Source organism: Ovis canadensis, chromosome 26, assembly GCF_042477335.2.
Source record: "Ovis canadensis isolate MfBH-ARS-UI-01 breed Bighorn chromosome 26, ARS-UI_OviCan_v2, whole genome shotgun sequence".
NCBI lineage: Eukaryota > Metazoa > Chordata > Mammalia > Artiodactyla > Bovidae > Ovis > Ovis canadensis.
Genome location: NC_091270.1, coordinates 5931014 through 6001875, shown reverse-complemented (window position 1 = coordinate 6001875; position 70862 = coordinate 5931014).

The window sequence follows — 70862 nt, the reverse complement described above, 5'->3', positions numbered from 1 at the left end:
CCGAGAGGCCCCCGTGGAACTCGCATGGGGACTGGCCTTTCCTGAGGCTACCAGAGCGGGTCCCTGAGGTCCCCGTCGTAAGTCGAGAGCACCTGCCGCAACTCGAGAAAATCCAGGAGGTTTTGCCCTCCAGGCGAGATGAGGCCCATTTCCGCTGAGGCTTCTCGAGGCTAATCACGTCTAACCACTGGAACTTCCAAAGGGTCCTTCACACCCTTGCTGCAACTCAAGAAGTTCCCCGACATACCCGTCTCCACTCGAGAGGAAGCACGTGGGGTCCCGCACACATCCAGGGGAGCCCCGTTTCCGCCTCCTAGCTCAAGATGAGGGATCCTTTCCCTGTTTCGTAGGGAAAGAATTCCCGGCGTTCCCGTCGCATCTCAAGAGGAGGCGCTCTCCACAGGAAAGGCGAGAGGAACTCCAGGGTCGTGACACCATTCCAAGAGTCCCCCAGATGTGTCAGTCCATTCCAGAGGAACCTGTTTTCCCTGCACTGCCTTGACGTTCAAGCCGAGGATCCACTCCCAACACGTGTGCACGTGGGACAGCCCTGTGGGAAAGCCTCGTGGGAAAGCCTCGTGGGAAAGATTCGAGGGAAAATCATAGATCCTTTGATCCACGCGGCGGACTGCGTGACACTGCTGCTACCGCTCTGGAGGAAAGCGCAAGTGCATGCCCGCATTCGAGACGAGGACTGACTCCCCTGGGGAGACTCCAGAAGTACCCCAAGATCCATGTCAGCACTGGAGAGGAATCCTCAGGTTCCGGCCCCGACTCCACACAAGGTCTTAGGCCCCGGCATCGACGGGAGAGGAATCCCGAGAGGCCCCCGAGGAACTCGCATGGGGACAGGCCTTTCCTGAGGCCACCAGAGCGGGTCTCCGAGGTCCCCGTCGTAAGTAGAGAGAACCTGCCGCAACTCGAGAAAATCCAGGAGGTTTTGCCCTCCAGGCGAGATGAGGCCCATTTCCGCTGAGGCTTCTCGAGGCTAATCACGTCTAACCACTGGAACTTCCAAAGGGTCCTTCACACCCTTGCTGCAACTCAAGAAGTTCCCCGACATACCCGTCTCCACTCGAGAGGAAGCACGTGGGGTCCCGCACACATCCAGGGGAGCCCCGTTTCCGCCTCCTAGCTCAAGATGAGGGATCCTTTCCCTGTTTCGTAGGGAAAGAATTCCCGGCGTTCCCGTCGCATCTCAAGAGGAGGCGCTCTCCACAGGAAAGGCGAGAGGAACTCCAGGGTCGTGCCACCATTCCAAGAGTCCCCCAGATGTGTCAGTCCATTCCAGAGGAACCTGTTTTCCCTGCACTGCCTTGACGTTCAAGCCGAGGATCCACTCCCACCACGTGTGCACGTGGGACAGCCCTGTGGGAAAGCCTCGTGGGAAAGCCTCGTGGGAAAGACTCGAGGGAAAATCATAGATCCTATGATGCACGCGGCGGACTGCGTGACACTGAGGCTACCGCTCTGGAGGAAAGCGCAAGTGCATGCCCGCATTCGAGACGAGGACTGACTCCCCTGGGGAGACTCCAGAAGTACCCCAAGATCCATGTCAGCACTGGAGAGGAATCCTCAGGTTCCGGCCCCGACTCCACACAAGGTCTTAGGCCCCGGCATCGACGGGAGAGGAATCCCGAGAGGCCCCCGTGGAACTCGCATGGGGACTGGCCTTTCCTGAGGCTACCAGAGCGGGTCCCTGAGGTCCCCGTCGTAAGTCGAGAGCACCTGCCGCAACTCGAGAAAATCCAGGAGGTTTTGCCCTCCAGGCGAGATGAGGCCCATTTCCGCTGAGGCTTCTCGAGGCTAATCACGTCTAACCACTGGAACTTCCAAAGGGTCCTTCACACCCTTGCTGCAACTCAAGAAGTTCCCCGACATACCCGTCTCCACTCGAGAGGAAGCACGTGGGGTCCCGCACACATCCAGGGGAGCCCCGTTTCCGCCTCCTAGCTCGAGATGAGGGATCCTTTCCCTGTTTCGTAGGGAAAGAATTCCCGGCGTTCCCGTCGCATCTCAAGAGGAGGCGCTCTCCACAGGAAAGGCGAGAGGAACTCCAGGGTCGTGCCACCATTCCAAGAGTCCCCCAGATGTGTCAGTCCATTCCAGAGGAACCTGTTTTCCCTGCACTGCCTTGACGTTCAAGCCGAGGATCCACTCCCAACACGTGTGCACGTGGGACAGCCCTGTGGGAAAGCCTCGTGGGAAAGCCTCGTGGGAAAGACTCGAGGGAAAACCATAGATCCTTTGATCCACGCGGCGGACTGCGTGACACTGCTGCTACCGCTCTGGAGGAAAGCGCAAGTGCATGCCCGCATTCGAGACGAGGACTGACTCCCCTGGGGAGACTCCAGAAGTACCCCAAGATCCATGTCAGCACTGGAGAGGAATCCTCAGGTTCCGGCCCCGACTCCACACAAGGTCTTAGGCCCCGGCATCGACGGGAGAGGAATCCCGAGAGGCCCCCGAGGAACTCGCATGGGGACAGGCCTTTCCTGAGGCCACCAGAGCGGGTCTCTGAGGTCCCCGTCGTAAGTCGAGAGCACCTGCCGCAACTCGAGAAAATCCAGGAGGTTTTGCCCTCCAGGCGAGATGAGGCCCATTTCCGCTGAGGCTTCTCGAGGCTAATCACGTCTAACCACTGGAACTTCCAAAGGGTCCTTCACACCCTTGCTGCAACTCAAGAAGTTCCCCGACATACCCGTCTCCACTCGAGAGGAAGCACGTGGGGTCCCGCACACATCCAGGGGAGCCCCGTTTCCGCCTCCTAGCTCAAGATGAGGGATCCTTTCCCTGTTTCGTAGGGAAAGAATTCCCGGCGTTCCCGTCGCATCTCAAGAGGAGGCGCTCTCCACAGGAAAGGCGAGAGGAACTCCAGGGTCGTGCCACCATTCCAAGAGTCCCCCAGATGTGTCAGTCCATTCCAGAGGAACCTGTTTTCCCTGCACTGCCTTGACGTTCAAGCCGAGGATCCACTCCCACCACGTGTGCACGTGGGACAGCCCTGTGGGAAAGCCTCGTGGGAAAGCCTCGTGGGAAAGACTCGAGGGAAAATCATAGATCCTATGATGCACGCGGCGGACTGCGTGACACTGCTGCTACCGCTCTGGAGGAAAGCGCAAGTGCATGCCCGCATTCGAGACGAGGACTGACTCCCCTGGGGAGACTCCAGAAGTACCCCAAGATCCATGTCAGCACTGGAGAGGAATCCTCAGGTTCCGGCCCCGACTCCACACAAGGTCTTAGGCCCCGGCATCGACGGGAGAGGAATCCCCAGAGGCCCCCGAGGAACTCGCATGGGTCTGCCCTTTCCTGAGGCCACGAGAGCGGGTCCCTGAGGTCCCCGTCGTAAGTCGAGAGCACCTGCCGCAACTCGAGAAAATCCAGGAGGTTTTGCCCTCCATTCGAGATGAGGCCCATTTCCGCTGAGGCTTCTCGAGGCTAATCACGTCTAACCACTGGAACTTCCAAAGGGTCCTTCACACCCTTGCTGCAACTCAAGAAGTTCCCCGACATACCCGTCTCCACTCGAGAGGAAGCACGTGGGTCCGGCACACATCCAGGGGAGCCCCGTTTCCGCCTCCTAGCTCGAGATGAGGGATCCTTTCCCTGTTTCGTAGGGAAAGAATTCTCGGCGTTCCCGTCGCATCTCAAGAGGAGGCGCTCTTCACAGGAAAGGCGAGAGGAACTCCAGGGTCGTGACACCATTCCAAGAGTCCCCCAGATGTGTCAGTCCATTCCAGAGGAACCTGTTTTCCCTGCACTGCCTTGACGTTCAAGCCGAGGATCGACTCCCACCACGTGTGCACGTGGGACAGCCCTGTGGGAAAGCCTCGTGGGAAAGCCTCGTGGGAAAGACTCGAGGGAAAACCATAGATCCTTTGATCCACGCGGCGGACTGCGTGACACTCCTGCTACCGCTCTGGAGGAAAGCGCAAGTGCATGCCCGCATTCGAGACGAGGACTGACTCCACTGGGGAGACTCCAGAAGTACCCCAAGATCCATGTCAGCACTGGAGAGGAAACCTCAGGTTCCGGCCCCGACTCCACACAAGGTCTTAGGCCCCGGCATCGACGGGAGAGGAATCCCGAGAGGCCCCCGAGGAACTCGCATGGGGACTGGCCTTTCCTGAGGCCACCAGAGCGGGTCCCTGAGGTCCCCGTCGTAAGTCGAGAGCACCTGCCGCAACTCGAGAAAATCCAGGAGGTTTTGCCCTCCAGGCGAGATGAGGCCCATTTCCGCTGAGGCTTCTCGAGGCCAATCACATCTAACCACTGGAACTTTCAGAGGGTCCTTCACACCCTTGCTGCAACTCAAGAATTTCCCCGACATACCCGTCTCCAATCGAGAGGAAGCACGTGGTGTCCCGCACACATCCAGGGGAGCCCCGTTTCCGCCTCCTAGCTCGAGATGAGGGATCCTTTCCCTGTTTCGTAGGGAAAGAATTCCCGGCGTTCCCGTCGCATCTCAAGAGGAGGCGCTCTCCACAGGAAAGGCGAGAGGAACTCCAGGGTCGTGCCACCATTCCAAGAGTCCCCCAGATGTGTCAGTCCATTCCAGAGGAACCTGTTTTCCCTGCACTGCCTTGACGTTCAAGCCGAGGATCGACTCCCACCACGTGTGCACGTGGGACAGCCCTGTGGGAAAGCCTCGTGGGAAAGCCTCGTGGGAAAGACTCGAGGGAAAACCATAGATCCTTTGATCCACGCGGCGGACTGCGTGACACGGCTGCTACCGCTCTGGAGGAAAGCGCAAGTGCATGCCCGCATTCGAGACGAGGACTGACTTCCTTGGGGAGACTCCAGAAGTACCCCAAGATCCATGTCAGCACTGGAGAGGAATCCTCAGGTTCCGGCCCCGACTCCACACAAGGTCTTAGGCAACGGCATCGACGGGAGAGGAATCCCTAGAGGCCCCCGAGGAACTCGCATGGGGACTGGCCTTTCCTGAGACCACCAGAGCGGGTCCCTGAGGTCCCCGTCGTAAGTCGAGAGCACCTGCCGCAACTCGAGAAAATCCAGGAGGTTTTGCCCTCCAGGCGAGATGAGGCCCATTTCCGCTGAGGCTTCTCGAGGCTAATCACGTCTAACCACTGGAACTTCCAAAGGTTCCTTCACACCCTTGCTGCAACTCAAGAAGTTCCCCGACATACCCGTCTCCACTCGAGAGGAAGCACGTGGGTCCCGCACACATCCAGGCGAGCCCCGTTTCCGCCTCCTAGCTCGAGATGAGGGATCCTTTCCCTGTTTCGTAGGGAAAGAATTCCCGGCGTTCCCGTCGCATCTCAAGAGGAGGCGCTCTCCACAGGAAAGGCGAGAGGAACTCCAGGGTCGTGACACCATTCCAGGAGTCCCCCAGATGTGTCAGTCCATTCCAGAGGAACCTGTTTTCCCTGCACTGCCTTGACGTTCAAGCCGAGGATCGACTCCCACCACGTGTGCACGTGGGACAGCCCTGTGGGAAAGCCTCGTGGGAAAGCCTCGTGGGAAAGACTCGAGGGAAAACCATAGATCCTTTGATCCACGCGGCGGACTGCGTGACACTGCTGCTACCGCTCTGGAGGAAAGCCCAAGTGCATGCCCGCATTCGAGACGAGGACTGACTCCCCTGAGGAGACTCCAGAAGTACCCCAAGATCCATGTCAGCACTGGGGAGGAATCCTCAGGTTCCGGCCCCGACTCCACACAAGGTCTTAGGCCCCGGCATCGACGGGAGAGGAATCCCGAGAGGCCCCCGAGGAACTCGCATGGGGACTGGCCTTTCCTGAGGCCACCAGTGCGGGTCCCTGAGGTCCCCGTCGTAAGTCGAGAGCACCTGCCGCAACTCGAGAAAATCCAGGAGGTTTTGCCCTCCAGGCGAGATGAGGCCCATTTCCGCTGAGGCTTCTCGAGGCCAATCACATCTAACCACTGGAACTTCCAAAGGGTCCTTCACACCATTGCTGCAACTCAAGAAGTTCCCCGACATACCCGTCTCCACTCGAGAGGAAGCACGTGGGTCCCGCACACATCCAGGGGAGCCCCGTTTCCGCCTCCTAGCTCGAGATGAGGGATCCTTTCCCTGTTTCGTAGGGAAAGAATTCCCGGCGTTCCCGTCGCATCTCAAGAGGAGACGCTCTCCACAGGAAAGGCGAGAGGAACTCCAGGGTCGTGACACCATTCCAAGAGTCCCCCAGATGTGTCAGTCCATTCCAGAGGAACCTGTTTTCCCTGCCCTGCCTTGACGTTCAAGCCGAGGATCGACTCCCACCACGTGTGCACGTGGGACAGCCCTGTGGGAAAGCCTCGTGGGAAAGCCTCGTGGGAAAGACTCGAGGGAAAACCATAGATCCTTTGATCCACGCGGCGGACTGTGTGACACTCCTGCTACCGCTCTGGAGGAAAGCGCAAGTGCATGCCCGCATTCGAGACGAGGACTGACTCCACTGGGGAGACTCCAGAAGTACCCCAAGATCCATGTCAGCACTGGAGAGGAAACCTCAGGTTCCGGCCCCGACTCCACACAAGGTCTTAGGCCCCGGCATCGACGGGAGAGGAATCCCGAGAGGCCCCCGAGGAACTCGCATGGGGACTGGCCTTTCCTGAGGCCACCAGAGCGGGTCCCTGAGGTCCCCGTCGTAAGTCGAGAGCACCTGCCGCAACTCGAGAAAATCCAGGAGGTTTTGCCCTCCAGGCGAGATGAGGCCCATTTCCGCTGAGGCTTCTCGAGGCCAATCACATCTAACCACTGGAACTTTCAGAGGGTCCTTCACACCCTTGCTGCAACTCAAGAAGTTCCCCGACATACCCGTCTCCACTCGAGAGGAAGCACGTGGGGTCCCGCACACATCCAGGGGAGTCCCGTTTCCGCCTCCTAGCTCGAGATGAGGGATCCTTTCCCTGTTTCGTAGGGAAAGAATTCCCGGCGTTCCCGTCGCATCTCAAGAGGAGGCGCTCTCCACAGGAAAGGCGAGAGGAACTCCAGGGTTATGCCACCATTCGAAGAGTCCCCCAGATGTGTCAGTCCATTCCAGAGGAACCTGTTTTCCCTGCACTGCCTTGACGTTCAAGCCGAGGATCGACTCCCAGCACGTGTGCACGTGGGACAGCCCTGTGGGAAAGCCTCGTGGGAAAGCCTCGTGGGAAAGACTCGAGGGAAAACCATAGATCCTTTGATCCACGCGGCCGACTGCGTGACACTGCTGCTACCGCTCTGGAGGAAAGCGCAAGTGCATGCCCGCATTCGAGACGAGGACTGACTCCCCTGGAGAGACTCCAGAAGTACCCCAAGATCCATGTCAGCACTGGAGAGGAATCCTCAGGTTCCGGCCCCGACTCCACACAAGGTCTTAGGCCCCGGCATCGACGGGAGAGGAATCCCGAGAGGCCCCCGAGGAACTCGCATGGGGACTGGCCTTTCCTGAGGCCACCAGAGCGGTTCCCTTTGGTCCCCGTCGTAAGTCGAGAGCACCTGCCGCAACTCGAGAAAATCCAGGAGGTTTTGCCCTCCAGGCGAGATGAGGCCCATTTCCGCTGAGGTTTCTCGAGGCCAATCACATCTAACCACTGGAACTTCCAAAGGGTCTTCACACCATTGCTGCAACTCAAGAAGTTCCCCGACATACCCGTCTCCACTCGAGAGGAAGCACGTGGGGTCCCGCACACATCCAGGGGAGCCCCGTTTCCGCCTCCTATCTCGAGATGAGGGATCCTTTCCCTGTTTCGTAGGGAAAGAATTCCCGGCGTTCCCGTCGCATCTCAAGAGGAGGCGCTCTCCACAGGAAAGGCGAGAGGAACTCCAGGGTCGAGACACCATTCCAAGAGTCCCCCAGATGTGTCAGTCCATTCCAGAGGAACCTGTTATCCCTGCACTGCCTTGACGTTCAAGCTGAGGATCGACTCCCACCACGTGTGCACGTGGGACAGCCCTGTGGGAAAGCCTCGTGGGAAAGCCTCGTGGGAAAGACTCGAGGGAAAACCATAGATCCTTTGATCCACGCGGCGGACTGCGTGACACTGCTGCTACCGCTCTGGAGGAAAGTGCAAGTGCATGCCCGCTTTCGAGACGAGGACTGACTCCCCTGGGGAGACTCCAGAAGTACCCCAAGATCCATGTCAGCACTGGAGAGGAATCCTCAGGTTCCGGCCCCGACTCCACACAAGGTCTTAGGCCCCGGCATCGACGGGAGAGGAATGCCGAGAGGCCCCCGAGGAACTCGCATGGGGACTGGCCTTTCCTGAGGCCACCAGAGCGGGTCCCTGAGGTCCCCGTCGTAAGTCGAGAGCACCTGCCGCAACTCGAGAAAATCCAGGAGGTTTTGCCCTCCAGGAGAGATGAGGCCCATTTCCGCTGAGGCTTCTCGAGGCCAATCACATCTAACCACTGGAACTTCCAAAGGGTCCTTCACACCCTTGCTGCAACTCAAGAAGTTCCCCGACATACCCGTCTCCACTCGAGAGGAAGCACGTGGGGTCCCGCACACATCCAGGGGAACCCCGTTTCCGCCTCCTAGCTCGAGATGAGGGATCCTTTCCCTGTTTCGTAGGGAAAGAATTCCCGGCGTTCCCGTCGCATCTCAAGAGGAGGCGCTCTTCACAGGAAAGGCGAGAGGAACTCCAGGGTCGTGCCACCATTCCAACAGTCCCCCAGATGTGTCAGTCCATTCCAGAGGAACCTGTTTTCCCTGCACTGCCTTGACGTTCGAGCCGAGGATCGACTCCCACCACGTGTGCACGTGGGACAGCCCTGTGGGAAAGCCTCGTGGGAAAGCCTCGTGGGAAAGACTCGAGGGAAAACCATAGATCCTTTGATCCACGCGGCGGACTGCGTGACACTGCTGCTACCGCTCTGGAGGAAAGCGCAAGTGCATGCCCGCATTCGAGACGAGGACTGACTCCCCTGGGGAGACTCCAGAAGTACCCCAAGATCCATGTCAGCACTGGAGAGGAATCCTCAGGTTCCAGCCCCGATTCCACACAAGGTCTTAGGCCCAGGCATCGACGGGAGAGGAATCCCCAGAGGCCCCCGAGGAACTCGCATGGGGACTGGCCTTTCCTGAGGCCACCAGAGCGGGTCCCTGAGGTACCCGTCGTAAGTCGAGAGCACCTGCCGCAACTCGAGAAAATCCAGGAGGTTTTGCCCTCCAGGCGAGATGAGGCCCATTTCCGCTGAGGCTTCTCGAGGCCAATCACATCTAACCACTGGAACTTCCAAAGGGTCCTTCACACCCTTGCTGCAACTCAAGAAGTTCCCCGACATACCCATCTCCACTCGAGAGGAAGCACGTGGTGTCCCGCACACATCCAGGGAAGCCCCGTTTCCGCCTCCTAGCTCGAGATGAGGGATCCTTTCACTGTTTCGTAGGGAAAGAATTCCCGGCGTTCCCGTCGCATCTCAAGAGGAGGCGCTCTCCACAGGAAAGGCGAGAGGAACTCCAGGGTCGTGCCACCATTCCAAGAGTCCCCCAGATGTGTCAGTCCATTCCAGAGGAACCTGTTTTCCCTGCACTGCCTTGACGTTCGAGCCGAGGATCGACTCCCACCACGTGTGCACGTGGGACAGCCCTGTGGGAAAGCCTCGTGTGAAAGCCTCGTGGGAAAGACTCGAGGGAAAACCATAGATCCTTTGATCCACGCGGCGGACTGCGTGACACTGCTGCTACCGCTCTGGAGGAAAGCGCAAGTGCATGCCCGCATTCGAGACGAGGACTGACTCCCCTGGGGAGACTCCAGAAGTACCCCAAGATCCATGTCAGCACTGGAGAGGAAAACTCAGGTTCCGGCCCCGACTCCACACAAGGTCTTAGGCCCCGGCATCGACGGGAGAGGGATCCCGAGAGGCCCCCGAGGAACTCGCATGGGGACTGGCTTTTCCTGAGGCCACCAGAGCGGTTCCCTAAGATCCCCGTCGTCAGTCGAGAGCACCTGCCGCAACTCGAGAAAATCCAGGCGGTTTTGCCCTCCAGGCGAGATGAGGCCCATTTCCGCTGAGGCTTCTCGAGGCTAATCACGTCTAACCACTGGAACTTCCAAAGGGACCTTCACACCCTTGCTGCAACTCAAGAACTTCCCCGACATACCCGTCTCCACTCGAGAGGAAGAACGTGGGTCCCGAACACATCCATGGGAGCCCCGTTTCCGCCTCCTAGCTCGAGATGAGGGATCCTTTCCCTGTTTCGTAGGGAAAGAATTCCCGGCGTTCCCGTCGCATCTCAAGAGGAGGCGCTCTCCACAGGAAAGGCGAGAGGAACTCCAGGGTCGTGCCACCACTCCAAGAGTCCCCCAGATGTGTCAGTCCATTCCAGAGGAACCTGTTTTCCCTGCACTGCTTTGACGTTCAAGCCGAGGATCGACTCCCACCACGTGTGCACGTGGGACAGCCCTGTGGGAAAGCCTCGTGGGAAAGCCTCGTGGGAAAGACTCGAGGGAAAACCATAGATCCTTTGATCCACGCGGCGGACTGCGTGACACGGCTGCTACCGCTCTGGAGGAAAGCGCAAGTGCATGCCCGCATTCGAGACGAGGACTGACTCCCCTGGGGAGACTCCAGAAGTACCCCAAGATCCATGGCAGCACTGGAGAGGAATCCTCAGGTTCCGACCCCGACTCCACACAAGGTCTTAGGCCCCGGCATCGACGGGAGAGAAATCCCCAGAGGCCCCCGAGGAACTCGCATGGGGACTGGCCTTTCCTGAGGCCACCAGAGCGGGTCCCTGAGGTCCCCATCATAAGTCGAGAGCACCTGCCGCAACTCGAGAAAATCCAGGACGTTTTGCCCTCCAGGCGAGATGAGGCCCATTTCCGCTGAGGCTTCTCGAGGCTAATCACGTCTAACCACTGGAACTTCCAAAGGGTCCTTCACACCCTTGCTGCAACTCAAGAAGTTCCCCGACATACCCGTCTCCACTCGAGAGGAAGCACGTGGGTCCCGCACACTTCCAGGGGAGACACGTTTCCGCCTCCTAACTCGAGATGAGGGATCCTTTCCCTGTTTCGTAGGGAAAGAATTCCCGGCGTTCCCGTCGCATCTCAAGAGGAGGCGCTCTCCACAGGAAAGGCGAGAGGAACTCCAGGGTCGTGACACCATTCCAAGAGTCCCCCAGATGTGTCAGTTCATTCCAGAGGAACCTGTTTTCCCTGCACTTGACGTTCAAGCCGAGGATCGACTCCCACCACGTGTGCACGTGGGACAGCCCTGTGGGAAAGCCTCGTGGGAAAGCCTCGTGGGAAAGACTCGAGGGAAAACCATAGATCCTTTGATCCACGCGGCGGACTGCGTGACACTGCTGCTACCGCTCTGGAGGAAAGCGCAAGTGCATGCCCGCATTCGAGACGAGGACTGACTCCCCTGGGGAGACTCCAGAAGTACCCCAAGATCCATGTCAGCACTGGAGAGGAAAACTCAGGTTCCGGCCCCGACTCCACACAAGGTCTTAGGCCCCGGCATCGACGGGAGAGGGATCCCGAGAGGCCCCCGAGGAACTCGCATGGGGACTGGCTTTTCCTGAGGCCACCAGAGCGGTTCCCTAAGATCCCCGTCGTCAGTCGAGAGCACCTGCCGCAACTCGAGAAAATCCAGGCGGTTTTGCCCTCCAGGCGAGATGAGGCCCATTTCCGCTGAGGCTTCTCGAGGCTAATCACGTCTAACCACTGGAACTTCCAAAGGGACCTTCACACCCTTGCTGCAACTCAAGAACTTCCCCGACATACCCGTCTCCACTCGAGAGGAAGAACGTGGGTCCCGAACACATCCATGGGAGCCCCGTTTCCGCCTCCTAGCTCGAGATGAGGGATCCTTTCCCTGTTTCGTAGGGAAAGAATTCCCGGCGTTCCCGTCGCATCTCAAGAGGAGGCGCTCTCCACAGGAAAGGCGAGAGGAACTCCAGGGTCGTGCCACCACTCCAAGAGTCCCCCAGATGTGTCAGTCCATTCCAGAGGAACCTGTTTTCCCTGCACTGCTTTGACGTTCAAGCCGAGGATCGACTCCCACCACGTGTGCACGTGGGACAGCCCTGTGGGAAAGCCTCGTGGGAAAGCCTCGTGGGAAAGACTCGAGGGAAAACCATAGATCCTTTGATCCACGCGGCGGACTGCGTGACACGGCTGCTACCGCTCTGGAGGAAAGCGCAAGTGCATGCCCGCATTCGAGACGAGGACTGACTCCCCTGGGGAGACTCCAGAAGTACCCCAAGATCCATGGCAGCACTGGAGAGGAATCCTCAGGTTCCGACCCCGACTCCACACAAGGTCTTAGGCCCCGGCATCGACGGGAGAGAAATCCCCAGAGGCCCCCGAAGAACTCGCATGGGGACTGGCCTTTCCTGAGGCCACCAGAGCGGGTCCCTGAGGTCCCCATCATAAGTCGAGAGCACCTGCCGCAACTCGAGAAAATCCAGGACGTTTTGCCCTCCAGGCGAGATGAGGCCCATTTCCGCTGAGGCTTCTCGAGGCTAATCACGTCTAACCACTGGAACTTCCAAAGGGTCCTTCACACCCTTGCTGCAACTCAAGAAGTTCCCCGACATACCCGTCTCCACTCGAGAGGAAGCACGTGGGTCCCGCACACTTCCAGGGGAGACACGTTTCCGCCTCCTAACTCGAGATGAGGGATCCTTTCCCTGTTTCGTAGGGAAAGAATTCCCGGCGTTCCCGTCGCATCTCAAGAGGAGGCGCTCTCCACAGGAAAGGCGAGAGGAACTCCAGGGTCGTGACACCATTCCAAGAGTCCCCCAGATGTGTCAGTTCATTCCAGAGGAACCTGTTTTCCCTGCACTTGACGTTCAAGCCGAGGATCGACTCCCACCACGTGTGCACGTGGGACAGCCCTGTGGGAAAGCCTCGTGGGAAAGCCTCGTGGGAAAGACTCGAGGGAAAACCATAGATCCTTTGATCCACGCGGCGGACTGCGTGACACTGCTGCTACCGCTCTGGAGGAAAGCGCAAGTGCATGCCCGCATTCGAGACGAGGACTGACTCCCCTGGGGAGATCCAGAAGTACCCGAAGATCCAAGTCAGCACTGGAGAGGAATCCTCAGGTTCCGGCCCCGACTCCACACAAGGTCTTAGGCCCCGGCATCGACGGGAGAGGAAACCCGAGACGCCCCCGAGGAACTCGCATGGGGACTGGCCTTTCCTGAGGCCACCAGAGCGGGTCCCTGAGGTCCCCGTCGTAAGTCGAGAGCACCTGCCGCAACTCGAGAAAATCCAGGAGGCTTTGCCCTCCAGGCGAGATGAGGCCCATTTCCGCTGAGGCTTCTCGAGGCCAATCATGTCTAACCACTGGAACTTCCAAAGGGTCCTTCACACCCTTGCTGCAACTCAAGAAGTTCCCCGACATACCCGTCTCCACTCGAGAGGAAGCACGTGGGGTCCCGCACACATCCCGGGGAGCCCCGTTCCCGCTTCCTAGCTCGAGATGAGGGATCCTTTCCCTGTTTGGTAGGGAAAGAATTCCCGGCGTTCCCGTCGCATCTCAAGAGGAGGCGCTCTCCACAGGAAAGGCGAGAGGAACTCCAGGGTCGAGACACCATTCCAAGAGTCCCCCAGATGTGTCAGTCCATTCCAGAGGAACCTGTTTTCCCTGCACTGCCTTGACGTTCAAGCCGAGGATCGACTCCCACCACGTGTGCACGTGGGACAGCCCTGTGGGAAAGCCTCGTGGGAAAGCCTCGTGGGAAAGACTCGAGGGAAAACCATAGATCCTTTGATCCACGCGGCGGACTGCGTGACACTGCTGCTACCGCACTGGAGGAAAGCGCAAGTGCATGCCCGCATTCGAGACGAGGACTGACTCCCCTGGGGAGACTCCAGAAGTACCCCAAGATCCATGTCAGCACTGGAGAGGAATCCTCAGGTTCCAGCCCCGACTCCACACAAGGTCTTAGGCCCAGGCATCGACGGGAGAGGAATCCCGAGAGGCCCCCGAGGAACTCGCATGGGGACTGGCCTTTCCTGAGGCCACCAGAGCGGGTCCCTGAGGTACCCGTCGTAAGTCGAGAGCACCTGCCGCAACTCGAGAAAATCCAGGAGGTTTTTCCCTCCAGGCGAGATGAGGCCCATTTCCGCTGAGGCTTCTCGAGGCCAATCACATCTAACCCCTGGAACTTCCAAAGGGTCCTTCACACCCTTGCTGCAACTCAAGAAGTTCCCCGACATACCCATCTCCACTCGAGAGGAAGCACGTGGTGTCCCGCACACATCCAGGGAAGCCCCGTTTCTGCCTCCTAGCTCGAGATGAGGGATCCTTTCACTGTTTCGTAGGGAAAGAATTCCCGGCGTTCCCGTCGCATCTCAAGAGGAGGCGCTCTCCACAGGAAAGGCGAGAGGAACTCCAGGGTCGTGCCACCATTCCAAGAGTCCCCCAGATGTGTCAGTCCATTCCAGAGGAACCTGTTTTCCCTGCACTGCCTTGACGTTCGAGCCGAGGATCGACTCCCACCACGTGTGCACGTGGGACAGCCCTGTGGGAAAGCCTCGTGGGAAAGCCTCGTGGGAAAGACTCGAGGGAAAACCATAGATCCTTTGATCCACGCGGCGGACTGCGTGACACTGCTGCTACCGCTCTGGAGGAAAGCGCAAGTGCATGCCCGCATTCGAGAAGAGGACTGACTCCCCTGGGGAGATCCAGAAGTACCCGAAGATCCAAGTCAGCACTGGAGAGGAATCCTCAGGTTCCGGCCCCGACTCCACACAAGGTCTTAGGCCCCGGCATCGACGGGAGAGGAAACCCGAGACGCCCCCGAGGAACTCGCATGGGGACTGGCCTTTCCTGAGGCCACCAGAGCGGGTCCCTGAGGTACCCGTCGTAAGTCGAGAGCACCTGCCGCAACTCGAGAAAATCCAGGAGGTTTTGCCCTCCAGGCGAGATGAGGCCCATTTCCGCTGAGACTTCTCGAGGCCAATCACGTCTAAACACTGGAACTTCCAAAGGGTCCTTCACACCCTTGCTGCAACTCAAGAAGTTCCCCGACATACCCGTCTCCACTCGAGAGGAAGCACGTGGGGTCACGCACACATCCAGGGGAGCCCCGTTTCCGCCTCCTAGCTCGAGATGAGGGATCCTTTCCCTGTTTCGGAGGGAAAGAATTCCCGGCGATCCTGTCGCATCTCAAGAAGAAGCGCTCTCCACAGGAAAGGCGAGAGGAACTCCAGGGTCGAGACACCATTCCAAGAGACCGCCAGATGTGTCAGTCCATTACAGAGGAACCTGTTTTCCCTGCACTGCTTTGACGTTCAAGACGAGGATCGACTCCCACCACGTGTGCACGTGGGACAGCCCTGTGGGAAAGCCTCGTGGGAAAGCCTCGTGGGAAAGACTCGAGGGAAAACCATAGATCCTTTGATCCACGCGGCGGACTGCGTGACACTGCTGCTACCGCTCTGGAGGAAAGCGCAAGTGCATGCCCGCATTCGAGACGAGGACTGACTCCCCTGGGGAGACTCCAGAAGTACCCCAAGATCCATGTCAGCACTGGAGAGGAATCCTCAGGTTCCGGCCCCGACTCCACACAAGGTCTTAGGCCCCGGCATCGACGGGAGAGGGATCCCGAGAGGCCCCCGAGGAACTCGCATGGGGACTGGCTTTTCCTGAGGCCACCAGAGCGGTTCCCTGAGGTCCCCGTCGTCAGTCGAGAGCACCTGCCGCAACTCGAGAAAATCCAGGCGGTTTTGCCCTCCAGGCGAGATGAGGCCCATTTCCGCTGAGGCTTCTCGAGGCTAATCACGTCTAACCACTGGAACTTCCAAAGGGACCTTCACACCCTTGCTGCAACTCAAGAACTTCCTCGACATACCCGTCTCCACTCGAGAGGAAGAACGTGGGTCCCGCACACATCCATGGGAGCCCCGTTTCCGCCTCCTAGCTCGAGATGAGGGATCCTTTCCCTGTTTCGTAGGGAAAGAATTCCCGGCGTTCCCGTCGCATCTCAAGAGGAGGCGCTCTCCACAGGAAAGGCGAGAGAAACTCCAGGGTCGTGCCACCACTCCAAGAGTCCCCCCAGATGTGTCAGTCCATTCCAGAAGAACCTGTTTTCCCTGCACTGCTTTGACGTTCAAGCCGAGGATCGACTCCCACCGCGTGTGCACGTGGGACAGCCCTGTGGGAAAGCCTCGTGGGAAAGCCTCGTGGGAAAGTCTCGAGGGAAAACCATAGATCCTTTGATCCACGCGGCGGACTGCGTGACACTGCTGCTACCGCTCTGGAGGAAAGCGCAAGTGCATGCCCGCATTCGAGACGAGGACTGACTCCCCTGGGGAGACTCCAGAAGTACCCCAAGATCCATGTCAGCACTGGAGAGGAATCCTCAGGTTCCGGCCCCGACTCCACACAAGGTCTTAGGCCCCGGCATCGACGGGAGAGGAATCCCGAGAGGCCCCCGAGGAACTCGCATGGGGACTGGCCTTTCCTGAGGCCACCAGAGCGGGTCCCTGAGGTCCCCGTAGTAAGTCGAGAGCACCTGCCGCAACTCGAGAAAATCCACGAGGTTTTGCCCTCCAGGCGAGATGAGGCCCATTTCCGCTGATGCTTCTCGAGGCCAATCACGTCTAACCACTGGAACTTCCAAAGGGTCCTTCACACCCTTGCTGCAACTCAAGAAGTTCCCCGACATACCGGTCTCCACTCGAGAGGAAGCACGTGGGGTCCCGCACACATCCAGGGGAGCCCCGTTTCCGCCTCCTAGCTCGAGATGAGCGATCCTTTCCCTGTTTCGTATGGAAAGAATTCCCGGCGTTCCCGTCGCATCTCAAGAGGAGGCGCTCTCCACAGGAAAGGCGAGAGGAACTCCAGGGTCGTGCCACCATTCCAAGAGTCCCCCAGATGTCTCAGTCCATTCCAGAGGAACCTGTTTTCCCTGCACTGCCTTGACGTTCAAGCCGAGGATCGACTCCCACCACGTGTGCACGTGGGACAGCCCTGTGGGAAAGCCTCGTGGGAAAGCCTCGTGGGAAAGACTCGAGGGAAAACCATAGATCCTTTGATCCACGCGGCAGACTGCGTGACACTGCTGCTACCGCTCTGGAGGAAAGCGCAAGTGCATGCCCGCATTCGAGACGAGGACTGACTCCCCTGGGGAGACTCCAGAAGTACCCCAAGATCCATGTCAGCACTGGGGAGGAATCCTCAGGTTCCGGCCCCGACTCCACACAAGGTCTTAGGCCCCGGCATGGACGGGAGAGGAATCCCGAGAGGCCCCCGAGGAACTCGCATGGGGACTGGCCTTTCCTGAGGCCACCAGAGCGGGTCCCTGAGGTCCCCGACGTAAGTCGAGAGCACTTGCCGCAACTCGAGAAAATCCAGGAGGTTTTGCCCTCCAGGAGAGATGAGGCCCATTTCCGCTGAGGCTTCTCGAGGCTAATCACGTCTAACCTCTGGAACTTCCAAAGGGTCCTTCACTCCCTTGCTGCAACTCAAGAAGTTCCCCGACATACCCGTCTCCACTCGAGAGGAAGCACGTGGGGTCCCGCACACATCCAGGGGAGTCCCTTTTCCGCCTCCTAGCTCGAGATGAGGGATCCTTTCCCTGTTTCGTAGGGAAAGAATTCCCGGCGTTCCCGTCGTATCTCAAGAGGTGGCGCTCTCCACAGGAAAGGCGAGAGGAACTCCAGGGTCGTGGCACCATTCCAAGAGACCCCCAGATGTGTCAGTCCATTCCAGAGGAACCTGTTTTCCCTGCACTGCCTTGACGTTCAAGCCGAGGATCGACTCCCACCACGTGTGCACGTGGGACAGCCATGTGGGAAAGCCTCGTGGGAAAGCCTCGTGGGAAAGACTCGAGGGAAAACCATAGATCCTTTGATCCACGCGGCGGACTGCGTGACACTGCTGCTACCGCTCTGGAGGAAAGAGCAAGTGCATGCCCGCATTCGAGACGAGGACTGACTCCCCTGGGGAGACTCCAGAAGTACCCCACGATCCATGTCAGCACTGGAGAGGAATCCTCAGGTTCCGGCCCCGACTCCACACAAGGTCTTAGGCCCCGGCATCGACGGGAGAGGAATGCCGAGAGGCCCCCGAGGAACTCGCATGGGGACTGGCCTTTCCTGAGGCCACCAGAGCGGGTCCCTGAGGTCCCCGTCGTAAGTCGAGAGCACCTGCCGCAACTCGAGAAAATCCAGGAGGTTTTGCCCTCCAGGCGAGATGAGGCCCATTTCCGCTGAGGCTTCTCGAGGCTAATCACGTCTAACCACTGGAACTTCCAAAGGGTCCTTCACACCCTTGCTGCAACTCAAGAAGTTCCCCGACATACCCGTCTCCACTCGAGAGGAAGCACGTGGTGTCCCGCACACATCCAGGGGAGCCCCGTTTCCGCCTCCTAGCTCGAGATGAGGGATCCTTTCCCTGTTTCGTAGGGAAAGAATTCCCGGCGTTCCCGTCGCATCTCAAGAGGAGGCGCTCTCCACAGGAAAGGCGAGAGGAACTCCAGGGTCGTGCCACCATTCCAAGAGTCCCCCAGATGTGTCAGTCCATTCCAGAGGAACCTGTTTTCCCTGCACTGCCTTGACGTTCAAGCCGAGGATCGACTACCACCACGTGTGCACGTGGGACAGCCCTGTGGGAAAGCCTCGTGGGAAAGAGTCGAGGGAGAACCATAGATCCTTTGATCCACGCGGCGGACTGCGTGACACTGCTGCTACCGCTCTGGATGAAAGCGCAAGTGCATGCCCGCATTCGAGACGAGGACTGACTCCCCTGGGGAGACTCCAGAAGTACCCCAATATCCATGTCAGTACTGGAGAGGAATCCTCAGGTTCCGGCCCCGACTCCACACAAGGTCTTAAGCCCCGGCATCGACGGGAGAGGAATGCCGAGAGGCCCCCGAGGAACTCGCATGGGGACTGGCCTTTCCTGAGGCCACCAGAGCGGGTCCCTGAGGTCCCCGTCGTAAGTCGAGAGCACCTGCCGCAACTCGAGAAAATCCAGGCGGTTTTGCCCTCCAGGCGAGATGAGGCCCATTTCCGCTGAGGCTTCTCGAGGCTAATCACGTCTAACCACTGGAACTTCCAAAGGGTCCTTCACACCCTTGCTGCAACTCAAGAAGTTCCCCGACATACCCGTCTCCACTCGAGAGGAAGCACGTGGGGTCCCGCACACATCCAGGGGAGCCCCGTTTCCGCCTCCTAGCTCGAGATGAGCGATCCTTTCCCTGTTTCGTATGGAAAGAATTCCCGGCGTTCCCGTCGCATCTCAAGAGGAGGCGCTCTCCACAGGAAAGGCGAGAGGAACTCCAGGGTCGTGCCACCATTCCAAGAGTCCCCCAGATGTGTCAGTCCATTCCAGAGGAACCTGTTTTCCCTGCACTGCCTTGACGTTCAAGCCGAGGATCGACTCCCACCACGTGTGCACGTGGGACAGCCCTGTGGGAAAGCCTCGTGGGAAAGCCTCGTGGGAAAGACTCGAGGGAAAACCATAGATCCTTTGATCCACGCGGCAGACTGCGTGACACTGCTGCTACCGCTCTGGAGGAAAGCGCAAGTGCATGCCCGCATTCGAGACGAGGACTGACTCCCCTGGGGAGACTCCAGAAGTACCCCAAGATCCATGTCAGCACTGGGGAGGAATCCTCAGGTTCCGGCCCCGACTCCACACAAGGTCTTAGGCCCCGGCATGGACGGGAGAGGAATCCCGAGAGGCCCCCGAGGAACTCGCATGGGGACTGGCCTTTCCTGAGGCCACCAGAGCGGGTCCCTGAGGTCCCCGACGTAAGTCGAGAGCACTTGCCGCAACTCGAGAAAATCCAGGAGGTTTTGCCCTCCAGGAGAGATGAGGCCCATTTCCGCTGAGGCTTCTCGAGGCTAATCACGTCTAACCTCTGGAACTTCCAAAGGGTCCTTCACTCCCTTGCTGCAACTCAAGAAGTTCCCCGACATACCCGTCTCCACTCGAGAGGAAGCACGTGGGGTCCCGCACACATCCAGGGGAGTCCCTTTTCCGCCTCCTAGCTCGAGATGAGGGATCCTTTCCCTGTTTCGTAGGGAAAGAATTCCCGGCGTTCCCGTCGTATCTCAAGAGGTGGCGCTCTCCACAGGAAAGGCGAGAGGAACTCCAGGGTCGTGGCACCATTCCAAGAGACCCCCAGATGTGTCAGTCCATTCCAGAGGAACCTGTTTTCCCTGCACTGCCTTGACGTTCAAGCCGAGGATCGACTCCCACCACGTGTGCACGTGGGACAGCCATGTGGGAAAGCCTCGTGGGAAAGCCTCGTGGGAAAGACTCGAGGGAAAACCATAGATCCTTTGATCCACGCGGCGGACTGCGTGACACTGCTGCTACCGCTCTGGAGGAAAGAGCAAGTGCATGCCCGCATTCGAGACGAGGACTGACTCCCCTGGGGAGACTCCAGAAGTACCCCACGATCCATGTCAGCACTGGAGAGGAATCCTCAGGTTCCGGCCCCGACTCCACACAAGGTCTTAGGCCCCGGCATCGACGGGAGAGGAATGCCGAGAGGCCCCCGAGGAACTCGCATGGGGACTGGCCTTTCCTGAGGCCACCAGAGCGGGTCCCTGAGGTCCCCGTCGTAAGTCGAGAGCACCTGCCGCAACTCGAGAAAATCCAGGAGGTTTTGCCCTCCAGGCGAGATGAGGCCCATTTCCGCTGAGGCTTCTCGAGGCTAATCACGTCTAACCACTGGAACTTCCAAAGGGTCCTTCACACCCTTGCTGCAACTCAAGAAGTTCCCCGACATACCCGTCTCCACTCGAGAGGAAGCACGTGGTGTCCCGCACACATCCAGGGGAGCCCCGTTTCCGCCTCCTAGCTCGAGATGAGGGATCCTTTCCCTGTTTCGTAGGGAAAGAATTCCCGGCGTTCCCGTCGCATCTCAAGAGGAGGCGCTCTCCACAGGAAAGGCGAGAGGAACTCCAGGGTCGTGCCACCATTCCAAGAGTCCCCCAGATGTGTCAGTCCATTCCAGAGGAACCTGTTTTCCCTGCACTGCCTTGACGTTCAAGCCGAGGATCGACTACCACCACGTGTGCACGTGGGACAGCCCTGTGGGAAAGCCTCGTGGGAAAGAGTCGAGGGAGAACCATAGATCCTTTGATCCACGCGGCGGACTGCGTGACACTGCTGCTACCGCTCTGGATGAAAGCGCAAGTGCATGCCCGCATTCGAGACGAGGACTGACTCCCCTGGGGAGACTCCAGAAGTACCCCAATATCCATGTCAGTACTGGAGAGGAATCCTCAGGTTCCGGCCCCGACTCCACACAAGGTCTTAAGCCCCGGCATCGACGGGAGAGGAATGCCGAGAGGCCCCCGAGGAACTCGCATGGGGACTGGCCTTTCCTGAGGCCACCAGAGCGGGTCCCTGAGGTCCCCGTCGTAAGTCGAGAGCACCTGCCGCAACTCGAGAAAATCCAGGCGGTTTTGCCCTCCAGGCGAGATGAGGCCCATTTCCGCTGAGGCTTCTCGAGGCTAATCACGTCTAACCACTGGAACTTCCAAAGGGTCCTTCACACCCTTGCTGCAACTCAAGAAGTTCCCCGACATACCCGTCTCCACTCGAGAGGAAGCACGTGGGGTCCCGCACACATCCAGGGGAGCCCCGTTTCCGCCTCCTAGCTCGAGATGAGGGATCCTTTCCCTGTTTCGTAGGGAAAGAATTCCCGGCGTTCCCGTCGCATCTCAAGAGGAGGCGCTCTCCACAGGAAAGGCGAGAAGAACTCCAGGGTCGTGCCACCATTCCAAGAGACCCCCAGATGTGTCAGTCCATTCCAGAGGAACATGTTTTCCCTGCACTGCCTTGACGTTCAAGCCGAGGATCGACCCCCACCACGTGTGCACGTGGGACAGCCCTGTGGGAAAGCCTCATGGGAAAGCCTCGTGGGAAAGACTCGAGGGAAAACCATAGATCCTTTGATCCACGCGGCGGACTGCGTGACACTGCTGCTACCGCTCTGGAGGAAAGAGCAAGTGCATGCCCGCATTCGAGACGAGGACTGACTCCCCTGGGGAGACTCCAGAAGTACCCCACGATCCATGTCAGCACTGGAGAGGAATCCTCAGGTTCCGGCCCCGACTCCACACAAGGTCTTAGGCCCCGGCATCGACGGGAGAGGAATGCCGAGAGGCCCCCGAGGAACTCGCATGGGGACTGGCCTTTCCTGAGGCCACCAGAGCGGGTCCCTGAGGTCCCCGTCGTAAGTCGAGAGCACCTGCCGCAACTCTAGAAAATCCAGGAGGTTTTGCCCTCCAGGCGAGATGAGGCCCATTTCCGCTGAGGCTTCTCGAGGCTAATCACGTCTAACCACTGGAACTTCCAAAGGGTCCTTCACACCCTTGCTGCAACTCAAGAAGTTCCCCGACATACCCGTCTCCACTCGAGAGGAAGCACGTGGGGTCCCGCACACATCCAGGGGAGCCCCGTTTCCGCCTCCTAGCTCGAGATGAGGGATCCTTTCCCTGTTTCGTAGGGAAAGAATTCCCGGCGTTCCCGTCGCATCTCAAGAGGAGGCGCTCTCCACAGGAAAGGCGAGAGGAACTCCAGGGTCGTGCCACCATTCCAAGAGTCCCCCAGATGTGTCAGTCCATTCCAGAGGAACCTGTTTTCCCTGCACTGCCTTGACGTTCAAGCCGAGGATCCACTCCCACCACGTGTGCACGTGGGACAGCCCTGTGGGAAAGCCTCGTGGGAAAGCCTCGTGGGAAAGACTCGAGGGAAAACCATAGATCCTTTGATCCACGCGGCGGACTGCGTGACACTGCTGCTACCGCTCTGGAGGAAAGCGCAAGTGCATGCCCGCATTCGAGACGAGGACTGACTCCCCTGGGGAGACTCCAGAAGTACCCCAAGATCCATGTCAGCACTGGAGAGGAATCCTCAGGTTCCGGCCCCGACTCCACACAAGGTCTTAGGCCCCGGCATCGACGGGAGAGGAATCCCGAGAGGCCCCCGAGGAACTCGCATGGGGACTGGCCTTTCCTGAGGCCACCAAAGCGGGTCCCTGAGGTCCCCGTCGTAAGTCGAGAGCACCTGCCGCAACTCGAGAAAATCCAGGAGGTTTTGCCCTCCAGGCGAGATGAGGTCCATTTCCGCTGAGGCTTCTCGAGGCTAATCACGTCTAACCACTGGAACTTCCAAAGGGTCCTTCACACCCTTGCTGCAACTCAAGAAGTTCCCCGACATACCCGTCTCCACTCGAGAGGAAGCAAGTGGGGTCCCGCACACATCCAGGGGAGCCCCGTTTCCGCCTCCTAGCTCGAGATGAGGGATCCTTTCCCTGTTTCGTAGGGAAAGAATTCCCGGCGTTCCCGTCGCATCTCAAGAGGAGGCGCTCTCCACAGGAAAGGCGAGAGGAACTCCAGGGTCGTGCCACCATTCCAAGAGTCCCCCAGATGTGTCAGTCCATTCCAGAGGAACTTGTTTTCCCTGCACTGCCTTGACGTTCAAGCCGAGGATCGACTCCCACCACGTGTGCACGTGGGACAGCCCTGTGGGAAAGCCTCGTGGGAAAGCCTCGTGGGAAAGACTCGAGGGAAAACCATAGATCCTTTGATCCACGCGGCGGACTGCGTGGCACTGCTGCTACCGCTCTGGAGGAAAGCGCAAGTGCATGCCCGCATTCGAGACGAGGACTGACTCCCCTGGGGAGACTCCAGAAGTACCCCAAGATCCATGTCAGCACTGGAGAGGAATCCTCAGGTTCCGGCCCCGACTCCACACAAGGTCTTAGGCCCCGGCATCGACGGGAGAGGAATCCCGAGAGGCCCCCGAGGAACTCGCATGGGGACTGGCCTTTCCTGAGGCCACCAGAGCGGTCCCTGAGGTCCCCATCGTAAGTCGAGAGCACCTGCCGCAACTCGAGAAAATCCAGGAGGTTTTGCCCTCCAGGCGAGATTAGGCCCATTTCCGCTGAGGCTTCTCGAGGCTAATCACGTTTAACCACTGGAACTTCCAAAGGGTCCTTCACACCCTTGCTGCAACTCAAGAAGTTCCCCGACATACCCGTCTCCACTCGAGACGAAGCACGTGGGGTCCCGCACACATCCAGGGGAGCCCCGTTTCCGACTCCTAGCTCGAGATGAGGGATCCTTTCCCTGTTTCGTAGGGAAAGAATTCCCGGCGTTCCCGTCGCATCTCAAGAGGAGGCGCTCTCCACAGGAAAGGCGAGAGGAACTCCAGGGTCGTGCCACCATTCCAAGAGTCCCCCAGATGTGTCAGTCCATTCCAGAGGAACCTGTTTTCCCTGCACTGCCTTGACGTTCAAGCCGAGGATCCACTCCCACCACCTGTGCACGTGGGACAGCCCTGTGGGAAAGCCTCGTGGGAATGCCTCGTGGGAAAGACTCGAGGAAAAACCATAGATCCTTTGATCCACGCGGCGGACTGCGTGACACTGCTGCTACCGCTCTGGAGGAAAGCGCAAGTGCATGCCCGCATTCGAGACGAGGACTGACTCCCCTGGGGAGACTCCAGAAGTACCCCAAGATCCATGTCAGCACTGGAGAGGAATCCTCAGGTTCCGGCCCCGACTCCACACAAGGTCTTAGGCCCCGGCATCGACGGGAGAGGAATCCCGAGAGGCCCCGAGGAACTCGCATGGGGACTGGCCTTTCCTGAGGCCACCAGAGCGGGTCCCTGAGGTCCCCGTCGTAAGTCGAGAGCACCTGCCGCAACTCGAGAAAATCCAGGAGGTTTTGCCCTCCAGGCGAGATGAGGCCCATTTCCGCTGAGGCTTCTCGAGGCTAATCACGTCTAACCACTGGAACTTCCAAAGGGTCCTTCACACCCTTGCTGCAACTCAAGAAGTTCCCCGACATACCCGTCTCCACTCGAGAGAAAGCACGTGGGGTCCCGCACACATCCAGGGGAGCCCCGTTTCCGCCTCCTAGCTCGAGATGAGGGATCCTTTCCCTGTTTCGTAGGGAAAGAATTCCCGGCGTTCCCGTCGCATCTCAAGAGGAGGCGCTCTCCACAGGAAAGGCGAGAGGAACTCCAGGGTCGTGCCACCATTCCAAGAGTCCCCCAGATGTGTCAGTCCATTCCAGAGGAACCTGTTTTCCCTGCACTGCCTTGACGTTCAAGCCGAGGATCGACTCCCACCACGTGTGCCCGTGGGACAGCCCTGTGGGAAAGCCTCGTGGGAAAGACTCGTGGGAAAGACTCGAGGGAAAACCATAGATCCTTTGATCCACGCGGCGGACTGCGTGACACTGCTGCTACCGCTCTGAAGGAAAGCGCAAGTGCATGCCCGCATTCGAGACGAGGACTGACTCCCCTGGGGAGACTCCAGAAGTACCCCAAGATCCATGTCAGCACTGGAGAGGAATCCTCAGGTTCCGGCCCCGACTCCACACAAGGTCTTAGGCCCCGGAATCGACGGGAGAGGAATGCCGAGAGGCCCCCGAGGAACTCGCATGGGGACTGGCCTTTCCTGAGGCCACCAGAGCGGGTCCCTGAGGTCCCCGTCGTAAGTCGAGAGCACCTGCCGCAACTCGAGAAAATCCAGGAGGTTTTGCTCTCCAGGCGAGATGAGGCCCATTTCCGCTGAGGCTTCTCGAGGCTAATCACATCTAACCCCTGGAACTTCCAAAGGGTCCTTCACACCCTTGCTGCAACTCAAGAAGTTCCCCGACATACCCGTCTCCACTCGAGAGGAAGCACGTGGGGTCCCGCACACATCCAGGGGAGCCCCGTTTCCGCCTCCTAGCTCGAGATGAGGGATCCTTTCCCTGTTTTGTAGGGAAAGAATTCCCGGCGTTCCCGTCGCATCTCAAGAGGAGGCGCTCTCCACAGGAAAGGCGAGAGGAACTCCAGGGTCGTGCCACCATTCCAAGAGTCCCCCAGATGTGTAAGTCCATTCCAGAGGAACCTGTTTTCCTTGCACTGCCTTGACGTTCAAGCCGAGGATCCACTCCCACCACGTGTGCACGTGGGACAGCCCTGTGGGAAAGCCTCGTGGGAAAGCCTCGTGGGAAAGACTCGAGGGAAAACCATAGATCCTTTGATCCAGGCGACGGACTGCGTGACACTGCTGCTACCGCTCTGGAGGAAAGCGCAAGTGCATGCCCGCATTCGAGACGAGGACTGACTCCCCTGGGGAGACTCCAGAAGTACCCCAAGGTCCATGTCAGCACTGGAGAGGAATCCTCAGGTTCCGGCCCCGACTCTACACAAGGTCTTAGGCCCCGGCATCGACGGGAGAGGAATCCCGAGAGGCCCCCGAGGAACTCGCATGGGGACTGGCCTTTCCTGAGGCCACCAGAGCGGGTCCCTGAGGTCCCCGTCGTAAGTCGAGAGCACCTGCCGCAACTCGAGAAAATCCAGGAGGTTTTGCCCTCCAGGCGAGATGAGGCCCATTTCCGCTGAGGCTTCTCGAGGCTAATCACGTCTAACCACTGGAACTTCCAAAGGGTCCTTCACACCCTTGCTGCAACTCAAGAATTTCCCCGACATACCCGTCTCCACTCGAGAGGAAGCACGTGGGGTCCCGCACACATCCAGAGGAGCCCCGTTTCCGACTCCTAGCTCGAGATGAGGGATCCTTTCCCTGTTTCGTAGGGAAAGAATTCCCGGCGTTCCCGTCGTATCTCAAGAGGAGGCGCTCTCCACAGGAAAGGCGAGAGGAACTCCAGGGTCGTGCCACCATTCCAAGAGTCCCCCAGATGTGTCAGTCCATTCCAGAGGAACCTGTTTTCCCTGCACTGCCTTGACGTTCAAGCCGAGGATCCACTCCCACCACGTGTGCACGTGGGACAGCCCTGTGGGAAAGCCTCGTGGGAAAGCCTCGTGGGAAAGACTCGAGGGAAAACCATAGATCCTTTGATCCACGCGGCGGACTGCGTGACACTGCTGCTACCGCTCTGGAGGAAAGCGCAAGTGCATGCCCGCATTCGAGACGAGGACTGACTCCCCTGGGGAGACTCCAGAAGTACCCCAAGATCCATGTCAGCACTGGAGAGGAATCCTCAGGTTCCGGCCCCGAATCCACACAAGGTCTTAGGCCCCGGCATCGACGGGAGAGGAATCCCGAGAGGCCCCCGAGGAACTCGCATGGGGACTGGCCTTTCCTGAGGCCACCAGAGCGGGTCCCTGAGGTCCCCGTCGTAAGTCGAGAGCACCTGCCGCAACTCGAGAAAATCCAGGAGGTTTTGCCCTCCAAGCGAGATGAGGCCCATTTCCGCTGAGGCTTCTCGAGGCGAATCACGTCTAACCACTGGAACTTCCAAAGGGTCCTTCACACCCTTACTGCAACTCAAGAAGTTCCCCGACATACCCGTCTCCACTCGAGAGGAAGCACGTGTGGTCCCGCACACATCCAGGGGAGCCCTGTTTCCGCCTCCTAGCTCCAGATGAGGGATCCTTTCCCTGTTTCGTAGGGAAAGAATTCCCGGCGTTCCCGTCGCATCTCAAGAGGAGGCGCTCTCCACAGGAAAGGCGAGAGGAACTCCAGGGTCGTGCCACCATTCCAAGAGTCCCCCAGATGTGTCAGTCCATTCCAGAGGAACCTGTTTTCCCTGCACTGCCTTGACGTTCAAGCCGAGGATCGACTCCCACCACGTGTGCACGTGGGACAGCCCTGTGGGAAAGCCTCGTGGGAAAGCCTCGTGGGTAAGACTCGAGGGAAAACCATAGATCCTTTGATCCACGCGGCGGACTGCGTGACACTGCTGCTACCGCTCTGGAGGAAAGCGCAAGTGCATGCCCGCATTCGAGACGAGGACTGACTCCCCTGGGGAGACTCCAGAAGTACCCCAAGATCCATGTCAGCACTGGAGAGGAATCCTCAGGTTCCGGCCCCGACTCCACACAAGGTCTTAGGCCCCGGCATCGACGGGAGAGGAATCCCGAGAGGCCCCCGAGGAACTCGCATGGGGACTGGCCTTTCCTGAGGCCACCAGAGCGGGTCCCTGAGGTCCCCGTCGTAAGTCGAGAGCACCTGCCGCAACTCGAGAAAATCCAGGAGGTTTTGCCCTCCAGGCGAGATGAGGCCCATTTCCGCTGAGGCTTCTCGAGGCTAATCACGTCTAACCACTGGAACTTCCAAAGGGTCCTTCACACCCTTGCTGCAACTCAAAAAGTTCCCCGACATACCCGTCTCCACTCGAGAGGAAGCACGTGGGGTCCCGCACACATCCAGGGGAGCCCCGTATCCGCCTCCTAGCTCGAGATGAGGGATCCTTTCCCTGTTTTGTAGGGAAAGAATTCCCGGCGTTCCCGTCGCATCTCAAGAGGAGGCGCTCTCCACAGGAAAGGCGAGAGGAACTCCAGGGTCGTGCCACCATTCCAAGAGTCCCCCAGATGTGTCAGTCCATTCTAGAGGAACCTGTTTTCCCTGCACTGCCTTGACGTTCAAGCCGAGGATCGACTCCCACCACGTGTGCACGTGGGACAGCCCTGTGGGAAAGCCTCGTGGGAAAGAGTCGAGGGAAAACCATAGATCCTTTGATCCACGCGGCGGACTGCGTGACACTGCTGCTACCGCTCTGGAGGAAAGCGCAAGTGAATGCCCGCATTCGAGACGAGGACTGACTCCCCTGGGGAGACTCCAGAAGTACCCCAATATCCATGTCAGTACTGGAGAGGAATCCTCAGGTTCCGGCCCCGACTCCACACAAGGTCTTAAGCCCCGGCATCGACGGGAGAGGAATGCCGAGAGGCCCCCGAGGAACTCGCATGGGGACTGGCCTTTCCTGAGGCCACCAGAGCGGGTCCCTGAGGTCCCCGTCGTAAGTCGAGAGCACCTGCCGCAACTCGAGAAAATCCAGGCGGTTTTGCCCTCCAGGCGAGATGAGGCCCATTTCTGCTGAGGCTTCTCGAGGCTAATCACGTCTAACCACTGGAACTTCCAAAGGGTCCTTCACACCCTTGCTGCAACTCAAGAAGTTCCCCGACATACCCGTCTCCACTCGAGAGGAAGCACGTGGGGTCCCGCACACATCCAGGGGAGCCCCGTTTCCGCCTCCTAGCTCGAGATGAGGGATCCTTTCCCTGTTTCGTAGGGAAAGAATTCCCGGCGTTCCCGTCGCATCTCAAGAGGAGGCGCTCTCCACAGGAAAGGCGAGAGGAACTCCAGGGTCGTGCCACCATTCCAAGAGACCCCCAGATGTGTCAGTCCATTCCAGAGGAACATGTTTTCCCTGCACTGCCTTGACGTTCAAGCCGAGGATCGACCCCCCCACGTGTGCACGTGGGACAGCCCTGTGGGACACCCCTGTGGGAAAGCCTCGTGGGAAAGAGTCGAGGGAAAACCATAGATCCTTTGATCCACGCGGCGGACTGCGTGACACTGCTGCTACCGCTCTGGAGGAAAGCGCAAGTGCATGCCCGCATTCGAGACGAGGACTGACTCCCCTGGGGAGACTCCAGAAGTACCCCAATATCCATGTCAGTACTGGAGAGGAATCCTCAGGTTCCGGCCCCGACTCCACACAAGGTCTTAAGCCCCGGCATCGACGGGAGAGGAATGCCGAGAGGCCCCCGAGGAACTCGCATGGGGACTGGCCTTTCCTGAGGCCACCAGAGCGGGTCCCTGAGGTCCCCGTCGTAAGTCGAGAGCACCTGCCGCAACTCGAGAAAATCCAGGCGGTTTTGCCCTCCAGGCGAGATGAGGCCCATTTCGGCTGAGGCTTCTCGAGGCTAATCACGTCTAACCACTGGAACTTCCAAAGGGTCCTTCACACCCTTGCTGCAACTCAAGAAGTTCCCCGACATACCCGTCTCCACTCGAGAGGAAGCACGTGGGGTCCCGCACACATCCAGGGGAGCCCCGTTTCCGCCTCCTAGCTCGAGATGAGGGATCCTTTCCCTGTTTCGTAGGGAAAGAATTCCCGGCGTTCCCGTCGCATCTCAAGAGGAGGCGCTCTCCACAGGAAAGGCGAGAGGAACTCCAGGGTCGTGCCACCATTCCAAGAGACCCCCAGATATGTCAGTCCATTCCAGAGGAACATGTTTTCCCTGCACTGCCTTGACGTTCAAGCCGAGGATCGACCCCCACCACGTGTGCACGTGGGACAGCCCTGTGGGAAAGCCTCATGGGAAAGCCTCGTGGGAAAGACTCGAGGGAAAACCATAGATCCTTTGATCCACGCGGCGGACTGCGTGACACTGCTGCTACCGCTCTGGAGGAAAGAGCAAGTGCATGCCCGCATTCGAGACGAGGACTGACTCCCCTGGGGAGACTCCAGAAGTACCCCACGATCCATGTCAGCACTGGAGAGGAATCCTCAGGTTCCGGCCCCGACTCCACACAAGGTCTTAGGCCCCGGCATCGACGGGAGAGGAATGCCGAGAGGCCCCCGAGGAACTCGCATGGGGACTGGCCTTTCCTGAGGCCACCAGAGCGGGTCCCTGAGGTCCCCGTCGTAAGTCGAGAGCACCTGCCGCAACTCTAGAAAATCCAGGAGGTTTTGCCCTCCAGGCGAGATGAGGCCCATTTCCGCTGAGGCTTCTCGAGGCTAATCACGTCTAACCACTGGAACTTCCAAAGGGTCCTTCACACCCTTGCTGCAACTCAAGAAGTTCCCCGACATACCCGTCTCCACTCGAGAGGAATCACGTGGGGTCCCGCACACATCCAGGGGAGCCCCGTTTCCGCCTCCTAGCTCGAGATGAGGGATCCTTTCCCTGTTTCGTAGGGAAAGAATTCCCGGCGTTCCCGTCGCATCTCAAGAGGAGGCGCTCTCCACAGGAAAGGCGAGAGGAACTCCAGGGTCGTGCCACCATTCCAAGAGTCCCCCAGATGTGTCAGTCCATTCCAGAGGAACCTGTTTTCCCTGCACTGCCTTGACGTTCAAGCCGAGGATCCACTCCCACCACGTGTGCACGTGGGACAGCCCTGTGGGAAAGCCTCGTGGGAAAGCCTCGTGGGAAAGACTCGAGGGAAAACCATAGATCCGTTGATCCACGCGGCGGACTGCGTGACACTGCTGCTACCGCTCTGGAGGAAAGCGCAAGTGCATGCCCGCATTCGAGACGAGGACTGACTCCCCTGGGGAGACTCCAGAAGTACCCCAAGATCCATGTCAGCACTGGAGAGGAATCCTCAGGTTCCGGCCCCGACTCCACACAAGGTCTTAGGCCCCGGCATCGACGGGAGAGGAATGCCGAGAGGCCCCCGAGGAACTCGCATGGGGACTGGCCTTTCCTGAGGCCACCAGAGCGGGTCCCTGAGGTCCCCGTCGTAAGTCGAGAGCACCTGCCGCAACTCTAGAAAATTCAGGAGGTTTTGCCCTCCAGGCGAGATGAGGCCCATTTCCGCTGAGGCTTCTCGAGGCTAATCACGTCTAACCACTGGAACTTCCAAAGGGTCCTTCACACCCTTGCTGCAACTCAAGAAGTTCCCCGACATACCCGTCTCCACTCGAGAGGAATCACGTGGGGTCCCGCACACATCCAGGGGAGCCCCGTTTCCGCCTCCTAGCTCGAGATGAGGGATCCTTTCCCTGTTTCGTAGGGAAAGAATTCCCGGCGTTCCCGTCGCATCTCAAGAGGAGGCGCTCTCCACAGGAAAGGCGAGAGGAACTCCAGGGTCGTGCCACCATTCCAAGAGTCCCCCAGATGTGTCAGTCCATTCCAGAGGAACCTGTTTTCCCTGCACTGCCTTGACGTTCAAGCCGAGGATCGACTCCCAACACGTGTGCACGTGGGACAGCCCTGTGGAAAAGCCTCGTGGGAAAGCCTCGTGGGTAAGACTCGAGGGAAAACCATAGATCCTTTGATCCACGCGGCGGACTGCGTGACACTGCTGCTACCGCTCTGGAGGAAAGCGCAAGTGCATGCCCGCATTCGAGACGAGGACTGACTCCCCTGGGGAGACTCCAGAAGTACCCCAAGATCCATGTCAGCACTGGAGAGGAATCCTCAGGTTCCGGCCCCGACTCCACACAAGGTCTTAGGCCCCGGCATCGACGGGAGAGGAATCCCGAGAGGCCCCCGAGGAACTCGCATGGGGACTGGCCTTTCCTGAGGCCACCAGAGCGGGTCCCTGAGGTCCCCGTCGTAAGTCGAGAGCACCTGCCGCAACTCGAGAAAATCCAGGAGGTTTTGCCCTCCAGGCGAGATGAGGCCCATTTCCGCTGAGGCTTCTCGAGGCTAATCACGTCTAACCACTGGAACTTCCAAAGGGTCCTTCACACCCTTGCTGCAACTCAAGAAGTTCCCCGACATACCCGTCTCCACTCGAGAGGAAGCACGTGGGGTCCCGCACACATCCAGGGGAGCCCCGTTTCCGCCTCCTAGCTCGAGATGAGGGATCCTTTCCCTGTTTCGTAGGGAAAGAATTCCTGGCGTTCCCGTCGCATCTCAAGAGGAGGCGCTCTCCACAGGAAAGGCGAGAGGAACTCCAGGGTCGTGCCACCATTCCAAGAGTCCCCCAGATGTGTCAGTCCATTCCAGAGGAACTTGTTTTCACTGCACTGCCTTGACGTTCAAGCCGAGGATCCACTCCCACCACGTGTGCACGTGGGACAGCCCTGTGGGAAAGCCTCGTGGGAAAGCCTCGTGGGAAAGACTCGAGGGAAAACCATAGATCCTTTGATCCAGGCGACGGACTGCGTGACACTGCTGCTACCGCTCTGGAGGAAAGCGCAAGTGCATGCCCGCATTCGAGACGAGGACTGACTCCCCTGGGGAGACTCCAGAAGTACCCCAAGATCCATGTCAGCACTGGAGAGGAATCCTCAGGTTCCGGCCCCGACTCCACACAAGGTCTTAGGCCCCGGCATCGACGGGAGAGGAATGCCGAGAGGCCCCCGAGGAACTCGCATGGGGACTGGCCTTTCCTGAGGCCACCAGAGCGGGTCCCTGAGGTCCCCGTCGTAAGTCGAGAGCACCTGCCGCAACTCGAGAAAATCCAGGAGGTTTTGCCCTCCGGGCGAGATGAGGCCCATTTCCGCTGAGGCTTCTCGAGGCGAGTCACGTCTAACCACTGGAACTTCCAAAGGGTCCTTCACACCGTTGCTGCAACTCAATAAGTTCCCCGACATACCCGTCTACACTCGAGAGGAAGCACGTGGGGTCCCGCACACATCCAGGGGTGCCCCGTTTCCGCCTCCTAGCTCGAGATGAGGGATCCTTTCCCTGTTTTGTAGGGAAAGAATTCCCGGCGTTCCCGTCGCATCTCAAGAGGAGGCGCTCTCCACAGGAAAGGCGAGAGGAACTCCAGGGTCGTGCCACCATTCCAAGAGTCCCCCAGATGTGTCAGTCCATTCCAGAGGAACCTGTTTTCCCTGCACTGCCTTGACGTTCAAGCCGAGGATCCACTCCCACCACCTGTGCACGTGGGACAGCCCTGTGGGAAAGCCTCGTGGGAAAGCCTCGTGGGAAAGACTCGAGGGAAAACCATAGATCCTTTGATCCACGCGGCGGACTGCGTGACACTGCTGCTACCGCTCTGGAGGAAAGCGCAAGTGCATGCCCGCATTCGAGACGAGGACTGACTCCCCTGGGGAGACTCCAGAAGTACCCCAAGATCCATGTCAGCACTGGAGAGGAATCCTCAGGTTCCGGTCCCGACTCCACACAAGGTCTTAGGCCCCGGCATCGACGGGAGAGAAATCCCGAGAGGCCCCCGAGGAACTCGCATGGGGACTGGCCTTTCCGGAGGCCACCAGAGCGGGTCCCCGAGGTCCCTGTCGTAAGTGGAGAGCACCTGCCGCAACTCGAGAAAATCCAGGAGGTTTTGCCCTCCAGGCGAGATGAGGCCCATTTCCGCTGAGGCTTCTCGAGGCTAATCACGTCTAACCACTGGAATTTCCAAAGGGTCCTTCACACCCTTGCTGCAACTCAAGAAGTTCCCCGACATACCCGTCTCCACTCGAGAGGAAGCACGTGGGGTCCCGCACACATCCAGGGGAGCCCCGTTTCCGCCTCCTAGCTCGACATAAGGAATCCTTTCCCTGTTTCGTAGGGAAAGAATTCCCGGCGTTCCCGTCGCATCTCAAGAGGAGGCGCTCTCCACAGGAAAGGCGAGAGGAACTCCAGGGTCGTGCCACCATTCCAAGAGTCCCCCAGATGTGTCAGTCCATTCCAGAGGAACCTGTTTTCCCTGCACTGCCTTGACGTTCAAGCCGAGGATCGACTCCCACCACGTGTGCTCGAGGGACAGCCCTGTGGGAAGCCTCGTGGGAAAGCCTCGTGGGAAAGACTCGAGGGAAAACCATAGATCCTTTGATCCACGCGGCGGACTGCGTGACACTGCTGCTACCGCTCTGGAGGAAAGCGCAAGTGCATGCCCGCATTCGAGACGAGGACTGACTCCCCTGGGGAGACTCCAGAAGTACCCCAATATCCATGTCAGTACTGGAGAGGAATCCTCAGGTTCCGGCCCCGACTCCACACAAGGTCTTAAGCCCCGGCATCGACGGGAGAGGAATGCCGAGAGGCCCCCGAGGAACTCGCATGGGGACTGGCCTTTCCTGAGGCCACCAGAGCGGGTCCCTGAGGTCCCCGTCGTAAGTCGAGAGCACCTGCCGCAACTCGAGAAAATCCAGGAGGTTTTGCCCTCCAGGCGAGATGAGGCCCATTTCCGCTGAGGCTTCTCGAGGCTAATCACGTCTAACCACTGGAACTTCCAAAGGGTCCTTCACACCCTTGCTGCAACTCAAGAAGTTCCCCGACATACCCGTCTCCACTCGAGAGGAAGCACGTGGGGTCCCGCACACATCCAGGGGAGCCCCGTTTCCGCCTCCTAGCTCGAGATGAGGGATCCTTTCCCTGTTTCGTAGGGAAAGAATTCCCGTCGTTCCCGTCGCATCTCAAGAGGAGGCGCTCTCCACAGGAAAGGCGAGAGGAACTCCAGGGTCGTGCCACCATTCCAAGAGTCCCCCAGATGTGTCAGTCCATTCCAGAGGAACTTGTTTTCCCTGCACTGCCTTGACGTTCAAGCCGAGGATCCACTCCCACCACGTGTGCACGTGGGACAGCCCTGTGGGAAAGCCTCGTGGGAAAGCCTCGTGGGAAAGACTCGAGGGAAAATCATAGATCCTTTGATCCAGGCGACGGACTGTGTGACACTGCTGCTACCGCTCTGGAGGAAAGCGCAAGTGCATGCCCGCATTCGAGACGAGGACTGACTCCCCTGGGGAGACTCCAGAAGTACCCCAAGATCCATGTCAGCACTGGAGAGGAATCCTCAGGTTCCGGCCCCGACTCCACACAAGGTCTTAGGCCCCGGCATCGACGGGAGAGGAATCCCGAGAGGCCCCCGAGGAACTCGCATGGGGACTGGCCTTTCCTGAGGCCACCAGATCGGGTCCCTGAGGTCCCCGTCGTAAGTCGAGAGCACCTGCCGCAACTCGAGAAAATCCAGGAGGTTTTGCCCCCCAGGCGAGATGAGGCCCATTTCCGCTGAGGCTTCTCGAGGCTAATCACGTCTAACCACTGGAACTTCCAAAGGGTCCTTCACACCCTTGCTGCAACTCAAGAAGTTCCCCGACATACCCGTCTCCACTCGAGAGGAAGCACGTGGGGTCCCGCACACATCCAGGGGAGCCCCGTTTCCGCCTCCTAGCTCGAGATGAGGGATCCTTTCCCTGTTTCGTAGGGAAAGAATTCCCGGCGTTCCCGTCGCATCTCAAGAGGAGGCGCTCTCCACAGGAAAGGCGAGAGGAACTCCAGGGTCGTGCCACCATTCCAAGAGTCCCCCAGATGTGTCAGTCCATTCCAGAGGAACCTGTTTTCCCTGCACTGCCTTGACGTTCAAGCCGAGGATCCACTCCCACCACGTGTGCACGTGGGACAGCCCTGTGGGAAAGCCTCGTGGGAAAGCCTCGTGGGAAAGACTCGAGGGAAAACCATAGATCCTTTGATCCACGCGGCGGACTGGGTGACACTGCTGCTACCGCTCTGGAGGAAAGCGCAAGTGCATGCCCGCATTCGAGACGAGGACTGACTCCCCTGGGGAGACTCCAGAAGTACCCCAAGATCCATGTCAGCACTGGAGAGGAATCCTCAGGTTCCGGCCCCGACTCCACACAAGGTCTTAGGCCCCGGCATCGACGGGAGAGGAATCCCGAGAGGCCCCCGAGGAACTCGCATGGGGACTGGCCTTTCCTGAGGCCACCAGAGCGGGTCCCTGAGGTCCCCGTCGTAAGTCGAGAGCACCTGCCGCAACTCGAGAAAATCCAGGAGGTTTTGCCCCCCAGGCGAGATGAGGCCCATTTCCGCTGAGGCTTCTCGAGGCTAATCACGTCTAACCACTGGAACTTCCAAAGGGTCCTTCACACCCTTGCTGCAACTCAAGAAGTTCCCCGACATACCCGTCTCCACTCGAGAGGAAGCACGTGGGGTCCCGCACACATCCAGGGGAGCCCCGTTTCCGCCTCCTAGCTCGAGATGAGGGATCCTTTCCCTGTTTCGTAGGGAAAGAATTCCCGGCGTTCCCGTCGCATCTCAAGAGGAGGCGCTCTCCACAGGAAAGGCGAGAGGAACTCCAGGGTCGTGCCACCATTCCTAGAGTCCCCCAGATGTGTCAGTCCATTCCAGAGGAACCTGTTTTCCCTGCACTGCCTTGAAGTTCAAGCCGAGGATCGACTCCCACAACGTGTGCACGTGGGACAGCCCTGTGGGAAAGCCTCGTGGGAAAGCCTCGTGGGAAAGACTCGAGGGAAAACCATAGATCCTTTGATCCACGCGGCGGACTGCGTGACAGTGCTGCTACCGCCCTGGAGGGAAGCGCAAGTGCATGCCCGCATTCGAGACGAGGACTGACTCACCTGGGGAGACTCCAGAAGTACCCCAAGATCCATGTCAGCACTGGAGAGGAATCCTCAGGTTCCGGCCCCGACTCCACACAAGGTCTTAGGCCCTGGCATCGACGGGAGAGGAATGCCGAGAGGCCCCCGAGGAACTCGCATGGGGACTGGCCTTTCCTGAGGCCACCAGATCGGGTCCCTGAGGTCCCCGTCGTAAGTCGAGAGCACCTGCCGCAACTCGAGAAAATCCAGGAGGTTTTGCCCTCCGGGCGACATGAGGCCCATTTCCGCTGAGGCTTCTCGAGGCGAGTCACGTCTAACCACTGGAACTTCCAAAGGGTCCTTCACACCGTTGCTGCAACTCAATAAGTTCCCCGACATACCGTTCTACACTCGAGAGGAAGCACGTGGGGTCCCGCACACATCCAGGGGAGCCCCGTTTCCGCCTCCTAGCTCGAGATGAGGGATCCTTTCCCTGTTTTGTAGGGAAAGAATTCCCGGCGTTCCCGTCGCATCTCAAGAGGAGGCGCTCTCCACAGGAAAGGCGAGAGGAACTCCAGGGTCGTGCCACCATTCCAAGAGTCCCCCAGATGTGTCAGTCCATTCCAGAGGAACCTGTTTTCCCTGCACTGCCTTGACGTTCAAGCCGAGGATCCACTCCCACCACCTGTGCACGTGGGACAGCCCTGTGGGAAAGCCTCGTGGGAAAGCCTCGTGGGAAAGACTCGAGGGAAAACCATAGATCCTTTGATCCAGGTGGCGGACTGCGTGACACTGCTGCTACCGCACTGGAGGAAAGCGCAAGTGCATGCCCGCATTCGAGACGAGGACTGACTCCCCTGGGGAGACTCCAGAAGTACCCCAAGATCCATGTCAGCACTGGAGAGGAATCCTCAGGTTCCGGCCCCGACTCCACACAAGGTCTTAGGCCCCGGCATCGACGGGAGAGGAATCCCGAGAGGCCCCCGAGGAACTCGCATGGGGACTGGCCTTTCCTGAGGCCACCAGAGCGGGTCCCTGAGGTCCCCGTCGTAAGTCGAGAGCACCTGCCGCAACTCGAGAAAATCCAGGAGGTTTTGCCCTCCAGGCGAAATGAGGCCCATTTCCGCTGAGGCTTCTCGAGGCTAATCACGTTTAACCACTGGAACTTCCAAAGGGTCCTTCACACCCTTGCTGCAACTCAAGAAGTTCCCCGACATACCCGTCTCCACTCGAGACGAAGCACGTGGGGTCCCGCACACATCCAGGGGAGCCCCGTTTCCGACTCCTAGCTCGAGATGAGGGATCCTTTCCCTGTTTCGTAGGGAAAGAATTCCCGGCGTTCCCGTCGCATCTCAAGAGGAGGCGCTCTCCACAGGAAAGGCGAGAGGAACTCCAGGGTCGTGCCACCATTCCAAGAGTCCCCCAGATGTGTCAGTCCATTCCAGAGGAACCTGTTTTCCCTGCACTGCCTTGACGTTCAAGCCGAGGATCCACTCCCACCACGTGTGCACGTGGGACAGCCCTGTGGGAAAGCCTCGTGGGAAAGAGTCGAGGGAAAACCATAGATCCTTTGATCCACGCGGCGGACTGCTTGACACTGCTGCTACCGCTCTGGAGGAAAGCGCAAGTGCATGCCCGCATTCGAGACGAGGACTGACTCCCCTGGGGAGACTCCAGAAGTACCCCAATATCCATGTCAGTACTGGAGAGTAATCCTCAGGTTCCGGCCCCGACTCCACACAAGGTCTTAGGCCCCGGCATCGACGGGAGAGGAATCCCGAGAGGCCCCCGAGGAACTCGCATGGGGACTGGCCTTTCCTGAGGCCACCAGAGCGGGTCCCTGAGGTCCCCGTCGTAAGTCGAGAGCACCTGCCGCAACTTGAGAAAATCCAGGACGTTTTGCCCTCCAGGAGAGATGAGGCCCATTTCCGCTGAGGCTTCTCGAGGCTAATCACGTCTAACCACTGGAACTTCCAAAGGGTCTTTCACACCCTTGCTGCAACTCAAGAAGTTCCCCGACATACCCGTCTCCACTCGAGAGGAAGCACGTGGGGTCCCGCACACATCCAGGGGAGCCCCGTTTCCGCCTCCTAGCTCGAGATGAGGGATCCTTTCCCTGTTTCGTAGGGAAAGAATTCCCGGCGTTCCCGTCGCAACTCAAGAGGAGGCGCTCTCCACAGGAAAGGCGAGAGGAACTCCAGGGTCGTGCCACCATTCCAAGAGTCCCCCAGATGTGTCAGTCCATTCCAGAGGAACCTGTTTTCCCTGCACTGCCTTGACGTTCAAGCCGAGGATCGACTCCAACCACGTGTGCACGTGGGACAGCCCTGTGGGAAAGCCTCGTGGGAAAGCCTCGTGGGAAAGACTCGAGGGAAAAACATAGATCCTTTGATCCACGCGGCGGACTGCGTGACACTGCTGCTACCGCTCTGGAGGAAAGCGCAAGTGCATGCCCGCATTCGAGACGAGGACTGACTCCCCTGGGGAGACTCCAGAAGTACCCCAAGATCCATGTCAGCACTGGAGAGGAATCCTCAGGTTCCGGCCCCGACTCCACACAAGGTCTTAGGCCCCGGCATCGACGGGAGAGGAATCCCGAGAGGCCCCCGAGGAACTCGCATGGGGACTGGCCTTTCCTGAGGCCACCAGAGCGGGTCCCTGACGTCCCCGTCGTAAGTCGAGAGCACCTGCCGCAACTCGAGAAAATCCAGGAGGTTTTGCCCTCCAGGCGAGATCAGGCCCATTTCCGCTGAGGCTTCTGGAGGCTAATCACATCTAACCCCTGGAACTTCCAAAGGGTCCTTCACACCCTTGCTGCAACTCAAGAAGTTCCCCGACATACCCGTCTCCACTCGAGAGGAAGCACGTGGGGTCCCGCACACATCCAGGGGAGCCTCGTTTCCGCCTCCTAGCTCGAGATGAGGGATCCTTTCCCTGTTTTGTAGGGAAAGAATTCCCGGCGTTCCCGTCGCATCTCAAGAGGAGGCGCTCTCCACAGGAAAGGCGAGAGGAACTCCAGGGTCGTGCCACCATTCCAAGAGTCCCCCAGATGTGTCAGTCCATTCCAGAGGAACCTGTTTTCCTTGCACTGCCTTGACGTTCAAGCCGAGGATCCACTCCCACCACGTGTGCACGTGGGACAGCCCTGTGGGAAAGCCTCGTGGGAAAGCCTCGTGGGAAAGACTCGAGGGAAAACCATAGATCCTTTGATCCAGGCGGCGGACTGCGTGACACTGCTGCTACCGCTCTGGAGGAAAGCGCAAGTGCATGCCCGCATTCGAGACGAGGACTGACTCCCCTGGGGAGACTCCAGAAGTACCCCAAGATCCATGTCAGCACTGGAGAGGAATCCTCAGGTTCCGGCCCCGACTCCACACAAGGTCTTAGGCCCCGGCATCGACGGGAGAGGAATCCCGAGAGGCCCCCGAGGAACTCGCATGGGGACTGGCCTTTCCTGAGGCCACCAGAGCGGGTCCCTGAGGTCCCCGTCGTAAGTCGAGAGCACCTGCCGCAACTCGAGAAAATCCAGGAGGTTTTGCCCTCCAGGCGAGATGAGGCCCATTTCCGCTGAGGCTTCTCGAGGCTAATCACGTCTAACCACTGGAACTTCCAAAGGGTCTTTCACACCCTTGCTGCAACTCAAGAAGTTCCCCGACATACCCGTCTCCACTCGAGAGGAAGCACGTGGGGTCCCGCACACATCCAGGGGAGCCCCGTTTCCGCCTCCTAGCTCGAGATGAGGGATCCTTTCCCTGTTTCGTAGGGAAAGAATTCCCGGCGTTCCCGTCGCATCTCAAGAGGAGGCGCTCTCCACAGGAAAGGCGAGAGGAACTCCAGGGTCGTGCCACCATTCCAAGAGTCCCCCAGATGTGTGAGTCCATTCCAGAGGAACCTGTTTTCCCTGCACTGCCTTGACGTTCAAGCCGAGGATCGACTCCCACCACGTGTGCACGTGGGACAGCCCTGTGGGAAAGCCTCGTGGGAAAGCCTCGTGGGAAAGACTCGAGGGAAAACCATAGATCCTTTGATCCACGCGGCGGACTGCGTGACACTGCTGCTACCGCTCTGGAGGAAAGCGCAAGTGCATGCCCGCATTCGAGACGAGGACTGACTCCCCTGGGGAGACTCCAGAAGTACCCCAAGATCCATGTCAGCACTGGAGAGGAATCCTCAGGTTCCGGCCCCGACTCCACACAAGGTCTTAGGCCCCGGCATCGACGGGAGAGGAATGCCGAGAGGCCCCCGAGGAACTCGCATGGAGACTGGCCTTTCCTGAGGCCACCAGAGCGGGTCCCTGAGGTCCCCGTCGTAAGTCGAGAGCACCTGCCGCAACTCGAGAAAATCCAGGAGGTTTTGCCCTCCAGGCGAGATGAGGCCCATTTCCGCTGAGGCTTCTCGAGGCTAATCACGTCTAACCACTGGAACTTCCAAAGGGTCCTTCACACCCTTGCTGCAACTCAAGAAGTTCCCCGACATACCCGTCTCCACTCGAGAGGAAGCACGTGGGGTCCCGCACACATCCAGGGGAGCCCCGTTTCCGCCTCCTAGCTCGAGATGAGGGATCCTTTCCCTGTTTCGTAGGGAAAGAATTCCCGGCATTCCCGTCGCATCTCAAGAGGAGGCGCTCTCCACAGGAAAGGCGAGAGGAACTCCAGGGTCGTGCCACCATTCCAAGAGTCCCCCAGATGTGTCAGTCCATTCCAGAGGAACCTGTTTTCCCTGCACTGCCTTGACGTTCAAGCCGAGGATCGACTCCCACCACGTGTGCACGTGGGACAGCCCTGTGGGAAAGCCTCGTGGGAAAGCCTCGTGGGAAAGAGTCGAGGGAAAACCATAGATCCTTTGATCCACGCGGCGGACTGCTTGACACTGCTGCTACCGCTCTGGAGGAAAGCGCAAGTGCATGCCCGCATTCGAGACGAGGACTGACTCCCCTGGGGAGACTCCAGAAGTACCCCAATATCCATGTCAGTACTGGAGAGGAATCCTCAGGTTCCGGCCCCGACTCCACACAAGGTCTTAGGCCCCGGCATCGACGGGAGAGGAATCCCGAGAGGCCCCCGAGGAACTCGCATGGGGACTGGCCTTTCCTGAGGCCACCAGAGCGGGTCCCTGAGGTCCCCGACGTAAGTCGAGAGCACCTGCCGCAACTTGAGAAAATCCAGGACGTTTTGCCCTCCAGGAGAGATGAGGCCCATTTCCGCTGAGGCTTCTCGAGGCTAATCACGTCTAACCACTGGAACTTCCAAAGGGTCCTTCACACCCTTGCTGCAACTCAAGAAGTTCCCCGACATACCCGCCTCCACTCGAGAGGAAGCACGTGGGGTCCCGCACACATCCAGGGGAGCCCCGTTTCCGCCTCCTAGCTCGAGATGAGGGATCCTTTCCCTGTTTCGTAGGGAAAGAATTCCCGGCGTTCCCGTCGCATCTCAAGAGGAGGCGCTCTCCACAGGAAAGGCGAGAGGAACTCCAGGGTCGTGCCACCATTCCAAGAGTCCCCCAGATGTGTCAGTCCATTCCAGAGGAACCTGTTTTCCCTGCACTGCCTTGACGTTCAAGCCGAGGATCGACTCCCACCACGTGTGCACGTGGGACAGCCCTGTGGGAAAGCCTCGTGGGAAAGCCTCGTGGGAAAGACTCGAGGGAAAAACATAGATCCTTTGATCCACGCGGCGGACTGCGTGACACTGCTGCTACCGCTCTGGAGGAAAGCGCAAGTGCATGCCCGCATTCGAGACGAGGACTGACTCCCCTGGGGAGACTCCAGAAGTACCCCAAGATCCATGTCAGCACTGGAGAGGAATCCTCAGGTTCCGGCCCCGACTCCACACAAGGTCTTAGGCCCCGGCATCGACGGGAGAGGAATCCCGAGAGGCCCCCGAGGAACTCGCATGGGGACTGGCCTTTCCTGAGGCCACCAGAGCGGGTCCCTGACGTCCCCGTCGTAAGTCGAGAGCACCTGCCGCAACTCGAGAAAATCCAGGAGGTTTTGCCCTCCAGGCGAGATGAGGCCCATTTCCGCTGAGGCTTCTCGAGGCTAATCACATCTAACCCCTGGAACTTCCAAAGGGTCCTTCACACCCTTGCTGCAACTCAAGAAGTTCCCCGACATACCCGTCTCCACTCGAGAGGAAGCACGTGGGGTCCCGCACACATCCAATGGAGCCCCGTTTCCGCCTCCTAGCTCGAGATGAGGGATCCTTTCCCTGTTTTGTAGGGAAAGAATTCCCGGCGTTCCCGTCGCATCTCAAGAGGAGGCGCTCTCCACAGGAAAGGCGAGAGGAACTCCAGGGTCGTGCCACCATTCCAAGAGTCCCCCAGATGTGTCAGTCCATTCTAGAGGAACCTGTTTTCCCTGCACTGCCTTGACGTTCAACCCGAGGATCCACTCCCACCACGTGTGCACGTGGGACAGCCCTGTGGGAAAGCCTCGTGGGAAAGCCTCGTGGGAAAGACTCGAGGGAAAACCATAGATCCTTTGATCCACGCGGCGGACTGCTTGACACTGCTGCTACCGCTCTGGAGGAAAGCGCAAGTGCATGCCCGCATTCGAGACGAGGACTGACTCCCCTGGGGAGACTCCAGAAGTACCCCAAGATCCATGTCAGCACTGGAGAGGAATCCTCAGGTTCCGGCCCCGACTCCACACAAGGTATTAGGCCCCGGCATCGACGGGAGAGGAATGCCGAGAGGCCCCCGAGGAACTCGCATGGAGACTGGCCTTTCCTGAGGCCACCAGAGCGGGTCCCTGAGGTCCCCGTCTTAAGTCGAGAGCACCTGCCGCAACTCGAGAAAATCCAGGAGGTTTTGCCCTCCAGGCGAGATGAGGCCCATTTCCGCTGAGGCTTCTCGAGGCTAATCACGTCTAACCACTGGAACTTCCAAAGGGTCCTTCACACCCTTGCTGCAACTCAAGAAGTTCCCCGACATACCCGTCTCCACTCGAGAGGAAGCACGTGGGGTCCCGCACACATCCAGGGGAGCCCCGTTTCCGCCTCCTAGCTCGAGATGAGGGATCCTTTCCCTGTTTCGAAGGGAAAGAATTCCCGGCATTCCCGTCGCATCTCACGAGGAGGCGCTCTCCACAGGAAAGGCGAGAGGAACTCCAGGGTCGTGCCACCATTCCAAGAGTCCCCCAGATGTGTCAGTCCATTCCAGAGGAACCTGTTTTCCCTGCACTGCCTTGACGTTCAAGCCGAGGATCGACTCCAACCACGTGTGCACGTGGGACAGCCCTGTGGGAAAGCCTCGTGGGAAAGCCTCGTGGGAAAGACTCGAGGGAAAACCATAGATCCTTTGATCCACGCGGCGGACTGCGTGACACTGCTGCTACCGTTCTGGAGGAAAGCGCAAGTGCATGCCCGCATTCGAGACGAGGACTGACTCCCCTGGGGAGACTCCAGAAGTACCCCAAGATCCATGTCAGCACTGGAGAGGAATCCTCAGGTTCCGGTCCCGACTCCACACAAGGTCTTAGGCCCCGGCATCGACGGGAGAGGAATCCCCAGAGGCCCCCGAGGAACTCGCATGGGGACTGGCCTTTCCGGAGGCCACCAGAGCGGGTCCCCGAGGTCCCTGTCGTAAGTGGAGAGCACCTGCCGCAACTCGAGAAAATCCAGGAGGTTTTGCCCTCCAGGCGAGATGAGGCCCATTTCCGCTGAGGCTTCTCGAGGCTAATCACGTCTAACCACTGGAATTTCCAAAGGGTCCTTCACACCCTTGCTGCAACTCAAGAAGTTCCCCGACATACCCGTCTCCACTCGAGAGGAAGCACGTGGGGTCCCGCACACATCCAGGGGAGCCCCGTTTCCGCCTCCTAGCTCGACATATGGAATCCTTTCCCTGTTTCGTAGGGAAAGAATTCCCGGCGTTCCCGTCGCATCTCAAGAGGAGGCGCTCTCCACAGGAAAGGCGAGAGGAACTCCAGGGTCGTGCCACCATTCCAAGAGTCCCCCAGATGTGTCAGTCCATTCCAGAGGAACCTGTTTTCCCTGCACTGCCTTGACGTTCAAGCCGAGGATCGACTCCCACCACGTGTGCACGTGGGACAGCCCTGTGGGAAGCCTCGTGGGAAAGCCTCGTGGGAAAGACTCGAGGGAAAACCATAGATCCTTTGATCCACGCGGCGGACTGCGTGAACCTGCTGCTACCGCTCTGGAGGAAAGTGCAAGTGCATGCCCGCATTCGAGACGAGGACTGACTCCCCTGGGGAGACTCCAGAAGTACCCCAAGATCCATGTCAGCACTGGAGAGGAATCCTCAGGTTCCGGCCCCGACTCCACACAAGGTCTTAGGACCCGGCATCGACGGGAGAGGAATCCCGAGAGGCCCCCGAGGAACTCGCATGGGGACTGGCCTTTCCTGAGGCCACCAGAGCGGGTCCCTGAGGTCCCCGTCGTAAGTCGAGAGCACCTGCCGCAACTCGAGAAAATCCAGGAGGTTTTGCCCTCCAGGCGAGATGAGGCCCATTTCCGCTGAGGCTTCTCGAGGCTAATCACGTCTAACCACTGGAACTTCCAAAGGGTCCTTCACACCCTTGCTGCAACTCAAGAAGTTCCCCGACATACCCGGCTCCACTCGAGAGGAAGCACGTGGGGTCCCGCACACATCCAGGGGAGCCCCGTTTCCGCCTCCTATCTCGAGATGAGGGGTCCTTTCCCTGTTTCGTAGGGAAAAATTCCCGGCGTTCCCGTGGCATCTCAAGAGGAGGCGCTATCCACAGGAAAGGCGAGAGGAACTCCAGGGTCGTGCCACCATTCCAGGAGTCCCCCAGATGTGTCAGTCCATTCCAGAGGAACCTGTTTTCCCTGCACTGCCTTGACGTTCAAGCCGAGGATCCACTCCCACCACGTGTGCACGTGGAACAGCCCTGTGGGAAAGCCTCGTGGGAAAGCCTCGTGGGAAAGACTCGAGGGAAAACCATAGATCCTTTGATCCACGCGGCGGACTGCGTGACACTGCTGCTACCGCTCTGGAGGAAAGCGCAAGTGCATGCCCGCATTCGAGACGAGGACTGACTCCCCTGGGGAGACTCCAGAAGTACCCCAAGATCCATGTCAGCACTGGAGAGGAATCCTCAGGTTCCGGCCCCGACTCCACACAAGGTCTTAGGCCCCGGCATCGACGGGAGAGGAATCCCGAGAGGCCCCCGAGGAACTCGCATGGGGACTGGCCTTTCCTGAGGCCACCAGAGCGGGTCCCTGAGGTCCCCGTCGTAAGTCGAGAGCACCTGCCGCAACTCGAGAAAATCCAGGAGGTTTTGCCCTCCAAGCGAGATGAGGCCCATTTCCGCTGAGGCTTCTCGAGGCGAATCACGTCTAACCACTGGAACTTCCAAAGGGTCCTTCACACCCTTACTGCAACTCAAGAAGTTCCCCGACATACCCGTCTCCACTCGAGAGGAAGCACGTGGGGTCCCGCACACATCCAGGGGAGCCCTGTTTCCGCCTCCTAGCTCCAGATGAGGGATCCTTTCCCTGTTTCGTAGGGAAAGAGTTCCCGGCGTTCCCGTCGCATCTCAAGAGGAGGCGCTCTCCACAGGAAAGGCGAGAGGAACTCCAGGGTCGTGCCACCATTCCAAGAGTCCCCCAGATGTGTCAGTCCATTCCAGAGGAACCTGTTTTCCCTGCACTGCCTTGACGTTCAAGCCGAGGATCGACTCCCACCACGTGTGCACGTGGGACAGCCCTGTGGGAAAGCCTCGTGGGAAAGCCTCGTGGGTAAGACTCGAGGGAAAACCATAGATCCTTTGATCCACGCGGCGGACTGCGTGACACTGCTGCTACCGCTCTGGAGGAAAGCGCAAGTGCATGCCCGCATTCGAGACGAGGACTGACTCCCCTGGGGAGACTCCAGAAGTACCCCAAGATCCATGTCAGCACTGGAGAGGAATCCTCAGGTTCCGGCCCCGACTCCACACAAGGTCTTAGGCCCCGGCATCGACGGGAGAGGAATCCCGAGAGGCCCCCGAGGAACTCGCATGGGGACTGGCCTTTCCTGAGGCCACCAGAGCGGGTCCCTGAGGTCCCCGTCGTAAGTCGAGAGCACCTGCCGCAACTCGAGAAAATCCAGGAGGTTTTGCCCTCCAGGCGAGATGAGGCCCATTTCCGCTGAGGCTTCTCGAGGCTAATCACGTCTAACCACTGGAACTTCCAAAGGGTCCTTCACACCCTTGCTGCAACTCAAGAAGTTCCCCGACATACCCGTCTCCACTCGAGAGGAAGCACGTGGGGTCCCGCACACATCCAGCGGAGCCCCGTTTCCGCCTCCTAGCTCGAGATGAGGGATCCTTTCCCTGTTTCGTAGGGAAAGAATTCCCGGTGATCCCGTCGCATCTCAAGAGGAGGCGCTCTCCACAGGAAAGGCGAGAGGAACTCCAGGGTCGTGCCACCATTCCAAGAGTCCCCCAGATGTGTCAGTCCATTCCAGAGGAACCTGTTTTCCCTGCACTGCCTTGACGTTCAAGCCGAGGATCCACTCCCACCACGTGTGCACGTGGGACAGCCCAGTGGGAAAGCCTCGTGGGAAAGCCTCGTGGGAAAGACTCGAGGGAAAACCATAGATCCTTTGATCCACGCGGCGGACTGCGTGACACTGCTGCTACCGCTCTGGAGGAAAGCGCAAGTGCATGCCCGCATTCGAGACGAGGACTGACTCCCCTGGGGAGACTCCAGACGTACCCCAAGATCCATGTCATCACTGGAGAGGAATCCTCAGGTTCCGGCCCCGACTCCACACAAGGTCTTAGGCCCCGGCATCGACGGGAGAGGAATCCTGAGAGGCCCCCGAGGAACTCGCATGGGGACTGGCCTTTCCTGAGGCCACCAGAGCGGGTCCCCGAGGTCCCCGTCGTAAGTCGAGAGCACCTGCCGCAACTCGAGAAAATCCAGGAGGTTTTGCCCTCCAGGCGAGATGAGGCCCATTTCCGCTGAGGCTTCTCGAGGCGAATCACGTCTAACCACTGGAACTTCCAAAGGGTCCTTCACACCCTTGCTGCAACTCAAGAAGTTCCCCGACATACCCGTCTCCACTCGAGAGGAAGCACGTGGCGTCCCGCACACATCCAGGGGAGCCCCGTTTCCGCCTCCTAGCTCGAGATGAGGGATCCTTTCCCTGTTTCGTAGGGAAAGAATTCCCGGCGTTCCCGTCGCATCTCAAGAGGAGGCGCTCTCCACAGGAAAGGCGAGAGGAACTCCAGGGTCGTGCCACCATTCCAAGAGTCCCCCAGATGTGTCAGTCCATTCCAGAGGAACCTGTTTTCCCTGCACTGCCTTGACGTTCAAGCCGAGGATCCACTCCCACCACGTGTGCACGTGGGACAGCCCTGTGGGAAAGCCTCGTGGGAAAGCCTCGTGGGAAAGACTCGAGGGAAAACCATAGATCCTTTGATCCACGTGGCGGACTGCGTGACACTGCTGCTACCGCTCTGGAGGAAAGCGCAAGTGCATGCCCGCATTCGAGACGAGGACTGACTCCCCTGGGGAGACTCCAGAAGTACCCCAAGATCCATGTCAGCACTGGAGAGGAATCCTCAGGTTCCGTCCCCGACTCCACACAAGGTCTTAGGCCCCGGCATCGACGGGAGAGGAATCCCGAGAGGCCCCCGAGGAACTCGCATGGGGACTGGCCTTTCCTGAGGTCTCCAGAGCGGGTCCCTGAGGTCCCCGTCGTAAGTCGAGAGCACCTGCCGCAACTCGAGAAAATCCAGGAGGTTTTGCACTCCAGGCGAGATGAGGCCCATTTCCGCTGAGGCTTCTCGAGGCGAATCAAGTCTAACCACTGGAACTTCCAAAGGGTCCTTCACACCCTTGCTGCAACTCAAGAAGTTCCCCGACATACCCGTCTCCACTCGAGAGGAAGCACGTGGGGTCCCGCACACATCCAGGGGAGCCCCGTTTCCGCCTCCTAGCTCGAGATGAGGGATCCTTTCCCTGTTTCGTAGGGAAAGAATTCCCGGCGTTCCCGTCGCATCTCAAGAGGAGGCGCTCTCCACAGGAAAGGCGAGAGGAACTCCAGGGTCGTGCCACCATTCCAAGAGTCCCCCAGATGTGTCAGTCCATTCCTGAGGAACCTGTTTTCCCTGCACTGCCTTGACGTTCAAGGCGAGGATCGACTCCCACCACGTGTGCACGTGGGACAGCCCTGTGGGAAAGCCTCGTGGGAAAGCCTCGTGGGAGAGACTCGAGGGAAAACCATAGATCCTTTGATCCACGCGGCGGACTGCGTGACACTGCTGCTACCGCTCTGGAGGAAAGCGCAAGTGCATGCCCGCATTCGAGACGAGGACTGACGCCCCTGGGGAGACTCCAGAAGTACCCCAAGATCCATGTCAGCACTGGAGAGGAATCCTCAGGTTCCGGCCCCGACTCCACACAAGGTCTTAGGCCCTGGCATCGACGGGAGAGGAATCCCGAGAGGCCCCCGAGGAACTCGCATGGGGACTGGCCTTTCCTGAGGCCACCAGAGCGGGTCCCTGAGGTCCCCGTCGTAAGTCGAGAGCACCTGCCGCAACTCGAGAAAATCCAGGAGGTTTTGCCCTCCAGGCGAGATGAGGCCCATTTCCGCTGAGGCTTCTCGAGGCGAATCACGTCTAACCACTGGAACTTCCAAAGGGTCCTTCACACCCTTGCTGCAACTGAAGAAGTTCCCCGACATACCCGTCTCCACTCGAGAGGAAGCACGTGGGGTCCCGCACACATCCAGGGGAGCCCCGTTTCCGCCTCCTAGCTCGAGATGAGGGATCCTTTCCCTGTTTCGTAGGGAAAGAATTCCCGGCGTTCCCGTCGCATCTCAAGAGGAGGCGCTCTCCACAGGAAAGGCGAGAGGAACTCCAGGGTCGTGCCACCATTCCAAGAGTCCCCCAGATGTGTCAGTCCATTCCAGAGGAACCTGTTTTCCCTGCACTGCCTGACGTTCAAGCCGAGGATCGACTCCCACCACGTGTGCACGTGGGACAGCCCTGTGGGAAAGCCTCGTGGGAAAGCCTCGTGGGAAAGACTCGAGGGAAAACCATAGATCCTTTGATCCACGCGGCGGACTGCGTGACACTGCTGCTACCGCTCTGGAGGAAAGCGCAAGTGCATGCCCGCATTCGAGACGAGGACTGACTCCCCTAGGGAGACTCCAGAAGTACCCCAAGATCCATGTCAGCACTGAAGAGGAATCCTCAGGTTCCGGCCCCGACTCCACACAAGGTCTTAGGCCCCGGCATCGACGGGAGAGGAATCCCGAGAGGCCCCCGAGGAACTCGCATGGGGACTGGCCTTTCCTGAGGCCACCAGAGCGGGTCCCTGAGGTCCCCGTCGTAAGTCGAGAGCACCTGCCGTAACTCGAGAAAATCCAGGAGGTTTTGCCCTCCAGGCGAGATGAGGCCCATTTCCGCTGAGGCTTTTCGAGGCCAATCACATCTAACCACTGGAACTTCCAAAGGGTCCTTCACACCCTGGCTGCAACTCAAGAAGTTCCCCAACATACCCGTCTCCACTCGAGAGGAAGCACGTGGGGTCCCGCACACATCCAGGGGAGCCCCGTTTCCGCCTCCTAGCTCGAGATGAGGGATACTTTCCCTGTTTCGTAGGGAAAGAATTCCCGGCGTTCCCGTCGCATCTCAAGAGGAGGCGCTCTCCACAGGAAAGGCGAGAGGAACTCCAGGGTCATGCCACCATTCCAAGAGTCCCCCAGATGTATCAGTCCATTCCAGAGGAACCTGTTTTCCCTGCACTGACTTGACGTTCAAGCCGAGGATCGACTCCCACCACGTGTGCCGTGGGACAGCCCTGTGGGAAAGCCTCGTGGGAAAGCCTCGTGGGAAAACTCGAGGGAAAACCATAGATCCTTTGATCCACGCGGCGGACTGCGTGACACTGCTGCTACCGCTCTGGAGGAAAGCGCAAGTGCATGCCCGCATTGAGACGAGGACTGACTCCCCTGGGGAGACTCCAGAAGTACCCCAAGATCCATGTCAGCACTGGAGAGGAATCCTCAGGTTCCGGCCCCGACTCCACACAACGTCTTAGGCCCTGGCATCGATGGGAGAGGAATCCCGAGAGGCCCCCGAGGAACTCGCATGGGGACTGGCCTTTCCTGAGGTCACCAGAGCGGGTCCCCGAGGTCCCCGTCGTAAGTCGAGAGCACATGCCGCAACTCGAGAAAATCCAGGAGGTTTTGCCCTCCAGGCGAGATGAGGCCCATTTCCGCTGAGGCTTCTCGAGGCGAATCACGTTTAACCACTGTAACTTCCAAAGGGTCCTTCACACCCTTGCTGCAACTTAAGAAGTTCCCCGACATACCCGTCTCCACTCGAGAGGAAGCACGTGGGTTCCCGCACACATCCAGGGGAGCCCCGTTTCCGCCTCCTTGCTCGAGATGAGGGATCCTTTCCCTGTTTCGTAAGGAAAGAATTCCCGGCGTTCCCGTCGCATCTCAAGAGGAGGCGCTCTCCACAGGAAAGGCGAGAGGAACTCCAGGGTCGTGCCACCATTCCAAGAGTCCCCCAGATGTGTCAGTCCATTCCAGAGGAACCTGTTTTCCCTGCACTGCCTTGACGTTCAAACCGAGGATCCACTCCCACCACGTGTGCACGTGGGACAGCCCTGTGGGAAAGCCTCGTGGGAAAGCCTCGTGGGAAAGACTCGAGGGAAAACCATAGATCCTTTGATCCTCGCGGCGGAATGCGTGACACTGCTGCTACCGCTCTGGAGGAAAGCGCAAGTGCATGCCCGCATTCGAGACGAGGACTAACTCCCCTGGGGAGACTACAGAAGTACCCCAAGATCCATGTCAGCACTGGAGAGGAATCCTCAGGTTCCGGCCCCGACTCCACACAAGGTCTTAGGCCCCGGCATCGACGGGAGAGGAATGCCGAGAAGTCCCCGAGGAACGCGCATGGGGACTGTCCATTCCTGAGGCCACCAGAGCGGTTCCCTGAGGTCCCCGTCGTAAGTCGAGAGCACCTGCCGCAACTCGAGAAAATCCAGGAGGTTTTGCCCTCCAGGCGAGATGAGGCCCATTTCCGCTGAGGCTTCTCGAGGCCAATCACATCTAACCACTGGAACTTCCAAAGGGTCCTTCACACCCTTGCTGCAACTCAATAAGTTCCCCGACATACCCGTCTCCACTCGAGAGGAAACACGTGGCGTCCCGTACACATCCAGGGGAGCCCCGTTTCCCCCTCCTAGCTCGAGATGAGGGATCCTTTCCCTGTTTCTTAGGGTAAGAATTCCCGGCGTTCCCGTCGCATCTCAAGAGGAGGCGCTCTCCACAGGAGAGGCGAGAGGAACTCCAGGGTCGTGCCACCATTCCAAGAGACGCCCAGATGTGTCAGTCCATTCCAGAGGAACCTGTTTTCCCTGCACTGCCTTGACGTTCAAGCCGAGGATCGACTCCCACCAAGTGTGCACGTGGGACAGCCCTGTGGGAAAGCCTCGTGGGAAAGCCTCCTGGGAAAGACTCGAGGGAAAACCATAGATCCTTTGATGCACGCGGCGGACTGCGTGACACTGCTGCTACCGCTCTGGAGGAAAGCGCAAGTGCATGCCCGCATTCGAGACGAGGACTGACTCCCCTGGGGAGACTCCAGAAGTACCCCAAGATCCATGTCAGCACTGGAGAGGAATACTCAGGTTCCGGCCCCGACTCCACACAAGGTCTTAGGCCCCAGCATCGACGGGAGAGGAATCCCGAGAGGCCCCCGAGGAACTCGCATGGGGACTGGCCTTTCCTGTGGCCACCAGAGTGGGTCCCTGAGGTCCCCGTCGTAAGTCGAGAGTACCTGCCGCAACTCGAGAAAATCCAGGAGGTTTTGCCCTCCAGGCGAGATTGGGCCCATTTCCGCTGAGGCTTCTCGAGGCTAATCAAGTCTAACAACTGGAACTTCCAAAGGGTCCTTCACACCCTTGCTGCAACTCAAGAAGTTCCCCGACATACCCGTCTCCACTCGAGAGGAAGCACGTGGGGGTCCCGCACACATCCAGGGGAGCCCCGTTTCCGACTCCTAGCTCGAGATGAGGGATCCTTTCCCTGTTTCGTAGGGAAAGAATTCCCGGCGTTCCCGTCGCATCTCAAGAGGAGGCGCTCTCCAAAGGAAAGGCGAGAGGAACTCCAGGGTCGTGCCACCATTCCAAGAGTCCCCAAGATGTGTCAGTCCATTCCAGAGGAACCTGTTTTCCCTGCACTGCCTTGACGTTCAAGCCGAGGATCCACTCCCACCACGTGTGCACGTGGGACAGACCTGTGGGAAAGCCTCATGGGAAAGCCTCGTGGGAAAGACACGAGGGAAAACAATAGATCCTGTGATCTAAGCGGCGGACTGCGTGACACTGCTGCTACCGCTCTGGAGGAATGCGCAAGTGCATGCCCGCATTCGAGACGAGGACTGACTCCCCTAGGGAGACTCCAGAAGTACCCCAAGATCCATGTCAACACTGGAGAGGAATCCTCAGGTTCCGGCCCCGACTCCACACAAGGTCTTAGGCCCCGGCATCGACGGGAGAGGAATCCCGAGAGGCCCCCGAGGAACTCGCATGGGGACTGGCCTTTCCTGAGGCCACCAGAGCGGGTCCCTGAGGTCCCGGTCGTAAGTCGAGAGCACCTGCCGCAACTCGAGAAAATCCAGGAGGTTTTGCCCTCCAGGCGAGATGAGGCCCATTTCCGCTGAGGCTTCTCGAGGCTAATCACGTCTAACCACTGGAACTTCCAAAGGGTGCTTCACACCCTTGCTGCAACTCAAGAAGTTCCCCGACATACCCGTCTCCACTCGAGAGGAAGCACGTGGGGTCCGGCACACATCCAGGGGAGCCCCGTTTCCGCCTCCTAGCTCGAGATGAGGGATCCTTTCCCTGTTTCGAAGGGAAAGAATTCCCGGCGTTCCCGTCGCATCTCAAGAGGAGGCGCTCTCCACAGGAAAGGCGAGAGGAACTCCAGGGTCGTGCCACCATTCCAAGAGTCCCCCAGATGTGTCAGTCATTCCAGAGGAACTTGTTTTCCCTGCACTGCCTTGACGTTCAAGCCGAGGATCGACTCCCACCACGTGTGCACGTGGGACAGCCATGTGGGAAAGCCTCGTGGGAAAGCCTCGTGGGAAAGACTCGAGGGAAAACCATAGATCCTTTGATCCACACGGCGGACTGCGTGACACTGCTGCTACCGCTCTGGAGGAAAGCGCAAGTGCATGACCGCATTCGAGACGAGGACTGACTCCCCTGGGGAAACTCCAGAAGTACCCCAAGATCCATGTCAGCACTGGAGAGGAATCCTCAGGTTCCGGCCCCGACTCCACACAAGGTCTTAGGCCCCGGCATCGACGGGAGAGGAATGCCGAGAGGCCCCCGAGGAACTCGCATGGGGACTGGCCTTTCCTGAGGCCACCAGAGCGGGTCCCTGAGGTCCCCGTCGTAAGTCGAGAGCACCTGCCGCAACTCGAGAAAATCCAGGAGGTTTTGCCCTCCAGGCGAGATGAGGCCCATTTCCGCTGAGGCTTCTCGAGGCTAATCACGTCTAACCACTGGAACTTCCAAAGGGTGCTTCACACCCTTGCTGCAACTCAAGAAGTTCCCCGACATACCCGTCTCCACTCGAGAGGACGCACGTGGGGTCCCGCACACATCCAGGGAGCCCCGTTTCCGCCTCCTAGCTCGAGATGAGGGATCCTTTCCCTGTTTCGAAGGGAAAGAATTCCCGGCGTTCCCGTCGCATCTCAAGAGGTGGCGCTCTCCACAGGAAAGGCGAGAGGAACTCCAGGGTCGTGGCACCATTCCAAGAGACCCCCAGATGTGTCAGTCCATTCCAGAGGAACCTGTTTTCCCTGCACTGCCTGACGTTCAAGCCGAGGATCGACTCCCACCACGTGTGCACGTGGGACAGCCCTGTGGGAAAGCCTCATGGGAAAGCCTCGTGGGTAAGACTCGAGGGAAAAACATAGATCCTTTGATCCACGCGGCGGACTGCGTGACCCTGCTGCTACCGCTCTGGAGGAAAGCGCAAGTGCATGCCCGCATTCGAGACGAGGACTGACTCCCCTGGGGAGACTCCAGAAATACCCCAAGATCCATGTCAGCACTGGAGAGGAATCCTCAGGTTCCGGCCCCGACTCCACACAAGGTCTTAGGCCCCGGCATCGACGGGAGAGGAATCCCGAGAGGCCCCCGAGGAACTCGCATGGGGACTGGCCTTTCCTGAGGCCACCAGAGCGGGTCCCTGATGTCCCCGTCGTAAGTCGAGAGCATCTGCCGTAACTCGAGAAAATCCAGGAGGTTTTGCCCTCCAGGCGAGATGAGGCCCATTTCCGCTGAGGCTTCTCGAGGCCAATCACATCTAAGCACTGGAACTTACAAAGGGTCCTTCACACCATTGCTGCAACTCAAGAACTTCCCCGACATACCCGTCTCCACTCGAGAGGAAGCACGTGGTGTCCCGCACACATCCAGGGGAGCCCCGTTTCCGCCTCCTAGCTCGAGATGAGGGATCCTTTCCCTGTTTCTTAGGGAAAGAATTCCCGGCGTTCCCGTCGCATCTCAAGAGGAGGCGTTCTCCACAGGAAAGGCGAGAGGAACTCCAGGGTCGTGGCACCATTCCAAGAGACCCCCAGATGTGTCAGTCCATTCCAGAGGAACCTGTTTTCCCTGCACTGCCTTGACGTTCAAGCCGAGGATCGTCTAACACCACGTGTGCACGTGGGACAGCCCTGTGGGAAAGCCTCGTGGGAAAGACTCGAGGGAAAAGCATAGATCCTTTCATCCACGCGGCGGACTGGGTGGCACTGCTGCTACCGCTCTGGAGGAAAGCGCAAGTGCATGCTCGCATTCGAGACGAGGACTGACTCCCCTGGGGAGACTCCAGAAGTACCCCAAGATCCATGTCAGCACTGGAGAGGAATCCTCAGGTTCTAGCCCCGACTCCAGACAAGGTCTTAGGCCCCAGCATCGACGGGAGAGGAATCCCGAGAGGACCCGAGGAACTCGCATGGGGACTGGCCTTTCCTGAGGCCACCAGAGCGGGTCTCTGAGTTCCCCGTCGTAAGTCGAGAGTACCTGCCGCAAGTCGAGAAAATCCAGGAGGTTTTGCTCTCCAGGCGAGATGAGGCCCATTTCCGCTGAGGCTTCTCGGGGCTAATCACTTCTAACCACTGGAACTTCCAAAGGGTTTTACACACCATTGCTGCAACTCAGAAGTTCCCCGACATACCCGTCTCCACTCGAGAGGAAGCACGTGGGGTCCCGCACACATCCAGGGGAGCCCCGTTTCCGCCTCCTAGCTCGAGATGAGGGATCCTTTCCCTGTTTCGTAGGGAAAGAATTCCCGGCGTTCCCGTCGCATCTCAAGAGGAGGCACTCTCCACAGGAAAGGCGAGAGGAACTCCAGGGTCGTGCCACCATTCCAAGAGTCCCCCAGATGTGTCAGTCCATTCCAGAGGAACCTGTTTTCCCTGCACTGCCTTGACGTTCAAGCCGAGGATCCACTCCCACCACGTGTGTACGTGGGACAGCCCTGTAGGAAAGCCTCGTGGGAAAGCCTCGTGGGAAAGACACGAGGGAAAACAATAGATCCTGTGATCCACGCGGCGGACTGCGTGACACTGCTGCTACCGCTCTGGAGGAAAGCGCAAGTGCATGCCCGCATTCGAGACGAGGACTGACTCCCCTAGGGAGACTCCAGAAGTACCCCAAGATCCATGACAGCACTATAGAGGAATCCTCAGGTTCCGGCCCCGACTCCACACAAGGTCTTAGGCCCCGGCATCGACGGGAGAGGAATCCCGAGGGGCCCCCGAGGAACTCGCATGGGGACTGGCCTTTCCTGAGGCCACCAGAGCGGGTCCCTGAGGTCCCGGTCGTAAGTCGAGAGCACCTGCCGCAACTGGAGAAAATTCAGGAGGTTTTGCCCTCCAGGCGAGATGAGGCCCATTTCCGCTGAGGCTTCTCGAGGCTAATCACGTCTAATCACTGGAACTTCCAAAGGGTCCTTCACACCCTTGCTGCAACTCAAGAAGTTCCCCGACATACCCGTCTCCACTCGAGAGGAAGCACGAGGGTCCCGCACACATCCAGGGGAGCCCCGTTTCCGCCTCCTAGCTCGAGATGAGGGATCCTTTCCCTGTTTCGTAGGGAAAGAATTCCCGGCGTTCCCGTCGCATCTCAAGAGGAGGCGCTCTCCAAAGGAAAGGCGAGAGGACTCCAGCGTCGTGCCACCATTCAAAGAGTCCCCCAGATATGTCAGTCCATTCCAGAGGAACATGTTTTCCCTGCACTGCCTTGACGTTCAAGCCGAGGATCGACTCCCACCACGTGTGCACGTGGGACAGCCCTGTGGAAAGCATCGTCGGAAAGCCTCGTGGGAAAGACTCGAGGGAAAACCATAGATCATTTGATCCACGCGGCGGACTGCGTGACACTGCTGCTACCGCTCTGGAGGAAAGCGCAAGTGCATGCCCGCATTCGAGACGAGGACTGACTCCCCTGGGGAGACTCCAGAAGTACCCCAAGATCCATGTCAACACTGGAGAGGAATCCTCAGGTCCCGGCCCCGACTACACACAAGGTCTTAGGCCCCGGCATCGACGGGAGAGGAATCCCGAGAGGCCCCCGAGGAACTCGCATGGGGACTGGCCTTTCCTGAGGTCACCAGAGCGGGTCCCTGAGGTCCCCGTCGTAAGTCGAGAGCACCTGCTGCAACTCGAGAAAATCCAGGAAGTTTTGCCCTCCAGGCGAGATGAGGCCCATTTCCGCTGAGGCTTCTCGAGGCCAATCACATTTAACCACTGGAACTTCCAATGGGTCCTTCACACACTTGCTGCAACTCAAGAAGTTCCCCGACATACCCGTCTCCACTCGAAAGGAAGCACGTGGGGTCCCGCAAACATCCAGGGGAGCCCCATTTCCGCCTCCTAGCTAGAGATGAGGGATCCTTTCCCTGTTTCGTAGGGAACGAATTCCCGGCGTTCCCGTCGCATCTCAAGAGGAGGCGCTCTCCACAGGAACGGCGAGAGGAACTCCAGGGTCGTGCCACCATTCAAAGAGTCCCCCAGATGTGTCAGTCCATTCCAGAGGAACCTGTTTTCCCTGCACTGCCTTGACGTTCAAGCCGAGGATCGAGTCCCACCACGTGTGCACGTGGGACAGCCCTGTGGAAAGCCTCCTCGGAAAGCCTCGTGGGAAAGACTCGAGGGAAAACCATAGATCCTTTGATCCACGCGGCGGACTGCGTGACACTGCTGCTACCGCTCTGGAGGAAAGCGCAAGTGCATGCCCGCATTCGAGACGAGGACTGACTCCCCTGGGGAGACTCCAGAAGTACCCCAAGATCCATGTCAGCACTGGAGAGGAATCCTCAGGTCCCGGCCCCGACTACACACAAGGTCTTAGGCCCCGGCATCGACGGGAGAGGAATCCCGAGAGGCCCCCGAGGAACTCGCATGGGGACTGGCCTTTCCTGAGGTCACCAGAGCGGGTCCCTGAGGTCCCCGTCGTAAGTCGAGAGCACCTGCCGCAACTCGAGAAAATCCAGGAGATTTTGCCCTCCAGGCGAGATGAAGCCCATTTCCGCTGAGGCTTCTCGAGGCTAATCACATCTAACCACTGGAACTTCCAAAGGATCCTTCACACCCTTGCTGCAACTCTAGAAGTTTCCCGACATACCCGTCTCCACTCGAGAGGAAGCACGAGGGTCCCGCACACATCCAGGGTAGCCCCGTTTCCACCTCCTAGCTCGAGATGAGGGATCCTTTCCCTGTTTCTTAGGGAAAGAATTCCCGGCGTTCCCGTCGCATCTCAAGAGGAGGCGCTCCCACAGGAAAGGCGAGAGGAACTCCAGGGTCGTGCCACCATTCCAAGAGACCCCATATGTGTCAGTCCATTCCAGAGGAACCTGTTTTCCCTGCACTGCCTTGACGTTCAAGCCGAGGATCGACTCCCACCACGTGTGCTCGTGGGACAGCCCTGTGGAAAGCCTCGTGGGAAAGCCTCGTGGGAGAGACTCGAGGGAAAACCATAGATCCTTTGTTCCACACGGCGGTCTGCGTGACACTGCTGCTACCGCTCTGGAGGAAAGCGCAAGTGCATGCCCGCATTCGAGACGAGGACTGACTCCCCTGGGGAGACTCCAGAAATACCCCAAGATCCATGTCAGCACTGGAGAGGAATCCTCAGGTTCCGGCCCCGACTCCACACAACGTCTTAGGCCCCGGCATCGACGGGAGAGGAATCCCGAGAGGCCCCCGAGGAAGTCGCATGGGGACTGGCCTTTCCTGAGGCCACCAGAGCGGGTCCCTGAGGTCCCCGTCGTAAGTCGAGAGCACCTGCCGCAACTCGAGAAAATCCAGGAGGTTTTGCCCTCCAGGCGAGATGAGGCCCATTTCCGCTGAGGCTTCTCGAGGCTAATCACATCTAACCACTGGAACTTCCAAAGGGTCCTTCACACCCTTGCTGCAACTCAAGAAGTTCCCTGACATACCCGTCTCCACTCGAGAGGAAGCACGAGGTTCCCGCACACATCCAGGGGAGCCCCGTTTCCGCCTCCTAGCTCGAGATGAGGGATCCTTTCCCTGTTTCGTAAGGAAAGAATTCCCGGCGTTCCCGTCGCATCTCATGAGGAGGCGCTCTCCACAAGAAAGGCGAGAGGACTCCAGCGTCGTGCCACCATCTAAAGTGTCCCCCAGATATGTCAGTCCATTCCAGAGGAACCTGTTTTCCCTGCACTGCCTTGACGTTCAAGCCGAGGATCGATACCCACCACGTGTGCACGTGGGACAGCCCTGTGGGAAGGCCTCGTGGGAAAGCCTCGTGGGAAAGACTCGAGGGAAAACCATAGATCCTTTGATGCACGCTGCGGACTGCTTGACACTGCTGCTACCGCTCTGGAGGATAGCGCAAGTGCATGACGAGGACTGACTCCCCTGGGAGACTCCAGAAGTACCCCAAGATCCATGTCAGCACTGGAGAGGAATCCTCAGGTTCCGGCCCCGACTCCACACAAGGTCTTAGGCCCCAGCATCGACGGGAGAGGAATCCCGAGAGGACCCGAGGAACTCGTATGGGGACTGGCCTTTCCTGAGGCCACCAGAGCGGGTCTCTGAGGTCCCCGTCGTAAGTCGAGAGCACCTGCCGCAACTCGAGAAAATCCAGGAGGTTTTGCTCTCCAGGAGAGATGAGGCCCATTTCCGCTGAGGCTTCTCGAGGCTCATCACTTCTAACCACTGGAACTTCCAAAGGGTCCTTCACACCCTTGTTGCAACTCAAGAAGTTCCCCGACATACCCGTCTCCACTCGAGAGGAAGCACGTGGCGTCCCGCACACATCCATGAGAGCCCCGTTTCCGCCTCCTACCTCGAGATGAGGGATCCTTTCCCTGTTTAGTAGGGAAAGAATTCCCGGCGTTCCCGTCGCATCTCAAGAGGAGGCGCTCTCCACAGGAAAGGCGAGAGGAACTCCAGGGTCGTGCCACCATTCCAAGAGTCCCCCAGATGTGTCAGTCCATTCCAGAGGAACCTGTTTTCCCTGCACTGCCTTGACGTTCAAGCCGAGGATCGACTCCCACCACGTGTGCACGTGGGACAGCCCTGTGGGAAAGCCTCGTGGGAAAGCCTCGTGGGAAAGACTCGAGGGAAAACCATAGATCCTTTGATCCACGCGGCGGACTGCGTGACACTGCTGCTACCGCTCTGGAGGAAAGCGCAAGTGCATGCCCGCATTCGAGACGAGGACTGACTCCCCTGGGGAGACTCCAGAAGTACCCCAAGATCCATGTCAGCACTGGAGAGGAATCCTCAGGTTCCGGCCCCGACTCCACACAAGGTCTTAGGCCCCGGCATCGACGGGAGAGGAATCCCGAGAGGCCCCCGAGGAACTCGCATGGGGACTGGCCTTTCCTGAGGCCACCAGAGCGGGTCCCTGAGGTCCCCGTCGTAAGTCGAGAGCACCTGCCGCAACTCGAGAAAATCCAGGAGGTTTTGCCCTCCAGGCGAGATGAGGCCCATTTCCGCTGAGGCTTCTCGAAGCCAATCACATCTAACCACTGGAACTTCCAAAGGGTCCTTCACACCATTGCTGCATCTAAAGAAGTTCCCCGACATACCCGTCTCCACTGGAGAGGAAGCACGTGGTGTCCCGCACACATCCAGGGGAGCCCCGTTTCCGCCTCCTAGCTCGAGATGAGGGATCCTTTCCCTGTTTCGTAGGGAAAGAATTCCCGGCGTTCCCGTCGCATCTCAAGAGGAGGCGCTCTCCACAGGAAAGGCGAGAGGAACTCCAGGGTCGTGCCACCATTCCAAGAGTCCCCCAGATGTGTCAGTCCATTCCAGAGGAACCTGTTTTCCCTGCACTGCCTTGACGTTCAAGCCGAGGATCGACTCCCACCACGTGGGCACGTGGGACAGCCCTGTGGGAAAGCCTCGTGGGAAAGCCTCGTGGGAAAGACTCGAGGGAAAACCATAGATCCTTTGATCCACGCGGCGGACTGCGTGACACTGCTGCTACCGCTCTGGAGGAAAGCGCAAGTGCATGCCCGCATTCGAGACGAGGACTGACTCCCCTGGGGAGACTCCAGAAGTACCCCAAGATCCATGTCAGCACTGGAGAGGAATCCTCAGGTTCCGGCCCCGACTCCACACAAGGTCTTAGGCCCCGGCATCGACGGGAGAGGAATCCCGAGAGGCCCCCGAGGAACTCGCATGGGGACTGGCCTTTCCTGAGGCCACCAGAGTGGGTCCCTGAGTTCCCCGTCGTAAGTGGAGAGCACCTGCCGCAACTCGAGAAAATCCAGGAGGTTTTGCCCTCCAGGCGAGATGAGGCCCATTTCCGCTGAGGCTTCTCGAAGCCAATCACATCTAACCACTGGAACTTCCAAAGAGTCCTTCACACCCTTGCTGCAACTCAAGAAGTTCCCCGACATACCCGTCTCCACTCGAGAGGAAGCACGTGGTGTTCCGCACACATCCAGGGGAGCCCCGTTTCCACCTCCTAGCTCGAGATGAGGGATCCTTTCCCTGTTTCGTAGGGAAAGAATTCCCGGCGTTCCCGTCGCATCTCAAGAGGAGGCGCTCTCCACAGGAAAGGCGAGAGGAACTCCAGTGTCGTGACACCATTCCAAGAGTCCCCCAGATGTGTCAGTCCATTCCAGAGGAACCTGTTTTCCCTGCACTGCCTTGACGTTCAAGCCGAGGATCGATTCCCACCACGTGTGCACGTGGGACAGCCCTGTGGGAAAGCCTCGTGGGAAAGCCTCGTGGGAAAGACTCGAGGGAAAACCATAGATCTTTTGATCCACGCGGCGGACTGCGTGACACTGCTGCTACCGCTCTGGAGGAAAGCGCAAGTGCATGCCCGCATTCGAGAGGAGGACTGACTCCCCTGGGGAGACTCCAGAAGTACCCCAAGATCCATGTCAGCACTGGAGAGGAATCCTCAGGTTCCGGCCCCGACTCCACACAAGGTCTTAGGCCCCGGCATCGATGGGAGAGGAATCCCGAGAGGCCCCCGAGGAACTCGCATGGGGACTGGCCTTTCCTGAGGCCACCAGAGCGGGTCCCTGAGGTCCCCGTCGTAAGTCGAGAGCACCTGCTGCAACTCGAGAAAATCCAGGAGGTTTTGCCCTCCAGGCGAGATGAGGCCCATTTCCGCTGAGGCTTCTCGAGGCCAATCACATCTAACCACTGGAACTTCCAAAGGGTCCTTCACACCCTTGCTGCAACTCAAGAAGTTCCCCGACATACCCGTCTGCACTCGAGAGGTAGCACGTGGTGTCCCACACACATCCAGGGGAGCCCCGTTTCCGCCTCCTAGCTCGAGATGAGGGATCCTTTCCCTGTTTCGTAGGGAAAGAATTCCCGGCGTTCCCGTCGCATCTCAAGAGGAGGCGCTCTCCACAGGACAGGCGCGAGGAACTCCAGGGTCATGCCACCATTCCAAGAGTCCCCCAGATGTGTCAGTCCATTCCAGAGGAACCTGTTTTCCCTGCACTGCCTTGACGTTCAAGCCGAGGATCGACTCCCACCACGTGTGCACGTGGGACAGACCTGTGCGAAAGCCTCGTGGGAAAACCTCGTGGGAAAGACTCGAGGGAAAACCATAGATCCTTTGATCCACGCGGCGGACTGCGTGACACTGCTGCTACCGCTCTGGAGGAAAGCGCAAGTGCATGCCCGCATTCGAGACGAGGACTGTCTCCCCTGGAGAGACTCAAGAAGTACCCCAAGATCCATGTCAGCACTGGAGAGGAATCCTCAGGTTCCGGCCCCGACTCCACACAAGGTCTTAGGCCCCGGCATCGACGGGAGAGGAATCCCGAGAGGCACCCGAGGAACTCGCATGGGGACTGGCCTTTCCTGAGGCCACCAGAGCGGTTCCCTGAGGTCCCCGTCGTAAGTCGAGAGCACCTGCCGCAACTCGAGAAAATCCAGGAGGTTTTGCCCTCCAGGCGAGATGAGGCCCATTTCCGCTGGGGCTTCTCGAGGCCAATCACATCTAACCACTGGAACTTCCAAAGGGTCCTTCACACCGTTGCTGCAACTCAAGAAGTTCCCCGACATACCCGTCTCCACTCGAGAGGAAGCACGTGGGGTCCCGCACACATCCAGGGGAGCTCCGTTTCCGCCTCCTAGCTCGAGATGAGGGATCCTTTCCCTGTTTCGTAGGGAAAGAATTCCCGGCGTTCCCGTCGCATCTCAAGAGGAGGCGCTCTCCACAGGAAAGGCGAGAGGAACTCCAGGGTCGTGCCACCATTCCAAGAGTCCCCCAGATGTGTCAGTCCATTCCAGAGGAAACTGTTTTCCCTGCACTGCCTTGACGTTGAAGCCGAGGATCGACTCCCACCACGTGTGCACGTGGGACAGCCCTGTGGGAAAGCCTCGTGGGAAAGCCTCGTGGGAAAGACACGAGGGAAAACCATAGATCCGTTGATCCACGCGGAGGACTGCGTGACACTGCTGCTACCGCTCTGGAGGAAAGCGCAAGTGCATGCCCGCATTCGAGACGAGGACTGACTCCCCTAGGGAGACTCCAGAAGTACCCCAAGATCCATGTCAGCACTGGAGAGGATTCCTCAGGTTCCGGCCCCGACTCCACACAAGGTCTTAGGCCCCGGCATCGACGGGAGAGGAATCCCGAGGGGCCCCCGAGGAACTCGCATGGGGACTGGCCTTTCCTGAGGCCACCAGAGCGGGTCCCTGAGGTCCCGGTCGTAAGTCGAGAGCACCTGCCGCAACTGGAGAAAATCCAGGAGGCTTTGCCCTCCAGGCGAGATGAGGCCCATTTCCGCTGAGGCTTCTCGAGGCTAATCACGTCTAATCACTGGAAATTCCAAAGGGTCCTTCACACCCTTGCTGCAACTCAAGAAGTTCCCCGACATACCCGTCTCCACTCGAGAGGAAGCACGAGGGTCCCGCACACATCCAGGGGAGCCCCGTTTCCGCCTCCTAGCTCGAGATGAGGGATCCTTTCCCTGTTTCGTAGGGAAAGAATTCCCGGCGTTCCCGTCGCATCTCAAGAGGAGGCGCTCTCCAAAGGAAAGGCGAGAGGACTCCAGCGTCGTGCCACCATTCAAAGAGTCCCCCAGATATGTCAGTCCATTCCAGAGGAACCTGTTTTCCCTGCACTGCCTTGACGTTCAAGCCGAGGATCGACTCCCACCACGTGTGCACGTGGGACAGCCCTGTGGGAAAGCCTCGTGGGAAAGCCTCGTGGTAAAGACTCGAGGGAAAACCATAGATCCTTTGATCCACGCGGCGGACTGCGTGACACTGCTGCTACCGCTCTGGAGGAAAGCGCAAGTGCATGCCCGCATTCGAGACGAGGACTGACTCCCCTGGGGAGACTCCAGAAGTACCCCAAGATCCATGTCAGCACTGGAGAGGAATACTCAGGTTCCGGCCCCGACTCCACACAAGGTCTTAGGCCCCGGCATCGATGGGAGAGGAATCCCGAGAGGCCCCCGAGGAACTCGCATGGGGACTGGCCTTTCCTGAGGTCACCAGAGCGGGTCCACGAGGTCCCCGTCGTAAGTCGAGAGCACATGCCGCAACTCGAGAAAATCCAGGAAGTTTTGCCCTCCAGGCGAGATGAGGCCCATTTCCGCTGAGGCTTCTCGAGGCCAATCACATCTAACCACTGGAACTTCCAATGGGTCCTTCACACCCTTGCTGCAACTCAAGAAGTTCCCCGACATACCCGTCTGCACTCGAGAGGAAGCACGTGGGGTCCCGCAAACATCCAGGGGAGCCCCATTTCCGCCTCCTAGCTAGAGATGAGGGATCCTTTCCCTGTTTCGTAGGGAACGAATTCCCGGCGTTCCCGTCGCATCTCAAGAGGAGGCGCTCTCCACAGGAAAGGCGAGAGGAACTCCAGGGTCGTGCCACCATTCCAAGAGTCCCCCAGATGTGTCAGTCCATTCCAGAGGAACCTGTTTTCCCTGCACTGCCTTGACGTTCAAGCCGAGGATCGATTCCCACCAAGTGTGCACGTGGGACAGCCCTGTGGAAAGCCTCGTCGGAAAGCCTCGTGGGAAAGACTCGAGGGAAAACCATAGATCCGTTGATCCACGCGGCGGACTCCGTGACACTGCTGCTACCGCTCTGGAGGAAAGCGCAAGTGCATGCCCGCATTCGAGACGAGGACTGACTCCCCTGGGGAGACTCCAGAAGTACCCCAAGATCCATGTCAGCACTGGAGAGGAATCCTCAGGTTCCGGCCCCGACTCCACACAAGGTCTTAGGCCCCGGCATCGATGGGAGAGGAATCCCGAGAGGCCCCCGAGGAACTCGCATGGGGACTGGCCTTTCCTGAGGCCACCAGAGCGGGTCCCTGAGGTCCCCGTCGTAAGTCGAGAGCACCTGCCGCAACTCGAGAAAATCCAGGAGGTTTTGCCCTCCAGGCGAGATGAGGCCCATTTCCGCCGAGGCTTCTCGAGGCCAATCACATCTAACCACTGGAACTTCCAAAGGGTCCTTCACACTCTTGCTGCAACTCAAGAAGTTCCCCGACATACCCGTCTGCACTCGAGAGGAAGCACGTGGGGTCCCGCACACATCCAGGGGAGCCCCGTTTCCGCCTCCTAGCTCGAGATGAGGGATCCTTTCCCTGTTTCGTAGGGAAAGAATTCCCGGCGTTCCCGTCGCATCTCAAGAGGAGGCGCTCTCCACAGGAAAGGCGAGAGGAACTCCAGGGTCATGCCACCATTCCAAGAGTCCCCCAGATGTGTCAGTCCATTCCAGAGGAACCTGTTTTCCCTGCACTGCCTTGACGTTCAAGCCGAGGATCGACTCCCACCACGTGTGCACGTGGGACAGCCCTGTGGGAAAGCTTCGTGGGAAAGCCTCGTGGGAAAGACTCGAGGGAAAACCATAGATCCTTTGATCCACGCGGCGGACTGCGTGACACTGCTGCTACCGCTCTGGAGGAAGCGCAAGTGCATGCCCGCATTCGAGACGAGGACTGACTCCCCTGGGGAGACTCCGGAAGTACCCCAAGATCCATGTCAGCACTGGAGAGGAATCCTCAGGTTCCGGCCCCGACTCCACACAAGGTCTTAGGCCCCGGCATCGTCGGGAGAGGTATCCCGAGACGCCCCCGAGGAACTCGCATGGGGACTGGCCTTTCCTGAGGCCACCAGAGCGGGTCCCTGAGGTCCCCGTCGTAAGTCGAGAGCACCTGCCGCAACTCGAGAAAATCCAGGAGGTTTTGCCCTCCAGGCGAGATGAGGCCCATTTCCGCTGAGGCTTCTCGAGGCCAATCACATCTAACCACTGGAACTTCCAAAGGGTACTTCACACCATTGCTGCATCTCAAGAAGTTCCCCGACATACCCGTCTCCACTCGAGAGGAAGCACGTGGGGTCCCGCACACATCCAGGGGAGCCCCGTTTCCGCCTCCTAGCTCGAGATGAGGGATCCTTTCCCTGTTTCGTAGGGAAAGAATTCCCGGCGTTCCCGTCGCATCTCAAGAGGAGGCGCTCTCCACAGGAAAGGCGAGAGGAACTCCAGGGTCGTGACACCATTCCAAGAGTCCCCCAGATGTGTCAGTCCATTCCAGAGGAACCTGTTTTCCCTGCACTGCCTTGACGTTCAAGCCGAGGATCCACTCCCACCACGTGTGCACGTGGGACAGCCCTTTGGGAAAGCCTCGTGGGAAAGCCTCGTGGGAAAGACACGAGGGAAAACCATAGATCCGTTGATCCACGCGGCGGACTGCGTGACACTGCTGCTACCGCTCTGGAGGAAAGCGCAAGTGCATGCCCGCATTCGAGACGAGGACTGACTCCCCTGGGGAGACTCCAGAAGTACCCCAAGATCCATGTCAGCACTGGAGAGGAATCCTCAGGTTCCGGCCCCGACTCCACACAAGGTCTTAGGCCCCGGCATAGACGGGAGAGGAATCCCGAGAGGCCCCCGAGGAACTCGCATGGGGACTGGCCTTTCCTGAGGCCACCAGAGCGGGTCCCTGAGGTCCCCGTCGTAAGTCGAGAGCACATGCCGCAACTCGAGAAAATCCAGGAGGTTTTGCCCTCCAGGCGAGATGAGGCCCATTTCCGCTGAGGCTTCTCGAGGCCAATCACATCTAACCACTGGAACTTCCAAAGGGTACTTCACACCATTGCTGCATCTCAAGAAGTTCCCCGACATACCCGTCTCCACTCGAGAGGAAGCACGTGGGGTCCCGCACACATCCAGGGGAGCCCCGTTTCCGCCTCCTAGCTCGAGATGAGGGATCCTTTCCCTGTTTCGTAGGGAAAGAATTCCCGGCGTTCCCGTCGCATCTCAAGAGGAGGCGCTCTCCACAGGAAAGGCGAGAGGAACTCCAGGGTCGTGACACCATTCCAAGAGTCCCCCAGATGTGTCAGTCCATTCCAGAGGAACCTGTTTTCCCTGCACTGCCTTGACGTTCAAGCCGAGGATCCACTCCCACCACGTGTGCACGTGGGACAGCCCTTTGGGAAAGCCTCGTGGGAAAGCCTCGTGGGAAAGACACGAGGGAAAACCATAGATCCGTTGATCCTCGCGGCGGACTGCGTGACACTGCTGCTACCGCTCTGGAGGAAAGCGCAAGTGCATGCCCGCATTCGAGACGAGGACTGACTCACCTGGGGAGACTCCAGAAGTACCCCAAGATCCATGTCAGCACTGGAGAGGAATCCTCAGGTTCCGGCCCCGACTCCACACAAGGTCTTAGGCCCCGGCATAGACGGGAGAGGAATCCCGAGAGGCCCCCGAGGAACTCGCATGGGGACTGGCCTTTCCTGAGGCCACCAGAGCGGGTCCCTGAGGTCCCCGTCGTAAGTCGAGAGCACCTTCCGCAACTCGAGTAAATCCAGGAGGTTTTCACCTCCAGGCGAGATGAGGCCCATTTCCGCTGAGGCTTCTCGAGGCCAATCACATCTAACCACTGGAACTTCCAAAGGGTCCTTCACACCCTTGCTGCAACTCAAGAAGTTCCCCGACATACCCGTCTGCACTCGAGAGGAAGCACGTGGTGTCCCGCACACATCCAGGGGAGCCCGGTTTCCGCCTCCTAGCTCGAGATGAGGGATCCTTTCCCTGTTTCGTAGGGAAAGAATTCCCGGCGTTCCCGTCGGATCTCAAGAGGAGGCGCTCTCCACAGGACAGGCGCGAGGAACTCCAGGGTCATGCCACCATTCCAAGAGTCCCCCAGATGTGTCAGTCCATTCCAGAGGAACCTGTTATCCCTGCACTGCCTTGACGTTCAAGCCGAGGATCGACTCCCACCACGTGTGCACGTGGGACAGCCCTGTGCGAAAGCCTCGTGGGAAAACCTCGTGGGAAAGACTCGAGGGAAAACCATAGATCCTTTGATCCACGCGGCGGACTGCGTGACACTGCTGCTACCGCTCTGGAGGAAAGCGCAAGTGCATGCCCGCATTCGAGACGAGGACTGTCTCCCCTGGAGAGACTCAAGAAGTACCCCAAGATCCATGTCAGCACTGGAGAGGAATCCTCAGGTTCCGGCCCCGACTCCACACAAGGTCTTAGGCCCCGGCATCGACGGGAGAGGAATCCCGAGAGGCACCCGAGGAACTCGCATGGGGACTGGCCTTTCCTGAGGCCACCAGAGCGGTTCCCTGAGGTCCCCGTCGTAAGTCGAGAGCACCTGCCGCAACTCGAGAAAATCCAGGAGGTTTTGCCCTCCAGGCGAGATGAGGCCCATTTCCGCTGAGGCTTCTCGAGGCCAATCACATCTAACCACTGGAACTTCCAAAGGGTCCTTCACACCCTTGCTGCAACTCAAGAAGTTCCCCGACATACCCGTCTCCACTCGAGAGGAAGCACGTGGGGTCCCGCACACATCCAGGGAAGCTCCGTTTCCGCCTCCTAGCTCTAGATGAGGGATCCTTTCCCTGTTTCGTAGGGAAAGAATTCCCGGCGTTCCCGTCGCATCTCAAGAGGAGGCGCTCTCCACAGGAAAGGCGAGAGGAACTCCAGGGTCGTGCCACCATTCCAAGAGTCCCCCAGATGTGTCAGTCCATTCCAGAGGAACCTGTTTTCCCTGCACTGCCTTGACGTTCAAGCCGAGGATCGATTCCCACCACGTGTGCACGTGGGACAGCCCTGTGGAAAGCCTCGTCGGAAAGCCTCGTGGGAAAGACTCGAGGGAAAACCATAGATCCGTTGATCCACGCGGCGGACTCCGTGACACTGCTGCTACCGCTCTGGAGGAAAGCGCAAGTGCATGCCCGCATTCGAGCCGAGGACTGACTCCCCTGGGGAGACTCCAGAAGTACCCCAAGATACATGTCAGCCCTGGAGAGGAATCCTCAGGTTCCGGCCCCGACTCCACACAAGGTCTTAGGCCCCGGCATCGACGGGAGAGGAATCCCGAGAGGCCCCCGAGGAACTCGCATGGGGACTGGCCTTTCCTGAGGCCACCAGAGTGGGTCCCTGAGTTCCCCGTCGTAAGTCGAGAGCACCTGCCGAAACTCGAGAAAATCCAGGAGGTTTTGCCCTCCAGGCGAGATGAGGCCCATTTCCGCTGAGGCTTCTCGAAGCCAATCACATCTAACCACTGGAACTTCCAAAGAGTCCTTCACACCCTTGCTGCAACTCAAGAAGTTCCCCGACATACCCGTCTCCACTCGAGAGGAAGCACGTGGTGTTCCGCACACATCCAGGGGAGCCCCGTTTCCACCTCCTAGCTCGAGATGAGGGATCCTTTCCCTGTTTCGTAGGGAAAGAATTCCCGGCGTTCCCGTCGCATCTCAAGAGGAGGCGCTCTCCAAAGTAAAGGCGAGAGGACTCCAGCGTCGTGCCACCATTCCAAGAGTCCCCCAGATATGTCAGTCCATTCCAGAGGAACCTGTTTTCCCTGCACTGCCTTGACGTTCAAGCCGAGGATCGACTCCCACCACGTGTGCACGTGGGACAGCCCTGTGGGAAAGCCTCGTGGGAAAGCCTCGTGGGAAAGACTCGAGGGAAAACCATAGATCCTTTGATCCACGCGGCGGACTGCGTGACACTGCTGCTACCGCTCTGGAGGAAAGCGCAAGTGCATGCCCGCATTCGAGACGAGGACTGACTCCCCTGGGGAGACTCCAGAAGTACCCCAAGATCCATGTCAGCACTGGAGAGGAATCCTCAGGTTCCGGCCCCGACTCCACACAAGGTCTTAGGCCCCGGCATCGATGGGAGAGGAATCCCGTGAGGCCCCCGAGGAACTCGCATGGGTACTGGCCTTTCCTGAGGTCACCAGAGCGGGTCCACGAGGTCCCCGTCGTAAGTCGAGAGCACATGCCGCAACTCGAGAAAATCCAGGAAGTTTTGCCCTCCAGGCGAGATGAGGCCCATTTCCGCTGAGGCTTCTCGAGGCCAATCACATCTAACCACTGGAACTTCCAAAGGGTCCTTCACACCCTTGCTGCAACTCAAGAAGTTCCCGGACATACCCGTCTCCACTCGAGAGGAAGCACGTGGGGTCCCGCACACATCCAGGGGAGCTCGGTTTCCGCCTCCTAGCTCGAGATGAGGGATCCTTTCCCTGTTTCGTAGGGAAAGAATTCCCGGCGTTCCCGTCGCATCTCAAGAGGAGGCGCTCTCCACAGGAAAGGCGAGAGGAACTCCAGGGTCGTGCCACCATTCCAAGAGTCCCCCAGATGTGTCAGTCCATTCCAGAGGAACCTGTTTTCCCTGCACTGCCTTGACGTTCAAGCCGAGGATCGACTCCCACCACGTGTGCACGTGGGACAGCCCTGTGGGAAAGCCTCGTGGGAAAGCCTCGTGGGAAAGACTCGAGGGAAAACCATAGATCCGTTGATCCACGCGGCGGACTGCGTGACACTGC